Raw genomic sequence first — 72089 nt, 5'->3', positions numbered from 1 at the left:
ATCGACTCTGGAACAGTTCCAATGGATTGGATGGTAGTTAATGTAACTCCATTATTTAAAAAAAGAGGCAGAAAGAAAACAGCGAATTATATACCGGTTAGCCTGACATCAGTCGTGGGGAAAATGCTGGAGTCCATTATAAAAGATGCAATAGCAGAGTGCAATAATAACTCGTCTCCACTCCTAGTATTTCTAAATCCCACACATTCACTATAATGTGAACAATTATTTCCTGTTGTGTCTCTCTCAGATTTGTAAACTTCACTGTATTGGAGTGAGGTGACATCTACTGGCGGGAAGCAAGAACTGCAATCAAGCAGCAGAAACTCCACAGTCTGTCAGGGTTAAAGAAACATTGCAATGTGAGGATACAGCGATGTGTTTTGATTGGGTAGATGGAGACATGATTCCACTTGTGGTGGTGTCTGAAGCAAAGACCAGAAATACAAAATTGTCAGAAATAAAAGAAATGAGGAATTCATGAAAAATGTAGTAACGTAGTGAATGGTTAAAATGTGGATTGAATAGAAAGTGAGATTGGATGGACCGAAGCAGTCTGAAAGGATGGCTGAAACAAAAGGTGAGTGCCCTGAAACGTTAACTGTGTTTCTCACAGCACAGATGCTGCCAGAGCTGCTGAGCATTTCCATCACATTCTGTTTTTATTTCAGCATTTGCAGGATGTTGCTTTGATCTGAAAAAAAATGGATGATTGGCTGGGGGGTTCCAGTGAAATTCCACAGCAGCTAATAAAGCCTGACCTGTCAGTGGCTCGTTAGTGCAGGGGTATGATTCTCGCTTAGGGAGTATGGTTAATTAACATGTGAGAGATCCTGAGTTTAAATCCCAGACGAGCCCTGGTCTGCTGGCATTTTTAGATTAAGGTTATCTATTGGTTTCAGCCTTGCAGAAAGTGGAATTGACTTCCATACGGAGCTGGCTTGAGGACCAGACAACTGGATTCAAAGAGCTTGTCGACAACATTGTAATTAACTAAATGTACAGATGGCCAAGTGGGAATATAAAGTTGTTACTGCAATTGTGACCTGACTCCAAATACAACAGGACTGGGTTCTGGACTGGAATGGAATGGAATTCTTCAGTGTTTCTGTTGTTTGGCTTGCATTGACTCATCGATTTTCTTGTTTTTCACTTTGTCGATGCCTTTGAATAATTGTGGATCATTCTTCAAAGTGTCTTCTTTCACCAGGTCGTTCTGACCTCTGATGATGTTGATCGTAATCAGCTTCAATTCGCTGATAGTTTTGGAAGTGAGCAGATCTCCTTTGCTTGATTCTACAACATGGAACTCAGTCTGACATGTGGACCCATGGGAGGATTTGAATGCCACCCCTGCGTTGGAGTTGCATCCATCCAATAAGAGAGCGAGTAGAAGTGACAGTTCTGTCAGTCGAACATGAGACTTTTAATGGCAGGGTTGTGAGTTTGAGTGCCATTCTGTTTTTCCCTTTTTTAAGGCTTCTTGAGCAGAGAGTACAGGGAGTGTTTGAAATGAGCAAATCTCGCTTTGATTCAGGACTCTTACCTCTCTGCAGCATCTCGCTATGAAAGATTGAATTTGATCTCATTTCATTCTCAGCTCAGGGTCTGTGCGGCTCATTGGCACTTCTGGCTGTCTCCCGCTTCACAATCCATCAGTGCTGAGAAAGCAATGGGGAATATTACTCACATGTTGTGTTCTTTAATTTTTTGGAAAACTTGAATGTATGCATTTTCTTCCAAAATAAGGACACCGAACCATTGTTAATGTGGGGCTGAAATAGCTCAGTTGGGAGAGCGTTAGACTGAAAATCTAAAGATCCCTGGTTCAATCCCGAGTTTCAGCAATTCCGCTTCCTTATGCGTCCCTTGCCTTGGTTCTGATTTTCCGGTTGCACAATTTACTTTGCAATTATTTACCAAACACCAGTGGATTGAATTTGAGAAACAACACAGAGTCATTTACAGCATTGAAGGTGATCGTTTGGCCTATCACGTCCATGCTGGCTCTCCCCGGAGCAATCTAGTCAGTTCCACTCACCAGCTCGATCCCTTTCCTCCTGCAAGTTTCTTTCCTTCAAGTATCCATCCAATTTCCTTTTCAAATCATTGATTGTCTCTGCTTCCAGCACACTCGTGGGCCAAGTCATTACTACCCACAACATAAAAAAGTTCCACCTCATCAAGGATGGGAAATACTTATATCTTCTATATTTAGCTTATTCTCTATTTCTATGAGAATAAAATGGCAGTCAACATGAAAGGAAACCCAAAAATCTTCGAGCAGCATGTAAATGATAAGTGGGTAGTAAGAGGTTGAGTCGGGCCTATTTGGGAGAAAGAGGATAATATAAGCTTAGAGGTGCAGGGCAATGTTAATCTGCTTAATGAGTACTTTGTATCAGTGATCACTAAGGAAGTTGAATTGGACAAAATATCATTAGAAGTGAAGAGAGTAGAGGCAATGGAGAGAGGACAAATTGAGAGAGGGAGGTACTAAAAAGGCTGGCTGTGCTTCGGGTAGATAAATCACCTGATCCGGATGGCTTGCAGCCCAGGTTGCGAAAGGAAATGTGGATGCAGATAACGGAAGGGTTCAGTATAATCTTCCAATCTTCCCTGGATACCGGGGAGGTGCCAGAGGATAAACAGTGGCAAATGCGACGCCCTTATTCAAGAAAGGGTGTAAGGACAGTCTGGGTAACTACAGGCTAGTTAGATTAACAGCAGTGGTGGGTAAGGTTTTAGAAAGAATAATCAGGGTAAAAAATCAACAGTCACTTGGAGAGGTTTGAGTTAATCAAGGAGAGTGAGCATGGATTTATAAATGAAAGTTCATGCTTGACTAATCTAACTGCATTTTTTGATGAACTAACAGAGCAGGTTGATGAAGGGAATGCAGTGGATGTTGTTTATATGGATTTTAAGGAAGCGTTTGACAAGGTACCACATAAAAGGGTGGTTAACAAAATTGAGGTTCGTGGTGTTGGAGGGTCAGTGTCCAATTGGATAGAAAATTGGTTTAAGGACAGAAAACAGCGAGTCTTATGAAATGGTTCTTTGTCAGACTGGAGGATAGTCGACAGAGGTGTTCCCCAAGGGTCAGTGCTAGAATCACTGCTTTTTTTGCTCAAGATAAATGACTTTGATCTTGGAATACAGAGTAGAATCTCAAAATATCCCGATGACAACAAACTTGGAGGAGTGGCAAACAGTGAGGATGATATGAACTGCCTGCAACAGGACAATGATAGGCTAGCAGAATGGGCAGACAGGTGGCAGATGGAATTTAACAGTGATAAATGTGAGGTGATGTATTTTGGCAGAAGGAATAGGGAGAGGCAATATATACTTATTGGCACAGTTCTAAAGTGTGTGTTGGAATAGAGGGACTTGGGGTTCATGTGCATCAATCTTTGAAGGTGGCAAGACATATTGCGAGAGTGGTTCGCAAAGCATATGGGATCTTGGGCTTTATAAATAGAGGCATTGAGTACAAAAGCAGGGAAGTTATGCTGAACCATTATAAAACTCTGATTAGGCCCCAATTGGAGTGTTGCTTCCAGTTTTGCTTACCACACTTATGAAAGAATGTGAGGGTCCTTGAGAGGATGCAGAGGAAATTCACCAGAATGGATCCAGGGATGGAGGATTTTAGTTACAAGGTTAGGTTGGAAAAGCTAGGGTTGTTCTGCCTGTATCAAACGAGAGTGAGGGAAGAATTGATAGATGTGTTTTCGGCTATGACAGTTTTAAATAAGTTGGCAAGGAAACATTGTTCCCGTTAACTATTGGTACAAGGACTAGGGGACACAGATTGAAGGTTTTGGACAGGAGATACAGGGGGAATGTGCGGAAGAACTTTTTTACACAGTGATTGGTGATGATCTGTAACTCGCTGCCCACGAGGGCGGTGGAAATGGAAATAATCGAGGATTACAAAAGGAATTTGAATGGGCACTTGAAGGAAACAATTTTACAGGGCTATGGGGATCGAGCAGACAAGTAATAACTCGTCTCCACTCCGAGTATTTCTAAATCCCACACATTCAATATAATGTGAACAATTACTTCCTGTTGTGTCTCTCTCGGATTTGTAAACTTCACTGCATTGGAGTGAAGTGACATCTACTGGCAAGAAACAAGAACTGCCGTGATGAGATCAGCCATGATTGTATTGAATGGCAGAGCAGGCTCGAGGGGCTGAATTGCCGACTCCTGCTTCTGGTTCTTATGTTCATAGAATCACACAGCACAGAAGGAGGCCATTTGGCCCCATTGTGCCTCTGCTGACTCTCTAACAAAAAGATGTAATTATTCCAACCCCCTGCCTATTTCCCCATAATCCTGGAGAATTTCACTTTGAAATATTTGTCCAATTCCTTTATGAAAGTTATAATTGAATCTGTTTCCACCACCCTGTCAGACAATTCATTCCAAATCCGAATCAGTTACTGGGTAAAAAGATCTCTCCACACCTCCCCTTGACATTTTTGGCCAATTATTTTAAATCTGTGTCCTCTGGTTACTGACCCCCAGGACATTGGAAACAGTTTCTCCCTCTCTACCGTATGAAAATCCTTCATGATTCTGAACACCTCTATTAAATCTTGCCTTAACCTTCTCTACTCTGAAGAAAACAATCCCAGCTTCACCAGCCTGTCCAGAGAACTGACACCCCTCATCTCTGGGATCATTCTAGTAAATCTCCTCTGAACTGTCTCAGAAGCTTTGATGTCCTTTCTAAAGCCTGGTGCCCAGAACTGGACACATTACTCGAGCTGAGATCGAGCCAGCGATGCCCACATCCCACGAACGAATAAAAAAACGCTCCCTAACCAGTCCCCAATTCTTAAGCATTTCTAGACGCTCCCTGCCCAGTCCCCAAATCTTATTCATTTAGAAACGCTCCCTGCCCAGTCTCCAATTCTTATCGATTTACAGACGCTTCCTGACCAGTACCCTATTCTTATCGATTTACAGATGCTTCCTGACCAGTACCCAAATCTTATTCATTTAGAGACGCTCCCTGCCCAGTCCCTAATTCTTATCCATCTACAGACACTCCCTGACCAGTACCCAAATCTTATTCATTTAGAGACACTCCCTGACCAGTACCCAAATTTTATTCATTTAGAGTCGCTCCCTGCCCAGTCCCCAATTCTTATCCATTTACAGACGCTCCCTGACCAGTATCCAAATGTTATTCATTTGGAGACGCTCCCTGCCCAGTTCCCAATTCTTATCCATTTACAGACGCTCCCTGACCAGTACCCAAATTTTATTCATTTAGAGACGTTCCCTGCCCAGTCTCGAATTCTTCTCCATCTCCAGACGCTCCCTGCCCAGACCCCAATTCTTATCCATTTATAGACGCTCCCTGACCAGTACCCAAATTTTATTCATTTAGAGACGCTCCCTGCCCAGTCCCCAATTCTTATCCATTTACAGACGCTCCCTGACCAGTACCCAAATTTTATTCATTTAGAGACGCTCCCTGCCCAGTCTCCAATTCTTATCCATCTCCAGACGCTCCCTGCCCAGACCCCAATTCTTATCCATTTATGGACGCGGTTTCGGGAAGCCTCACCGGGAAAAGCTTCACCGTCGCCATCCGCAGGGATACAGATGGGATTGTTCCATGTTATTGTGGCCCGGAGGCCCTGCTCCAGCTGTGTGAGCCCGCAAAGGGCGCGGTCTTCTCGCACTTTGTGAATATCCCGCTCCAACTCCGAACCAGCAGCTCCAGCGCCTGACAGAGCTGTCTCTACTGCGCCTGCGCGCCCCGCTCCTGTAACAGATTGGGCGGATTCTAGGCCGCTGAGCATTCTGGGTACCACACCTGTCATTAATGCCATTCTTTCAGCTGATAGGTTTTATTCCGTACATTTCATGTCCTGGTATCGTCGTGAGTGTTTTCTTTTGTACCTGTCAGTGCCTGGGAGGATAGAGTCAGCTTCACTTTGTAACCATGAGTTTCTGGTGTGAGAAAGTGGTGTTTAACTCAGTATATTTCAGTTTTTGGTCTGTGACTGTGGGTATTATTCAGTACCTGTTTGTTTCTGCTATTGCTCTGTGAGTTTCACCACATATCTTTCAACAACTTGTATGTGAGCATCAGCTTTTGTCTATATCTATCAGTTTCTGAGAAGTGAGAAAGGGTTTGATTCTATCCCTATCAGTTTCTGTTACATGCATGTGTCTTTAATCTGCACCTCCTCTGAGTGTGTCTTCGTCTCTGTACTTGTAGGTGAGTATGTGTTTTGCTTTGTATCTCTCAGTCTTTGAAGTGTGAGCCTGGGTTTGTCCCTAATTTCCTTTTTACCTTGCAGTTGGGATATGAAAGAAAGATTTTTACACGTTACCTGCCAACTGCTGCTAAGTGACTGTGGGTTTCACACTGTAACTGTCAATTTCTTGTCTGGTAATGCGAAGTTTACAGTGCACCTGTCAGTTTCTAGTCTAGGACTGAGTTGGTTTTACTCTGTCCCTAGCATTCGCTGGTATGTTAGTGTGGGGTTTACATTGCACCTGTCAGTTTCTTGTATGTGAGTGTTGATTTCACTCTGAAAAGAATCATAGATCATAGAATAGTTACAGAACAAAAGGAAGCCATTCAGTTCATTGTGCTTGTGCTGCTTCTCTGCACGAGCAACTCAGCTCATGCCACAGACTCATGTATTCCATGAAAACATGCACTTTTTTTCACTTCAGATAATTATCTTTTACCATTTTGAAAGTCATGGTTGAATCAGCCTCCATCACACTCTCAAACAGTGCATATCAGATCTTAACCACTCGCTGTGCAAAATAAGTTTTTCCTCATGTTGCCTTTGGTTCCTTTGCCATTCACCTTAAATCGGTGTCCTCTGGTTACAGAGCCTTGAATAATATTCCCCATTGCTTTCTCAGCACTGATGGATTGTGAAGCAGGAGACAGCCAGAAGTCCCACTGAGCCGCACTGATCCCGAGCTGGGAATGAAATGAGATGAAGTTCAATCGTTCACAGCGAGATGCTGCAGAGAGATAAGAGTCCCGAATCAAAGTGAGACTTTCTCATAATTTTGCTGAATTTCATTTCAAACACTCCTTGTACTCTCTGCTCATGAAGCCTTAAAAAAGGGAAAAACAAAATGGCACTCCAACTCACCACCCTGAAATCAAAAGTTTAATGTTCGACTGACTGAACTGTCACTTCTACTCGGTCTCTTATTGGATGGATGCAACTGTATTCTTCAACGCAGGGGTGGCATTCAAATCCTCCCATGGGTCCACATGTCAGACTGAGTTCCATGTTGTAGACTCAAGCAAAGGAAATCTGCTCAGTTCCAAAACTATCAGTGAGTTGAAGCTCATTACGATCATCATCATCAGAGGTCAGAACTACCTGGTGAAAGAAAACACCCTGAAGAAGGATCCACAATTATTCAAAGGCATCAACAAAGTGAAAAACAAGAAAATCAATGAGGCAATGCAAGCCAAACAACAGAAATGGGAAAGGTTTCCTTTCCATACCAGAACCTTATCTGTTGTTTTTTGGAGCCAGGCTTCAGTTAAAGTTACAACTTTATATTCCTACTTGGCTCTCTGTACATTTCATTCATTCCAATTTTGTCGACAAGCTCTTTGAATCCAGCCCTCTGGTCCTCAAGCAGGCTCCATTTGGAAATCAATTCCGCCTTCTGCAAGGCTGAAACCAATCGACGACCTTAAACTACAAACACCAACAAAGAAGGGCTTGTCCAGGATTTGAACCCAGGATCTCTCACACATTAATTAATCACTTACCCTAAGCAAGAATCATACCCCGAGATCAACATGCCACTGATATCAGAACTTCCTTTTAGCTCCTGTGGAATTTCACTGGCAGCCAAAGCCAATCATCCATTTTTTTTCAGATCAAAGCAACATCCTGCAAATTCTGAAATAAAAACAGAAAGTGCTGGAAATGTTCAGAAACTCTGGCAACATCTGTGGAGAGAGAAACAGAGTTAACCTTTCAGGGCGTTTACCTTTTGTTTGAGCCATCCTTTCACACTGCTTCTGTCCACCCAATCTCACTTTCTATTCTATCTAGATTCCACCCACTCACCACCTAAATACATTTGTCATGAATTCCTCATATCTTTTAATAATGACAATTTTATATTTCTGGCCTTTGCTTTGGACTCCACCACAAGTGGTATCATGTCTCCATCAACCCAATCAAACCCATTCACTAATTCCTCACATTGCAATGTTTCTTTCACCCTGACAGACGATGGAGCATCTGCTGCTTGGTTGCAGTTCTTGCCTCCTGCCAGTAGATGTCACCTCACTCCAGTACAGTGAAGTTTACAAATCTGAGAGCCACACAAGAAGAAAAATTGTTCACATTCTAGTGAACAAGTCCCTCTATTCCTGCACACTCTTTAGAACTGTGCCATTAAGTATATATTGCCTCTCCCTATTTCTTCTGCCAAAATGCATCACCTCACACTAGTCACTATTAAATTCCATCTGCCACCTGTCTGCCCATTCTACTAGCCTATCATTCTCTTGTTGCAGGCGGTTCATTTCATCCTCACTGTTTGCCACTTCTCCAAGTTTGGTTTTATCGGCATATTTTGAGATTCTGCTCTATATTCCAAGATCCAAGTCATTTATCTGTAGCAAAAAAAAGCAGTGGTTCCAACAGTGACCCTTGGGGTCGAGCACTGTTTTCTGTACAATTGAGGTTTCCTTATTTTATATTTATTTAGAGATACAGCACTGAAACAGACCCTTCAGCCTACCGAGTCTGTGCTGACCAAAAACCACCCATTTATACTCGCCCTGCAGTAGTCCCATATTCCCTACCACCTACCTGCACTGGGAGCAATTTACAACAGCCAATTTACCTATCACCTGCAAGTCTCTGGCTGCGGGAGGAAACCAAAGCACCCAGCAAAAACCCACATGGTCACAGGGAGAACTTGCAAACTCTGCACAGGCAGTAGCCAGAATCAAACCTCGGTTTTTGGAGCTGTGAGGTTGCGGTGCTAACCACTGTGCCGCCCATGACAATGCCACTACGCCATCACCTCCCCTTATCTAAGGAAGGATAGACTTGCCACAGAGGGAATGCAATGGAGATTCACCAGACTAATCCCCTTATGATGAGAGACTGCAGAAACTGGGCCCAAATTCTCTGGAGTTTCAAAGAATGAGAGGTGATCTCATTGAAACTTCCAAAATTCTTACAGGGTGTGACAGGGTAGATATGGATAGGATGTTTCCTCTGTCTAGTGAGTCTGGAAGAAGGGGACACAGTCTCAGAATAAGGACAGGCCATTTGAGACTGAGATGAGCAGGAATTTCTTTACTCAGAGGGTGGGTAATCTGTGGAATTCTTTATCCCAGAGGGCTGTGGAGGCTCAATTACTGAACATATTCAAGACAGAAATCAATAGATTTCTAAATACTACCGGGATCAAGGGATATGGAGATAGCAGGGAGAAATGGCAAAGAGGGATATGATCAGCCACGATCTGTTTGAATTGCGGAGCAGGCTCGATGGGCTGAATGGCCTAATGCCCCTATTTCCTATGATCCTATGAATCCCAATAATGTACATCAGACGTTAGACCGAGCTATGCATTACATACCAGTTCAAAAATCCCACAGAGATTAAGACTGAAAGATACAGTATCAATTCCATTACTACAAAGTGAAGGACTTGGAGCTTGCAGACCAGCCCATGTATAAGATTGAAAGTTATGTTTTCATTCACAATCATTTTCACAGAGCTAAATATTGAATACCAATTCACAACTTGCACAGGACTACCAAATAAAACCTGCAACTGTAAAATACAGTTAATCCATATTTTAAATTAAACACAAGGCAAATAAATATTGATGCATCAAGAGAGCGGGAAACAGTGAAAGTGGAGTGGACAGGAGTCCACGCATGCTGGAGTTTGGAACAAAGTGAATAGTGACATCACAGGAAAGCTGCAAGGTGACAGGTTGTGATTAACGGCTGTTCGGGAGTAACTGTAAATAGTTAGTACACCACTGTTAGGGCGGGTGTGTAAATGGCTGGGTTATAGCATTTCAACAACAGGCAGAATAAAAAGAGTATAAATTAAGTATTAATGATAAGGGGCAAGTGAATCATTGGTGAGTTTTTTGGAGTAAGGTTTATCTTAACTAGTGAACTGTATTGATTTTTAGTGGGATTTATCAGTACTAGGAAAGTTTTATTTATAATTCTAAGGTGTTGTAGTACTGTTAAGGTTTTTTTTTAGCAGTAGCAAATGGTCAACGAATGGCAGGGGTGTTTCAACCTTGAGAGTGCACCTCCTGTGATATGTGGGAGCTCCAGGATGCTTCCACTATCTTAGAGAACATTTGTGCCAGGAAGTGCTCTCAATTGTGGCAGCTTGAGCTCTGGGTTTTGGAACTTGAGTGGCAGCTGGTGACACTGCAGTGCATTCGTGAGAAGAGAGCTACATGGATAGCACGTTTATAGATGTGGTCACCCCACAGCTTAAGAGTATGCATGGAGAGAGGGAATGGGTGATCAACAGGCAGTCAAAAAGAATCGAGTAGGTAGTGCAGGACACCCTGACTGCATGACGCTCTCCAACGGGTATTCAGTTCTGAATATGGAGGGCAGTGATGCTTCCCTGGGGAGTGCAGCCAGAGCCAAGTCCATGGCACCATGGGTGACTCAGCTGCAAATGGAGGTACAAGGAAGACTGGAAAAGCCAAAGTGATAGGTGATTCAATAGTCAAGGGAACAATCAGGCATTTCTGAAGCCGCAGACATGAATCCAGGAATGGTATGTTGCCTCCCTGGTGCCAGGATCAAGGATGTCATTGAGCAGTTACAGAGCATCCTGAAAGGGGAGGGTGAACAGCCAGCAGTTGTTGTCCACATCGGAACAAACAACATAGGTAGAAATAAGGATGTTGTCCTGCAGTCAGAATTTGGGGAGTGAGGTAAGAAATTTGCAAATGGGACATCAAAAGTAATAATCTCCGGATTACTCCCAGTGCCAAGCGCAAGTGAGTACAGGAATAGAAGAAGACAGATGAATGTGTGGCTGGAAAGATGGTGCAGGAGGAATGGCTTTAGATTCTTGGGACCGGTCAGACGAGTTGCACCTGAACAGAGCTGGGACGGAGTTCCTTGCGGGGCATTTTGCTCGAGCTGTTGGGGAGGGTTTAAATTAGTTTGGCAGGGGGATGGGGACTGGAAGGTAGAGTCAGATGGGACAAAATCAGAAATGAAAATGGAAGGCAGAGAATTAATGGATGAGTCTGGAAGACTGAGGAAACAAAGTTTAGAAAATTAAAAAAGTGTTTGGCAGTGCTCAAGTGTATCTATTTCAATGCAAGGAGTATAGCAAATAAATCAGATGAGCTGCGGACAGATAGACAGGTGGCAGTATGATATCATAGCTCTGAGAGAAACATGGCTTAAGGAGGGACAGGAATGGCAGCTCAACAGTCTTGGTTACAGGGTTTTCAGACGCGATAGGGAGGGAGATAAGAAAGGAGGGAGAGTGGCAATTTTTGTCAAAGCAACAGTATGGCAGCAATAGAAAGGGATTTTAACCACCCAAACATTAACTGAGATAGTTTTAGTGTAAAAGGAATTGAGGGAGCAGAATTCTTGTGATGCATTCAGGAGAAATATTTTAGCGAATATGTAGCAAGTCCAACAAGAGAGGACGCAGTTTTAGGAAATGAAGATGGGCAGGTGGAAGGAGTGGCAGTGGGAGAGCATTTTGGTGGTAGTGATCATAATTCAGTCAGTTTTAACATAATTATGGAAAGGACAAGGATACAACAAGAGTTAGAGTTCTCAATTGGGGCAAGGCCAACTTTACTAAGCTGAGGAGTGATTTAGCGAAAGTGGACTGGAAACAGGTACTTGAAGGTAAATCAGTGTCAGAGCAATGGGAAGAATTCAAGGCGAGATTCCAGGGGTTCAGAGTCAACATGTTCCCTCAAAGAAAAAGGGTGGGAAGGCCAAATCAAGAGAACCATGGATGTCAAGGAGCTTATGGGTATGATATGGCAGTAAAGGAAAAATTATGCCCGACACAGAGAACTCAATACTACAGAAAGCCGAGAGGTCTATAGAATGTGGAGGGGGGAAATCAACATTGAAATTAGGAAAACTAAGAGAGGCATGAAAGAATATTGGCAATCAAAATCAAGGTAAACACAAAGATGTTTTATCAATACATTAAGAGTAAAAGGATAACTAAGGAAAGAGTAGGGCACAGAAAAGACCATAAAGGTAACCTATATGTAGGGCAGAAGATGTTGGCATTGTTCTTAATAAATACTTTGCATCTGTCTGCACAAAAGAGGGGGACGATGCAGATATTGTAGATACGGAATAGGGGTGTGAAGTATTGGATATGATCAACGGAGGGAGAGAGGACATACTAATGGAATTAGCTTATTTGTAAGTTGATAAATCACTCGGGATGGATGAAATGTACCCCAGGCTGTTAAAAGAAGCAAGAGAGGAAATAGCGGAAGGTCTGACCATCGTTTTCCAGACCTCATTGGATACAGGTGTTGTGCTGGAGGATTGGAGGACTGCTAACATTGTACCTCTGTTTAAAAAGGGAGTGAGGGCTAGACCGAATAATTACAGGCCAGTCGGTCTAACCTCAATAGTGGGAAAATTATTGGAATCTATTCAGAGAGACAGGATAAAATGTCACTTAGAAAGGCACAGATTAATCAAGGATAGTCAGCATGGATTTGTTAAGGTAAGATCTTGTCTGAACAACTTGATCGAAATTTTGAAGAATTAACAAGGAAAATAGATGAGGGTAGTGCAGTTTATGATGTGGTCTACATGGATGTAAATGTAGGGGGCATGATCAAGAAGTTTGCAAATGACACAAAGATTGGCCATGTGGCAAATAGCAAGGAGGATAACTGTAGGCTGCAGGAAGATCTTGATGGTCTGGTCAGATGGGCAGAAAAATGGCAAATTGAATTCAATCCAGAGAAGTGTGAGGTGATGCATTTGGGGAGGTCAAACAAGGCAAAGGAATACACGATTAATAGGAAAATGCTGAGAGGTGTAGAGGAAGTGAGGGACCTTGGAGTAAATGTCCACAGATCCTTGAAGGTAGCAGGACAGATCGATAAAGTGGTAAAAAGGCATATGGAATCCTTTTTTTTTCGACGAGGTATAGAATATAAGAGCAGGGAGGTTGTACTGTAACTGTATAAATCATTAGTCAGGCCACAACTTGAGTACTGTGTGCAGTTCTGATCACCTCATTACAGAAAGGATGTAATTGCCCTGGAGAGGGTACAGAGGAGATTTACGAGGATGTTGCCGGGACTGGAAAAATGCAGCTATGGGGAAAGATTGGATAGGATGGAGCTGTTCTCCTTGGAACAGAGGAGGCTGAGGGGTGATCAGACTGAAATGTACAACATTTTGCGGGGCCTGTATAGAGTTGAAGTGAAGGGCCTGTTCACCTTAGCAGAGAGGTCAGTGACTAGGGGAATAGATTGAAAGTTATTGGTATAAAGATTACAGAGGAGATGAGGAAAAGTTTTTTTTCAGCCAGAGGGTGGAGGGGGTCTGGAACTCACTGCCTGATAGGGGAGTTGAGACAGAAACCCTCAACTCATTCAAAATGAGTCTGGATATACACCTCAAATGACGTAATCTGCAGGGTTATGCACCAAATGCTGAAAGGTGGGATTAGAATGGGTGGACAGTTTTCATCTGGCACAGACACAATGGGCCAATTGGCCTCTTCCTGTGCCATAAACGTACTTTGATTCTATAAATTACCCAGCTGCTGCAGTGGAATTTGAACTCATGTCTCTGGTCCATTAGTGGAGACTTTTGGATTACTCGTCCTGTAAAGTAACCACAAAATCACCATACCCCTGGATGAGAGTTTTGACAGGTTTGTAATTTTATTTTCAGATACGGCACTGAAACAGGCCCCCTTCAACCCACCGAGTCTGTGCCAACCAACAACCACCCATATACACTAATCCTACATTAATCCCATATTCCCTCCCACATCTTCACACGAGGGGCAATTTACCTAACAACCTGCAATTCTTGGGCTGTAAGAGGAAACTGGAGCACACAGCAGAAATCCACGCGGTCACAGGGAGAACTTGCAAACTCTGCAGAACTGAACCCAGGTCAGTGGAGCTTTGAATCTGCAATGCTAACCACTGCGCCACTGTGTCGCCATAATGTGGAGTTCAGTCTACACAAATGGAATTGATAATCTATTTCACTCTGATCATGTATGAGATGTTTTTGGCTGGAAAATAATGCGTATCATAGACAACTGTATTTTTTATTTCCGCAGTCTGGGTGAGTTCTGTCCAGGCATCTAATTTACATCACAGTTTACACTTCATATCAGCATTGCTCAATCTGATACTGTATGTGATTTTTGGGCTGGCAATGATTAGATCAATCTACACTAATGGAATTGATACTGTATGAGTTTTTGGAATAGTATGTAATGTTTAGGTCAATGTGCACTAATAGAATTGATACTGTATTTCAATTTGATATTGTATGAGTTTTAGAATGGTATATAATGTTTAGATCAATCTACACTAATGGAATTAATACTGTATTTCAGTTTGATATTGGATGAGGTTTTAGAATGGTATATAATGTTTAGATCAATCTACACTAATGGAATTAATACTGTATTTCAGTTTGATATTGTATGAGTTTTTAGAATGGTATATAATGATTAGATCAATCTACACTAATCGAATTGATTCTGTATCTTTCAATTTCACAGCATGGGTGAGTTCTGAACTGGTATCTAATTTGTGTCTCAGCTTACAATATCTTTCAGCACCTTTGAAACTTTCACTGCAATGAATGTTGAACTTGTATGTAACTTGTATCTCAGGGTACACTATGGGGATGTTTAAACATCCTTTATAATGAATGGGTATGAGCTTTGGGTATGATATTTAATTTAAATCTCAGGGTACATCATTAGCTTAGATTCTGCGCCATTCAATTAATACCGTGTGCCAATTCTATCTGATATTTAATTGCTCGCTGAGTCTGCATTATATTTAGATTGACACATTGTATTTCAATCTGCTAGTGGGTGTGATTTTGACCTGGGATTGATGCATCTGACTGTCAGTGGGACTGAATTGGGGCGAAATGGAAATAATTTCTTTTTCTCCTGCTTTGTTCGATTGAAAATGTGTCTCTGGAACTTGGAATCAATGTGGGCCTGACTACTTCTGCAGTCTGAGACTAGGGAACTGATGAACTGTCTATCCCTCTGTCCTCTGAGTGATAATGTACCTACTGTGTGTGAGAGGAGTTGGCTGCACTGTTCCTTGTGCCTCGAGTGCAGCAACCATCACATTCATCACGATACCTTCAAGTATTTGCCTCTATGAAGAAAAAATATATCTTATAACTCAAGAACAGGTGAGGGGCAAAATATCAAAGAGGTGAATTTAATTTCTCAATTAATAATCATTAAGAACACCCACTAATGAAAACCAGTGTCATTATCAGCCTCCACTGAAGTACTGAAGCTCCCAGCTCCTGCATCACAAGTGTTCTGGGCAGATCCATACAGACAAAACACTGCATTGGGATCATGCCAACTGCTCTATGCTCCACACATATTTCCAGCCATCCTGCTTCATATGCACACATTTTAAAAAATGAAGCCCGATATGTATATCCCTCAATTCATTTCTCCCCATACACTTGTTCATTTGTTCCACCTCCCCTTAAGTGCATCAATACTATTCACCCCAACCTCTCCCTGTGATAGCAAATTCCAGATTCTATCCATTCACTGCATAAATACATTTTTCATGACTTCCTCATTGGTTTTATGAATGTTGATTTTATATTTTTGGCTCTTATTTCAGAAACCACCACAAGTGGAAACATGTCTCTGTGTATTCTGTAAAAGCCCTTCACTATTTCCTCACTTTTTTTCATTTGTTCCTGGGACATAGGCATCGCTGGCAATGCCAGCATTTATTGCCCATTACAAATTGCCCTTGACAAAGTGGTGGTGAGCTGCCTTCTTGAGCCGCTGCAGTCCTTGAGATGCAGGAATACCAACAGTGCTGTTTGGAAGGGAGTTCCAGGATTTTTACCCAACGACAATGAAGGAATGGCGATACAGTTCCAAGTCAGGATGGTGTGTGGCTTGGAGAGGGACTTGCTGGTGGTAGTGCTCCCTTGCATCTGCTGCCCTTGTCCTTCTCGGTAGTAGAGGTTCAGAGTTTGGAAGGTACTGTTGAAAGAGCCTTAGTGTGTTGCTGTAGTGCATCATGTAGATTGTACACACTGCTGCCACTGTGCATTAGTGGTGAATGGAGTGAATGTTGAAGCTGCTGGATGGGGGCAATCAAACAGGCTACTTGAGTGTTGTTGGAGCTGCACTCATCCAGGCAAGTGGAGAGTATTCCATCAAACTCCTGACTGGTGCCTCGTCAATGGTGGAATGATGTAAAGATGTGGGGAGACAGGAGGTAAGTTGCTCACTGCAGAATTCCTAGCCTCTGACCTGCTTTTGTAGCAAATGCATTTATGTGGCTGGTCCAGTTCAGTTTATGGTCAATGGTAACTCCCCCAATGTTGATGGTGGGGGTTTCAGTGATGGCAATGCCATTGAACATCAAGGGGAAATGATTAGATTCTCTCTTGTTTGAGATGGTCATTGCCTGGCATTTATGTGACGCAAATGTTATTAACCACTTATCAGCCCAAGCCTGGATGTTGTCCAGGTCTTGCTACATCTGGACACGGGCTGCTTCAGTATCTGAGGAGTCATGAATGGTGCTGAACATTGTGCAATCATCAGTGAACATCCCCACTTTCGGCCTTGTGATCCCACTTCTGATAAGTTGTCTTTTGACTTAACTAGAGGCATTTGGGAGCGGCGATGAAGAGCAAACAGAGAGCACGAAAGAATATTGACAAGCAAAATCAAAATGGATCCAAAGATGTTTCATCAATACATTGGAGTAAGAGGCAACTGAGGAAAGAGTAGGGCCCATCAGGGTGGAAGATGTGGGTATGTTTGTTAATGAATACTTTACTGTCTTCACAAATGAGGGGGTGATGCATATATTGTAATTAAGGAGAAGGAGTGTGAAGTATTGGACATGATAAACTGAGGGAGAGAAGAAGTATAAATGGGATTAGCATCCTTGAAAGTGGATAAATCATCAGGGCCGGATGAAATGTACCCCAGGAGGTTAACAGAAGCCAGGAAGGAAATAGTGGAAGGTCTGACCATCAGTTTCCAATCCCTCACTGGATACAGGTGTGATGCCAGAAGATGGGAGGTCTCGTAACGTTGCAATAAAAGCAAAATTCTGCAGATGCTGGAAATCTGAAATAAAAGCTATTAGCGCTGGAAATACACAGCAGGTCTGGCAGCATCTGTGGAGAGAGAAGCAAAGTTAATGTTTCTATTCTGATGAAAGGTCACTGACCTGAAATGTTAACTTTGTTTCTCTCTCCACAGATGCTGCCAGACCTGCTGTGTATGTCCAGCACTTTTTGTTTTTATTGCTAACATTGCACCATTGTTGAAAAAGGAAGCGAGGGAACAATTAAAGGCCAGTCAGCCTAACCTCAATAGTGGGCGAATTATTGGAATTAATTCTGAGAGACAGGATAAACTGTCACTTAGAAAGGCACAGATTAATCAGTATCATCAGCATGGATTTGTTCAGGGAAGCTCCTGTCTGACGAACTTGATTGAATTTTTTGAAGAAGTAACAATGAGGATTGTGAGGATAGTGCAGTTGATGTGGTTGACATGGATTTTAGCAAGGCTTTTGACAAGGTCCCACATGGCAAACTGGTTAAAAAAACATAAAAGCGCATGCGATCCAGGGGAATGTAGCAAGCTGGATACAAAATTGGTTCAGTGGCAGGAAACAAGAAGGAATTGGTTACAGGTGTTTTTGCAACTGGAGGACTGTTTCCAGTGGTGTTCCACAGGGCTCAGAACTAGGTCCCCTGCTTTTTGTGGTATATATTAATGATATGGACATAAATGTAGAGGGCACAATCAAGATGTTTGCAGATGACACAGAAATTGTCCGTGTTGTTGAAAGGGAGGAGGATAGCTGTACACTACAGCAAGATATCAATAGACTGGTCAGGTGGGCAGAAAAGTGGTAAATGGAATTCAAATTGGACAAGTGTGAGGTGATGCATTTGGGAGGTCAAAAAAGGCAAAGGAATACACAATTAATGGGAGAACACTGAACGGTGCAGAGGAAGTGAGGGACGTTGGAGTGAATGTCCACAGATCCCTGAAGTAGCAGTACAGGTCAATAAGGTGGTTCAGCAGGTATATGGAATCCTTTCCTTTATTAACTGAGGTATAAAGTATAAGGGTGACCTGGTATCCATGTCAATAAGTCACTGACAGCTAACATGCAGGTGCAGCAAGCAATTAGAAAGGCTAATAGTATGTTAGCCTTTATCACAAGAGGATTTGAGTACAGGATTAGTGAATTCTTGCTTCAATTGTATAGAACCTTGGTTAGACCGTACTTGGAGTACTGTGTGCAGTTTTGGTCTCCTTACCTTAGGAAGGATATTATTGCCATGGAAGGAGTTCAACGAAGGTTCATCAGACTTGTTCCTGGGATGGTGGGACTGTTCTATGAAGAGAGATTGGGGAACTGGGACTGTATTCTCTAGAGTTTCGAAGAATGAGAGGTGATCTCATTGAAACCTACAAAATACTTAAAGGACAGTCAGGGTAGATGCAGCTGAGATGTTTCCCCTGGTTGGGGAGTCGAGAACCAGGGGACGCATTTTCAAAATAAGGGGGAAGCCACTTAGGAAAGAGATGAGGAGAAATGTTGTTCCTCAGAGGGTTGTAAATCTTTGGAATTCTGTACCCCAGAGGGCTGTGGAAGCTCAGTCATTGAGCATGTTTAAAGCAGAGATTGACAGATTTCTAAATACAAATGACATAAGGGAATATGACGAAAGTGTGGGGAAAAGGACATTGAAGTGGATGATCAGCCATGATCATATTGAATGGCGGGGCAGACTCGATGGGCTGAATGGCCGACTCCTGTTCCTATGTCCCGAACCCCACATGATCAGCGAGGCACAGCCTCAGACCGACTTGTCGGGTGGTGTAAACATATATCACTGCTTCTGATCTTCACCAGAACAGAGAGTGAGATGTAACATTGATCATCAAACAGACTGTGAGAGAATGCAACAGAATAAAACACATGGAGAGACACTGTGGAATAACAAATAGATTAGATTGGAATGTTGAATTCTGATTGGAATGGATAAAACACCAGAAACAACAGATTAAATTGGGATTCTCATCACCATATTGATCTGAGACAGAAAAGCGAAACTGATGGAAAGAAGGGAAGAAGGAAGAAAAGAAAGAATGGAACTGTTCAATTTTTTTCAGTTTTTTCACTCGCCCATCAAAGCTGGATTAAAAAAAGTTGCAAATAACAGAGAATTTCACCAAAAAGGGAGATTAAACGCTGCAGAAAGCTTGGATCGAAGGATGTCCCAACAGATCACCTGTTTGACTGTCTCCTCACTGGGGGATTTCAATCAGTCAGCAATATTATTCGCTACCTTTTTTTTGTTAATGAACCCAGAACTGTGACTTGGTGTTAATATCTGTGTTCCGACTCCTGAATAATATAATTGTGAGTTTCTCGATATTTTCTGGACACATTTCCTGCTGAAAGAACTAAGAACTCTTTTCTCATTTACACAATACTATAGACACACTCATCAAGCCTCTGAAGCTTGCATCCTTGGTGCTGCTCTCTCTTCTCCCAAACCTCATCTCATGTGACTGTTACATCATCACTCTGACAGTGGGAGGGGTTGATCCCACTGTCTTCAGCATTAACCCTTTACATCCTTATACTGCACTGTCTGTCCTAAAAAATCAGTGGAGGGAACTTGATTTATCGAAACACCAACAGCTGCCAGTTGAAAATCAACTCAACCCATCAGAGAGAGAGAGAGAGAGAGACTGTCAGAGAACTTCCTGCATCCAGTCCTGACCCTGTCACACTCAGCAGATGCCCACCCAGACCCCACTCTCATCAACACTGAACATTTTTACTGAGACACTTCAAATACTGTTTATAAAAGGCAGGAAAGGTCAAAGTTCACACAGTTGTATTGAATAGAACAAAGTTTAATATATTCTGAACTTTTCTCGGTAACCACGAGACATAGGTTTTCTTATTTGGTTACTTTGATTTTTCTTGTTCCTGACTGACAAATATTCCAAACCTCAGATAAACACAGTTGTGGGCGGCACAGTGGCGCAGTGGTTCGCACCGCAGCTTCACAGCTTCAGGGACCCGGGTTCGATTCCGGGTACTGCCTGTGTGGAGTTTGCAAGTTCTCCCTGTGTCTGCGTGGGTTTTCTCCGGGTGCTCCGGTTTCCTCCCACAAGCCAAAAGACTTGCAGGTTGGTAGGTAAATTGGCCATTATAAATTGCCACTAGTATAGGTAGGTGGTCGGGAAATATAGGGACAGGTGGGGATGTTTGGTGGGTGGGAATGTCGGATTAGTCTAAATGGGTGGTTGATGTTCGGCACAGACTCGGTGGGCCGAAGGGCCTGTTTCAGTGCTGTATCTAAAATCTAATCTCCCACTTGCGTCATGTCCCAGTCTCGGTTAAAAGCAACACATAATGACACAAACACTCTGCAACACAGAACACGGTCCTTCAGTGAGATTAATGTCAAGCTGTTTTCCAGGTTGAATGGAACGGTGAACAAATGTCTATCAAAGATGTTACCTTTGAAATATCAGGACTGAATTTCTGGACAAGGAGGAACAGCCATTCCAAACTCACATCCTTTACAAAGGTTGTTTTCTCCTGTGACTGAAATTCATCATGTAACTTGAATTATGAGTTCAAGCTCACAAGACACAGATGTGAATTTCTAAAGCATGTTGTTAATAATGACATGAGGCTCTGCTGGGAGTTGAACCCAGAATCTCCTATTTAATAGGCAGGTGTTTTAGCCAACGAAGCGACAGAACCAAATAACTAATGTTTCTCCAGTTGAAATCAGAAGAGGGCACTATATTCTCATCCCATTTCTCCACTGGTCACAACATATTTTAAACATTTCTCACTTCCTGAAACAGTCAATCATATACTCTATTTTTCTCTGTACTGAGAATGAATGTTTTGGAAAAAAATACATACATTCAATTGTTTCTGAAAGGTTACAGAACACAACATATGAGTAATATTCCCCATTGCTTTCTCAGCACTGATGGATTGTGAAGCGGGAGACAGCCAGAAGTCCCACTGAGCCACACTGACCCTGAGCTGAGAAAGAAATGTGATAAAGTTCAATCTCTCACAGCGAGATGCTGCAGAGAGAGGAGTCCCGAATCAAAGTGAGTCTTTCTCATACTGTTGTTGAATTTCATGTCACACACTCCTTGTACTCTCTGCTAATGAAGCCCCCAAAAAAGGGAAAAACAGAATGGCACTCAAACTCACAACCCTGAGATTAAAAGTCTCATGTTCGACTGACTGAACTGTCACTTCTACTCAGTCTCTTATTGGATGGATGCAACTGTATGCTCCAATGCAGGGGCAGCTTTCAAATCCTCCCATGGATCCACATGTCAGTCTGAGTTACATGTTGTAGACTTAAGCAAAGGAAATCTGCTCAGTTCCAAAACTATCCGTGAGTTGAAGCTGATTACGATCAACATCATCAGAGGTCAGAACTACCTGGTGAAAGAAAACACCCTGAAGAAGGATCCACGATTCTTCAAACGCATCAAAAAAGTGAAAAACCAATAAATCCATGAGTTAATCCAAACCAAACAACAGAAACACAGAAGAATTCCATTCCATACCAGATACTAGTCGTGTTGTTCCTGTATCCAGCTCTCAGTTACTGCTCCACCTTCATACACCCCCTTGGTGATCTGTACATTTTGTTCATTTCAATTTTGTCGACAGGCTCTTTGAATCCAGTTCTCTGGTCCTCAAACAGGCTCCGCATGAAAGTCAATTCCGCCTGCTGTCAGGCTGCAACCGATCGATGACCTTCAACTAAAAACACAAAAGAGAATGGGCTCGTCCGGGAGTTTAACCCAGGACCTCTCGCATATTAACCAATTGTCTATCCAAAGCAAGAATCATACCTCTAGACCAACAAGCCACTTACAATACATGTATGTTTAGCTTCTGTGGAAAAGCTGTTCATCCATTTTTTTTCAGATCAAAGCAACATCCTGTAAATGCTGAAATCATAACAGAAAGTGTTGGAAATGTTCAACAGCTCTGGCAGCATCTGTGGAGAGAGAAACACAGTTAACGTTTCAGGGTGTTCACCTTTTGTCTCAGCCATCCTTTCAGACTGCTTCTGTCCATCAAATCTCACTTTCTATTCTATCCACATTCTAACCATTCACTATGCAATTACATTTTTCATGAATTCCTCATTTCTTTTATGAATGCCAATTTCATATTTCCGGCCCTTGCTTCGGACACCACCACAAGTGGAATCATGTCTCCATCTACCCAATCAAACCACTTCGCTATTTCCTCACATTGCAATGTTTCTTTAACCCTGACAGGCAATGGAGTTTCTGCCGCTTGATTGCAGTTCTTGTTTCCTGCCAGTAGATGTCACCTCACTCCAATACAGTGAAGTTTACAAATCTGAGAGAGACACAACAGGAAATAATTGTTCACATGATAGTGAATGTGTGGGATTTCGAAACACGAGGAGTGGAGACGAGTTATTATTGCATTTTGTCAAAACAAACATAACTTATAATGTTGTGTTAAATCCATCACTCTGTTTTCTTGACTCTGCGAGTGACCTGGAGTCATTGAGTCACTGAGTCATTTGTGGGATAAAAGGAGGCCATTCGCCCCATCGAATCCATGGCGGCTCTCCAGGGAACGATCCAGTCAGTCCCACTCGAATGCTCGATCCCCGTAGCCCTGTAAATTTATTTCCTTCAAGGGCCCATCCAAATTCCTTTTGTAATCATCGATTGTTTCCACTTCCATCACCCTCATGGGCAGCGAGTTGCAGATCATTACCAATCACTGTGTAAAAAAGGTTCTTCCGCACATTCCCCCTGCATCTCTTGCCCAAAACATTCAATCTGTGTCCCTAGTCCTTGTACCAATAGTTCATGGGAACAATTTTTCCTTGCCAACTTATCTAAAACTGTCATAGCCTTATACACCTCTATCAATTCTCCCCTCTATCTCCTTTGATACAGGCAGAACAACCCTAACTTTTCCAGCCTAACCTTGAAACTATAATCCTCCATACCTGGAACCATTCTGGTAAATCTCTTCTGCATCCTCTCAAGGGTCCACACATTCTTTCTAAAGTTTGGTGAGCAGAACTGGACGCAACACTCCAATTGGGGCCAAACCAGAGCTTTATAATGGTTCAGCATAATTCCCCTGCTTTTGTACTCAATGCCTCTATTTATAAAGCCCAAGATCCCATCTACTTTGCTAACCACTCTCGCAATATGTCTTGCCAACTTCAAAGATTGATGGACATGCACCCAAGTCCCTCTACTCCTGCACATTCTTCACAACTGTAGCATTGAGTATATATTGTCTCTCCCTATTCCTTCTGCTAAAATACATCACCTCACATCAGTCACTATTAAATTCCAGCTGCCACCTGTCTGCCCATTCTGCTAGCCTATCACTGTCCTGTTGCAAACAATTCATATCATCCTCACTGTTTGCCACTCATCCAGGTTTGGTGTTATCGGCATATTTTGAGATTCTACTCTATATTTCAAGATCCAAGTCATTTATCTGTAGCAAAAAAAGCAGTGATTCTAGCACTTACCCCTGGGGAGCACCACTGTCGACTATCCTCCAGTCTGACAAAGAACCATTTAATATGACTCACTGTTTTCTGTCCTTAAGCCACTTTTCTATCAAATTGGACACTGATCCTCCTATTCCATGAACCTCAATTTTGTTAACCACCCTTTTATGTGGTACCTTATCAAATATTTTCATAAAATCCATATAAACAACATCCACTGCATTCCCTTCATCAACCTGCTCTGTTAGTTCATCAAAAAATGCTGTCAAGATTAGTCAAGCATGAACTCCCATTTATAAATCCCTGCTCGCTATCCTTAATTAACTCAAACCTCTCCAGTGACTGTTGATTTTTTACCCTGATTATTCTTTCTAAAACCTTACCCACCACTGCTGTTAATCTAACTGGCCTGTAGTTACCCAGACTGTCCTTACAGCCTTTCTTGAATAAGGGTGTCACATTTGCCTCTGTTCAATCCTCTGGCACCTCCCCCGTATCCAGGGAAGATTGGAAGATTATAACAAGCCCTTCTGTTATCTGCATACGCATTTCCTTTTGCAACCTGGGATGTCAGCCATCCGTACCAGGTGATTTATCTACCCTAAGCACAGCCTGCCTTTTTAGTAGCTCCCTCTCTCAATTTGTACCCGATCCATTGCCTCTACTCTCTCCGCTTCTACTGATATTTTGTCAGAATCCAATTCCTTCGTGATCACTGATACAAAGTACTCATTAAATATATTAACATTGCCCAGCACCTCTCAGCATGTACTATCCTCTTTGTCTTTAATAAGGCCCACTCCACCACTTACTACCCACTGATTACTTATATACTGCTCAAAGATCTTTGGGTTCCCTTTCATGTTGACTGCCATTCTCTTCTCATAGAAATAAACAATAAGCTAAATATAGAAGATATAAATATTTCCCATCCTTGATGAGGTGGAACTTTTTATGTTGTGGGTGGTAATGACCTGACCCACGAGTGAGGTGGAAGCAGAGACAATCAATGATTTGAAAAGGAAATTGGATGGATACTTGAAGGAAAGAAACTTGCAGGAGGAAAGGGATCGAGCTGGTGAGTGGAACTGACTCGATTGCTCCGGGGAGAGCCAGCATGGACACGATAGGCCAAATGACCACCTTTTATGCTGCAAATGACTCTGTGTTGTTTCTCAAATTCAATCCAATGGTGCTTGGTAAATAATTTCAAAGTAAATTGTGCAACTGGAAAATCAGAACAAAAGCATGGGACGCATAAAGAATTGAAATTGCCTTTAGATCTTCAATCTAACACTCCCCCAACTGAGCTATTTCAGCCCCACGTTGTTAATGTCTTTGTGTCCTTGTTTTGGAAGAAAATACATACATTCAATTTTTCCGAAAGGTTACAGAACACAACATGTGAGTAATATTCCCCAATGCTTTCTCAGTACTGATGGATTGTGAAGCGGGAGACAGCCAGAAGTCCCACCGAGCCGCACTGACCCCGAGCTGAGAAAGAAATGAGATAAAGTTCAATCTTTTGCAGTGAGATGCTGCAGAGAGAAGAGTCCTGAATCAAAGTGAGACTTTCTCATACTGTTGTTGAATTTCATTTCAAACACTCCTTGTCCTCTCTGCTAATGAAGCCTCAAAAAAGGGAAAAACAGAATGGCACTCAAACTCACAACCCTGAGATTAAAAGTCTCATATTCGACTGACTGAACTGTCACTTCTACTCACTCTCTTATTGGATGGATACAACTGTATGCTCCAATGCATGGGTGGCTTTCAAATCCTCCCTTGGATCCACATGTCAGACTGAGTTACATCTTGCAGACTCAAGCAAAGGAAATTTGCTCAGTTCCAAAACTATCAGAAGCTGATTATGATCAACATCATCAGAGGTCAGAACTTCCTGGTGAACGGAAACACCCTGAAGAAGGATCCACAATTATTCAAACGCATCAAAAAAGAGAAAAACAAGAAAATCGATGAGTTATTATTATTAGAGATACAGCACTGAAACAGGCCCTTCGGCCCACCAAGTCTGTGGCGACCAACAACCACCCATTTATACTAACCCTCCAGGAATCCCATATTCCCTACACTACGGGCAATTTACCGATCACCTGCAAGTCTTTGGAGGGGGGAGGAAACCAGAGCACCCAGCAAAAACCCACACAGACACAGGACGAACTTGCAAACTCCACACAGGCAGTACTCAGAATTGAGCCCAGGGCCCTGAAACTGTGAGTTTGTGGGTCTAACCACTGCGCCACTGTGCCACCCTAATCGAAACCGAACAACAGAAACACAGAAAAATTCCATTCCATATTAGCTACTAGTCGTGTTGTTTTTGTATCCAGCTCTCAGTTACTGCTCCACCTTCAGACACCCACTTGGTGACCTGTACATTTTGTTCATTTCAATTTTGTCGACAGGCTCTTTGAATCCAGTTCTCTGGTCCTCAAACAGGATCTGTATGAACGTCAATTTCGCTTTCTGTAAGGCTGCAACCAATTGATGACCTTCAACTAAAAACACAAATGAAGAAGGGCTAGTCTGTTAACCTCTCGCATATTAACCAATCAGACACCCAAAGTGGGAATCATACCCCTAGACCAACAAGCCACTTACAAGGTGCATTATTTTTAGTTCTATTTCGAACTGTGCTATTAAGTATATATTGTCTCTCCCAATTCCTTCTGCTATATTGCATCACCTTACACTAGTCACTATTAAATTCTATCTGCCACCTGTCTGCCCATTCTGCTAGCCTATCACTGTCCTGTTGCAGGCAGGTCATATCATCCTCACTGTTTACCACTCCTCCAGGTTTGGTGTTATAGGTATATTTTGAGATTCTACTCGATATTCCAAGATCCGAGTCATTTACATATAGCAGAAAAAGCAGTGGTTCTCACAGTGACCACTGGAGAACACCCACTGTCGACTATCCTCCAGCCTGACAAAGAACCGTTTACTACGATTCGCTATTTTCTGTCCTTAAAGCAATTTTCTATCCAATTGGACAGTGACTCTCCTATTCCATGAACCTCAATTTTGTTAACCACCCTTTTATGTGCTACCTTATCATTCATTCTGAATCCATCCATCCATCCTTTCTTAAAATCCATATCAACAACATTCGCTGCATCATCTTCCTGTTAGTTCATCAAAAAATGCAGTCAGTCAAGCATGAACTCCCATTTATAAATCCATGCTCACTCTCCTCAATTAACTCAAATCTCTCCAAGTGACTGTTGATTTTTTCCCTCATATTGTTTCTAAAACCTTACTCACCACTGCTGTTAATCACACTGGCCTGTCGTTACCCCTTACACCCTTTGTTGAAATAGGAAGTCACATTTGCCACTGTTCAGTCCTCTGGCACCTCTACAGTGCTTTTTGGGAGGGTGTTCCTGGTTTTTGACCCTGCAACAGTAAAGGAATGGCGGTATAGTGCCAAGTCAGGAGGGTGTGTGATTTGGAGGGGAACTTGAAGGTGGTGATGTTCCCATGCGTCTGCTACCTTTGTCCTTCTAGGTGGTTGAGTTTGTGGGTTGGAAGGTGCTGTTGAAGGAGGCTTGGCAAGTTGCTGCAGTACATATTGTAAATGTTACACACTGCTGCCACTCTGCACTGGTGCTAGAGGGAATGAATGTTTAAGGTGGTGGATGGGGTGCCAATCAAGTGGGCTGCTTTGACCTGATGGTGTCAATCTCTTGAGTGTTGTTGGAGCTGCACTCATCCAGGCATGAGTATTCCATCACATTCCTGACTTGTGCCTTGTAGATGGTGGGCAGGCTTTGGCGAGTCAAGAGGTGAGTTAGTCGCCGCAGAGTTCCCAGCCTCTGACCCGCTCTTGCAGTTGTAGCTGTAGCTGTAATAGTAATAGGCAACTGTCCATCTCGGACGGCGATGGGCTACGCCTGGCGTGTCGGTCACTTCTGTATTAAACATCGTTTGTTGTGGCTGCAGAGGATGACTCGTGAGTGACAATCCCTTTCGCAGCTGATACAGATGAATATCATTGGCCCGAGGTCGACTGATAATTTTTCCTTCCTCTGAGCTCTCTTTCCCCCCAACTGGTCATTTCTTTTGTACTCTGCTTTTCCCATCGTCTTCCTGAATGCCTTTCTCCAGGAATTCCAGTCAGCAGGAAGGACTTCCCATGCATTGACTACACTCCCAGTCTGCTGGAGATCTCGTTTGCAGATGTCCTTGTATCACAGACGTGGGTGACCTGTGGGTCTCGTGCTGATAGCAAGCTCACCATAGAGCATGTCTTTGGCATTGCGACCGTCATCCATTCAGCACACATGACCCAGTCAACAGAGTCACCGCTGACGCAAGAGGACAAACTTGCTGCGGATCACTGCACGCTGGTGTACTTCCGCATTCGGCACTCTGTCCTGCCAGGAGATGCCCAATATCCATCTGAGGCAGTGGAGGTGGAAGCTGTTCAGCTGCTTTTCTTGGCTTGTATAAGTTGTTGATGCTTCTCAACTATAAAGGAGGGTGCTGAGAACACAAGCCTGGTACATGTGGAACTTTGTATTTTTGGTCAGTTTGCTGTTGGTTCACATTGGTCTTCTCAACTTTGACATGACAGCTGCAGCATTGACAATCCTGGTGCTGATTTCAGTATCAAGGGACAGATTGCTGGTGATTGTTGATCCTCCAAAGTGAGGTTGTGGATGTTGATGGAAGGTGGAGTCTCTACGTCCTGGCCCAAAACTTTGATCTTCTTGATGCTGATCGTCAGTCCAAACTCCTTGCAGGCCAGGGAGAACCGATATACAAACTGCTGCAAGTGAATTTCATTATGGGATGTCAGCACAGCGTCATCAGCAAACAGCATCTCACAGACTAGGAACTGACTCATTTTAGTCTTGGCGCGCAGTCTTGCCAAGATGAACAGCTTGTCATCAGCTCTGGTATGCAGGTGGCACCCCCATCTGAGTCACTGAAAATGTACAATTGCAGCATGGAGAAGAGTATGCTAATTGTAAAGGATGTGAGCTGTGAGGAGGTTACAAGGAGGCTTCCAGGGAACTTGGATAGGATAAGTGAATGAAATGACAGATGGAACATAATATAAATAAGTGTGAAGTTATCCACTTTGGTAGAATAAACAGAAAGACAGAGTATTTCTTAAATGGTGAGAGCTGAATAAGTGTTAATGTCCAAAGGGACCTGGGTGTCCTTGTTCATGAGACACTAAAAGCTCTTGTGCAGGTGCAGCAATCAATTAGGAAGGCAAATGGTATGTTGGCCTTCACACAAAGGGTCTTGAGTACAGGAGTAAAGATGTCTTGCTGCAATTGTATAGAGCCTTGGTGAGACTGCGCTGGAGTATTGTGTACAGTTTTGGTTTCCTTATCTAAGGAAGGATATACTTGCCACAGAGGGAGTGCAACGGAGGGTCACCAGACTAATCCCTGGGATGAGGAAACTGGGCTTGTATTCCTTAAAGTTTCATTTAAAAGGCCATTTAAAACTGAGATAGGGTGGAGTTTCTTCATTCAGAGGGTGGTGAATCTTTGGAATTCTCTACCCCAGGCGTCTGTGGAAGTGCAATCATTGAGCGTGTTCAAGACAGAAATTGATAGAAACCTTGATACTCATGACATCAAGGGATATGGGGATAGCACGGTCAAGTGGTGTTGAGGTAGATGATCATCCATGATCTAATTGAATGGCAGAACAGTCTCGACGGGCTAAATGGCCTCCTCCTATGTTCCTCTGTTTCTAAGAGAGTTGTTACCAGGACACAGCCCTGCTTGACACCACTGCTGATCTTGAAAGCATCTGATGTTGCTCCATTGTAACTGACGGAACAGTGCATGTTCTCGTGGAAAGAAGAGATGATGCCCAAGAGTTCAGGAGGGCAGCCTATGTTCCATCGCAGTTTGAAGAGTCCGTCTCTGCTGACAAGATCAAAGGCCTTGGTGATGTCTATAAAGACAATGTAGAGTGGTATGTACTGTTCACAGTACTTCTCCTGTAACTGCCGAAGTGAGAAAATCATGTCGACTGTCGATCTACCAGCACTGATGGTGCACTGAGACTCAGGATAGATGTGTGATGCCAGGGTCTGCAATCTGGTCAGAGCAATGTGAGCAAAGACCTTCCCCACAATACTTAGCAAGGAGATGCCTCGGTAATTGCTGCAGTCACTGTGATCCCCTATATTTTTGTACAAGGTGACAATGTTTGCATCAGGCATGTTTAGAGGCGCAGATCTCTCCTTCCAACAGAGCCACAGAAGTTCATAGAGATGCTACAGCTGTGCCGCTTTTCCACTTTTGATGATTCCAGGTGGAAGACCATCATTTCCCAGGGCTTTATCACTGGCAAGACGGTCAATGGCGTTGTTGAGCTCTATGATAGTGGGGTCAGTGTCCAACTCCTCCATGACAGGGAAGTCTGGATTGGCGCTGAGAGCTACTTCAATGACAATGTTCTCCGTTATGTAGAGTTCAAGGTAATGCTCCACTCACCTTTCCATCTGCTTGTTAGGTTCAGTGATGATCGTCCCTGTCTTTGTCTTCAAAGGTGCTGATTTAGTTACTGCTGGGCCCGTTGCTTTCATTATTTTTTTTTATTCATTCATGTGATGTGATCATCACTGGCTAAGCCAGCATTTATTGCCCATCCCTCATTTCCCATGAGAAGGTGGTGGTGAGCTGCCTTCTTGAACCGCTGCAGTCTGTGTGAGGTAGGTACATCCACAGTGCTGTTAGGAAGAGAGTTCCAGGATTTTGACCCAGCGACAGTGAAGGAAAGGCGATATAGTTCCAAGTCACGATAGTGTGTGGCTTGGAGGGGAACTTGCAGGTGGTGATGTTCCCATGAATTTGCTGCCCTTGTCCTTCTAGTTGGCAGAGGTTGCGGGTATGGAAGGTGCTGTCTAAGGAACCTTGGTGTGTTGAATTCCTTCATATGTCCCTCTAGCATCCCCCAGATTCAGCGGTAGATTGAATACTGTTCCAGTGTTTTAACCAGTGTTGATTGGTGCAGTGCCGAGCAGTCTGCAGAGACTTGTTTCTGGTAGTTCTGAGAGCGTCTAGAGTTTGTTTACTGGGGCTGGTTTGTAGTTCATGAGGGCTCTCTTCTTAGTTACAGTAACTGACTCCATTTCAGTCCAATAAGCCTCAAACCAGTCAGCATTCCTCCCAGCTCTTTTCCCGTGCAGAGTTATAGATGGTGGCGTGCAGATGATTCCACTTTGACACCGCACTGAGGCCTTGGGTGTTTTCTGAAAGAGCCTGATCAAGGATGTTGAGGAACTCCTGGGTCCTTTCTGGATCAGTGGTTCGGCAAGTGTTGATCCGTGAAGGACCTTTCTTCTTGGATGGGTGAAGCTTCCTTAGCTGAAGCCTGACCTTGCTACGCACTAGGGAGTGGTCAGTGTCACAGTCAGCGCTGTGATAGCTGTGAGTGATGAGGACACTTCTGAGGGTTGTACGTCTGGTGATGTTAAGTTCTAGCTGGTGCCAGTGGCGTGATCTTGGATGGCTCCAGGACACCTTGTGGCACAGCTTGAACTGGAAGTAGCTGTTTGTCACACAGAGTCCATGGTGACAGCATAGATCCAGCAACCTCTGTCCATTTTTGATCATCTTGCCAATCCCCTGGTGCCCTATGCTCGTTGGCCAAGCTATCGTCAGTACCCACACTTGCGTTGAAGTCTCCTAGAAGGTACAGTCCCTCAGTGCTGAGAATTCTACTGATGGCAGCGTCAAGTGTCTCATAGAATTGATCCTTGACATCTGGGGTGGAGGTGAGTGTCGGGACATAGATGCACATGAGATTAACTGGGCCTGCGCTTGTTGACAAGTGAAGAGTATGAAGTCTCTCTGAGCCTACTGTGGGTGGTTCACTCATTGCAAGTAGCGTGTTTTTTACTGTGAAACCCACGAGTTGCCTCTTGGGCTTTCCCCTGCCAGAAGAAGGTGTAGTGTTTCTCTTTGAGGGATCCACTTTGAACGAGTCTAGTTTCTTGCAGCACAGCAATGTCCACATTGAGCCTTGTGAGTTCTTTGTCGATCACAGCTGTCTTGTGTGTGTCATCAACCTGCAGAAGGTTGTCAGTAAGGCCATGACACATGGTCCTCACATTCCAGCTTCCGATGCGAAGGACTGGTGTCTTCTTTGTTAAGTTTGTCTTGCCTGGTGCATTGATTATCGAACCGCCTGTTGAGAGATGACTCTCGAAGCTCCAAGCACCCATTGAAGCAAGTAGGTCGTGGCAGGACAGCAGTTAACTGAGTGGGTGGTAGCTATCCAATGAGACATGATGATCTCTCCCTCTGTCAGAAGTAACCCCTGGTGCTCATACTCTACACCAATTGAGTGAGAGCTTACAATCAGTAACTGTTTCTTCCCGTGTTGTGCTAATGTTTAACCACAAAGCTGGAGTGTCCTCTCCAGGGCACAGGCCTGGGCAAATAGTATGGAGACCCTAAGCATCAGGACCCCCTCTCAGCATTGCTAGCATTGTCCAAAGGAAAGGAAAAAAACAGTACTGTTTGGTATTGCTCTGCTGTAGGAGTTGCTGGAAAACTACCTGATAAGTAACAGGTAACCGCCTATGGGACTCCACTCCGGATTTAATGTCCAGGTTTACTCCCTGAGCCTTCTTCTCTCTCAAGCCATCCACAGGGAAGTGAGACTTTTTGCCCATAGATGGGGCTCTGTTTCTTGGCATCAGGATGGAACCACACGCCAGTGGGCCTGCATGACATGCACAAGGATATCACACACTGCCCCATCCCTGTGACAGCTCAGGGAGATACCCTGATGATAATACACCCCACAGGAACATCACAAACAGCCCCCTCCCTCGGACAGCTCAGGGTCAGACACTGCACATACTGCAACAACAGTGACATTCCTGGATTAGTCCCTCCATTCTGAAAAACAAGCATTCACCCTACTTTATGCTTTCTGTCCCTCAGCCAATTTTGTATCTATGCTGCCACTGCCCCCTCTAATCCCATCTGCTCGAATTTTGTTCACAAGTCTATTTTATGGTACTTTTTCAAACACAATTTTGAAGTCCAGACACACACCATCAACCCCACTACCCTGGTCAACTCTCTCTGAAACTTCATCAAAGAAATTAATTAATTAATTCAGACCCAATCTTCTGTTTACCAATCTGTACTGGCTGTCATTTATTAGGCCATGTTCTACCAATTGACAGTTATTTTTCTCCTGGATATTTGTCTCTAAAAGTTTCCCCATCACTGACATTAGACTAACTGGTCTGCAGTTCCTGGGTTTATCTCTCTTTTTAAACAGGGCTGTAAAATTAGCAATCCTTGCAGATGTATCTTTTAATTCTGGAAAGTCTATTGTGGACAATCTCTTTGGGCATGACGTTAACCAATTAAAGTAGGATACTTGATTAGTAAGTCCAGAACTTTTATTGAGAGTAAAATAGTACTTAATAATTGAAAGCAAAATTATCTTTAACAAACTTGGACAATATAACTTTACTGCTCGAGCAGGTGTGTGGACTGGTCGAGCTTGGTCTCAGAGTGTCACGGTCCTCTTTGTCCAGCCTAGATCCCTCATCAGGTGGAGAACTTGGTTGATGATCTGAGCCTTTACCCCTGAGATCTTCTCGTGTTCCTGCACACTGAAACCTTACAAAATCCCTACTTTTAACCCCTGGATGGCCATCACACCACCTTGTAAAATAATATTTGGTCCGAGCTGTTGCTAGGTACATTTAATAAGTTCTTAATGATGTCTTCCACTAACAGTCACCTGTCCTCAGAATCTCAGACATGAGTACAATGGAGTGGTTTCACACTGTCTCCCAATCTGATCTGAAACAAGTTTCCTATTCATTAAATCGAGACTCTTGAAGGTCACGATGTACCAGACCATGGGTTTTTTCAGGTGTCCTAGAAAGGTCCATTGTTTGAATAAATTTCACTGAAACTGCCCTTTCCCACACAGACACAGAAACTCACAGTAATTAGATTGAACTAACTTTAAATGAAAACCCATTCTCTCTAAAATGATTATAGATTCATTATTTATAACTCAATCAAGGTTCATTACCTTTACAATCATCTGTTTCATGATGGGTAGCTGCTCATTAATTATACAGGACAAAAACGTTCGTACTGAACACAAAATGGTTCCTTTGGTCATGTGTTAATTGTAAAATGGCTTCCTTGACCTTATTAGTTATTACAACAGATACATTATAAAAATGGTCAAGTTAAACTGAGATCGAACTACCCAAGCTTACCTGCATCCTCCAGTCCTCTGGCATCATTCCCATAGAAAGGGGGATTGAAAGATTTTGGCTCAAGTCTCCACTATTTCCACCCTTACTTCCATCAGCAACCCAGGATGCAGCCCATCCAGACCGGGTGACTTTTCTACTGTGAGCACTGCCAACCTTGTAATTATCTCCTCTTTATCTATTTTCATCCCCTCCAATTTCTCCACATCCTCCTCCTTTACTGTGTGACATTTGCACAATCTGCTTGTTTTGTGACAGATGCAATGTACTTAATTAGTGCCTCAGGCACACCCTCTGCCTCCACAGGATCTCCTAATTGACCCACCCTTTCATTGACTGTCCATATGTTGGTAAAAGACTTCAGTGTTCCCAGTTATGTGACCCACTAATCTTTTCTCACACACTCTCTTGCTGATCTCATTTCCCTTTTCAGCTGTCCTTTGTACTTTCTGTATTTTGCTTGTTTCTCCTGCAAATGAATCCTCACATGATTTCTATATTAATGGTTTTCGAACTATTTTGTTGAAGGATTGAGTTTTGTAAATTTCTCCCTAGCTCCCCTCATGGTCAGGCAGAAAGTTTAACTGTTGTGTTTTCAAACAGCAACAGCTTTATTTGAAAAGCCATGATGACAGGATTCCGGGTTTTAATCCAGTCACAAATCTGGTTCTGATGTCTTGTGGCTCCAGCTGTCACATGACCTGTCAGAGGATGACCTCATAATTGACCCAGTCATGGAGCTGTGGGTTGATGTTTAAATTGTTTCAAAATAATTTTCCAGAAGGACAATTAAAATGAATCGATATATAAAAGGTAGATTTTGTGAATTTGTGCTCCCAGTGGAAATTCCTGCAGAGTCTGCTGGTTTTCATATCCCCAATTTCATACAGGAAGCTCTGTGCTCAGAGTCTGTATTCATTACATCAACATTATACAGAATCATTTCTTGGGAGACCCCAGTGTGAATTGTAGACAGGTGGGTCAGTTTTAACTTTCAAAGTAACACAGGAGCAAAATACTGCTGATACTGGAAATCTGAAATAAAAACAGAAAATGCTGGAAATACCCAGCAGGTCTGGCAGCATCTGTGGAGAGAGAAACAGAGTTAACGTTTCAGATCTGTGATCTTTCATCAGAACTGGGCTGAAATTGTCTGAGGGACTGAGATTGTGGAATCAATTTCAGGGTCAAAAACATTGTACTTTGTAAGGATAGGAAGATGGTGATTATTAAGTACAGTGCAAGAAGATAGATGCTTTTACATTATTTGAATCAACATTGATTTAAACTTTGTGCTCACGAATTCTATCTTTTGATCAAAATGACACTGATAACAATGGAAAAAGCAACACATGCATTTCACAGGACCTTGTAAAGCCTTTTCCAGCCAATGAAGGACTTTCCAAGTGTTGTCACTGTGCAGTACAATACAATACCCTACAATAAGGATATTTCACATTCGAGTCACAAAAGTGCCAGGCAATGACCATCTCAAACAAGAGAGAACCTAACCATCTCCCCTTGACGTTCAACAGCATTACGTTTGCTGAATCTCCTACTATCAACATCCTGGGGGTTACCATTGACCAGAAAATGAACTGCAATAGCCACATAAATATCATGGCTACAAGAGCAGGTCAGAGACTAGGAATCCTGCGGCGAGTAACTCACCTCCTGACTCCCCAAAGCCCGTCCACTATCGACAAGGCACAAGTCAGGAGTGTGATGGAATACTCTCCACTTGCCTGGATAGGTGCAGCTCCAACAACACTTCAGAAGCTCAACGCCATCCAGGACAAAGCAGCCCACTTGATTGGCACCTCATTCACAATATTCACTCTCTCCATCACCGATGCACTGTGGCAGCAGTGTGCACCATCCACAAGATGCACTGCAGCAAGGCAGCAAGCCTCCTTAGACAGCACCTTCCAAACCCGTGACTTCTACTCCCTCGAAGGACAAGGGCAGCAGATGCATGAGAACACCACCACCTGCAAGTTCCCCTCGAAGCCATACAACATCCTGAATTGGAACTATATCACTGTTCCCTTACTGTTGATGGGTCAAAATCCTGGAACTCCCTTCCGAACAGCATCACATCGACTGCAGTGGTTGAAGAAGGCAGCTCACCACCACATTCTCCATGGAATTAGGGATGGGCAATAAATGCAATAAATAAAAATAAAATCAATAAAAAATGACAATAATCACCAAAAGTAGAAAGTACATATGAAAATGAAAATATAATAAAGCACAGTCAGCATGGATTTCACAAAGAAAGTCTTGATTAACCTTTTCTTTGAAGAATCAACAGCAAGAGTAATACAGCAGATGTAGAAGAGTTTAAGTTAATAAAGCCTCATCCTTTTATGTGCTGAAACCAACAAATTGTGGGTGAACAAACAAACACACTAACTGACAGAGCTGGGTGTTGTTCTTTCTAAATTACCCGAAAGCAGGGTGTTAATGAGTTAAATCTCCAGGTTTCTGCAACCAGAATAGCCATTGTCCACTATCAGTTTCACTGTTATAAATAAAGATGGAACGTTTATTGTGAATCTATAGAAACAGTCTGGTCCTGTACACTGCAGACACATCCACGTCATCACCAACCAGCTCTCCTATAATTGGTGCAGTTATTTGACTTTTTCCCATTAGCTCCATGGAATTAATTTTAAAAGATTTAAATTCTAAGAAGTTTTGTTAATATTCAGCCCTTGAGAAGAAACCATTCCCTGGCCACAGTGGAGAAAGCATTGAATATAAAACTGTAGACTACCAGGTAACACAGTGAAAGCTTATCAGCTAATCTATAATTGCTTAGTTTTCTTATTTTTGCTCTTGCTATTTGGTTTTTCATCCTTTTCAGTTCCTGACTCCGGATATTACTGTGATTAAATGTGAAAAGATGCACTGTGTCTCAGCCCCGGTATATTGGCTCTTTCTCTGTACAGTGCTGTATACACTCAGATACTGACAGTGTCTCTCCCTCCCTCAACTTTCCAGCCCTGACGGTGCAGAAAGTGCTGCTCAAAGTTACACATTCTGACTGTTTGCAGTTGATTAGTGAGAGATTATTAACGTATCCTGCTGCAGCGCTGCCTCGGTTAATAACAGCAGATCGAAGTCACATTTCAGATACAGAAACAGACGCATCAATTATTCACTCTTTCCCAGAGTGAGTGAGGCCGGGACAAGCAGCAACATTCCGGCCCCACAATTACCCAGCACCAGCAGAAAGCAGTGAATACAGATTCAATCAGTGGGTTAATGTCCATTACAGGGATGCAAGATTCCACAGCCCAGGACAAACATCCCCATACACCGAGAACAAGCTCAGGAAAACCCGGGGGAGTTAATATCCCAATCACTGAGCATTCCAGTAACATTGAATAAGTTCCTGAACTGAGTGAACCTTTCAAAGTACGGAAGTGATGACGAGGTCAAAAAGGTCTGAACAGTTGAGGTGACTGAGCGGTTTCAGCTTCTCTGTTCAGGTTGCAGCTTTCACTGGAGGCATGTGCTCAAATCCCACTTCTGACAACTTGATTTTCAGTTACTTTGCAGAGCTTCCTTGAAGGTTTGAGGTAGAGTAAATACTGAGGAACTGTTTCTAACTGCTGAACAGTCCATAACGTAAGTTACAGATTTAAGGTGACTCACAAAACCAGAAGGAACATGAGGAAAAATTCCTTTCTGCAACGTGTGGTTAGGATTTCAGTTATGTGGATAGATTGGAGAAGCTGGGGTTGTTCTCCTTAGAGAGGAGATTTGATAGAGGTGTTCACAATCATGAGGGGTCGTGACAGACCTGATAGAGAGAAACTGTTGGTAGAAGGATTGAGACTCAGGTAAAAGCTGTAGTTCAGTCGGTCACACTCAGCTCGAAATCACAAGCTTCTGGGTTCAGATTTCACAGCTGACACTCCAGTACAGCACTGAGGGTGTTGAAGGTGCTGCCTTTCAGGTGTGATGTTAAGCCAAGACCTGGTCTGCATGTTTGGGTGAATGTAAAAGATCCCATGTTGCAATTTCAAACAAGTGAAGAACAATTCTCCCTGGTGTTGTGATCAATATTTGCCCCTCAATCAGATCAGTTGGTCATTATCACATTGCTGTTTTTGGGTATTAGCTGCTGCATTTCTGACATTACAACAGTGATTACACTTCAAAAGTATGTCATTGTTTACAAAGTGCTTTGATATATCCAGTGGTCTTGAAAGGTGCTTTATAAATGCAAGTCTTTTCTTTCTTTATCACAACACATTACTGTGTAAAAAATGGTTCTTCATGTCACCTCTGGTTCTTCTGCCAATCACCTGATATCTGTGTCCTCTGCTTACTGACCCTTTTACCACTGGAAACAGTTTCGCCTTATTTAAAATGATTTTGAGCAAATGTGTCAAATCTCTTCTGACCTTTCTCTGCTGCAAGGAGAACAACCCCAGCTTCTCCAATCTCTCCACATAACTGAAATCCCTCACCCTGCTACCATTGTGGCAAATCTCGTTTTTATTCTTTCATGGGATGTCGGCATTGCTGGCAAAGCCAGCATTTATTGCCCATCCCTAATTGCCGTTGGGAAGGTGGTGGTCAGCTGCCTTTTTGAGCCATCGCAATACCTGCTGTTAGGAAGGGAGTTCCAGGATGTTGATCCAGTGACAGTGAGGGAATCATGATATAGTTCCAAGACAGGATCGTGTGTAGCTTGGAGGGGAACTTGCAGATGGTGGTGTTGCCATTCATCCAATGTCCTTCTAGGTGGTCGAGGTCGTGGTGGATGGAGTGCTGATCAAGTGAGCTGCTTTGTCCTGGATGGTGTTGAGCTTCTTTGGTGTTGTTGGAGCTGCACTCATCCAGGCAAGTGAGGAGCCTTTCATCACACTCCTGACTTGTGTCTTGGAGATGGTGGACAGGAGGTGAGTGATTCACAGTAGAATTCCCAGCCTCTGACCTGCTCTTGAAGCTATGGTATTTATACGGCTGTTCCAATTCAGTTTCTGTTCATTGGCAACCCCCAGGATGTTGATCGTGAGGGATTCAGCAATGATAATGCCATTGAATGTCAAGGGGAGACAGTTAGATTCTCTCTTGTTGGAGATGATAATTTTGGGAATTAATAGGAAGCTGCTTCATGGTTGGTGTACAAACGCCCGCCCTTGGGGTGGTGCCAACAGCTGCATCCGTCCAATAACAGACAGAGTGGAAGTACTGTATCAGGCCTTGTTAGTTCAGTTGGTAGAGAATGAGACTTTTAATCCCAGGGTCTTCGATTTGAGACCCTTGTTGTGTGGTTGTTCTTCCCTTTTTCAGACTTCGTCAGCAGAGAGTTCAAGGAGTGTGTCTGGTCCATTTCCCACACATCTGCCCTCCCCTCTTCCCATCCCTCCCAGAAACGCCACGGGTTTCCCCTTGTCCTTACTTTCCACCCCACCTGCCTCCACATCCAAAGGATTATCCTCCGCCATTTCCACCACCTCCAGCGTGATGCCACCACCAAATGCATCTTCCCCTCCCCTGTCAGCATTCCGAAAGGATCGTTCCCTCCGCAACACTCTGGTCCACTCCTCCATTAACCCCAATACCTCGTCCCCTTCCCACGGCACCTTCCCATTCAATCGCATGAAGTGTAATAGCTTCCCTTTTACCTCCTCTCCCCTCACCTTCCAAGGCCCCAAACACCCCTTTCAGGTGAAGCAGCGATTTACTTGTACTTCTTTCAATTTAGTTTACTGTATTTTCTGTTCCCAATGCGGTCTTCTCTAAATTGGGGAGACCAAACGTAGATTAGCTGACCGCTTTGTGGAACACCTCCACTCAGTCCGAAAGCATGACCCTGAGCTTCTGGTTGCTTGCCATTTCAACACTTCCCCCTGCTCTCATGTCAACATTTCTGTCTTTGGCCTGCTCCAGTGTTCCAGTGAACATCAACGCAAGCTCGAGGAACAGCACCTGATCTTTCGATTCGTCACTCTACAGCCTTGTGGACTGAACCTTGAGTTCAATAACTTCAGAACATGACTGGTGTCAGGCAAACCGCCCCACCCCACCTGCCAAGACTGAGGCACACATGATTTTTCCACATGAACATTAAAACTTAAAATTGCAAGCGCCTGTCTGGAAAGAAATTTGCATAGTAACAAACAGTATTGAAACAAAGGGACGCAGTCTTTTGCTTCCCCAATACACAGCAGAAGTGGTCAGACCAGTTTTAGTCACATGACTAGTTGACTGTTGGTTTTTTGAACTTGCCACAGATTTGAACTCAGAACACCATGTGCTCCCAGATGGGGCAGACCCTCTCCAGTCCTGCCTGCCTCCATCTCTTTCCCACAGAACTGAACCTTGTGAAAACATGTGAATCTCAAAGAGAGAAAAGTATCCAACATGTGCAAGGTTTAAGTAGAATACTGGGCCCTGCGAAATGCAAGAATTACCTACAAAAGTGCTATACCGTGAGCTCGAAGCACAGTAACAAGACATTACCTCAAACTGTTCCACTTTATCTTTTATTTTTTCTGTCCCTAGCTGCATCTGTATATCACGTGTGCATGCTAGCATGGGTGCATCGTATATCTGTAGGCATGAACCGTATTAAAGTTTAAGCAAGTTTAATAAGTTTCACTTTTCTTCTTTAAACCAAAGAAAGCCTGTTTGTGTTCATTTCTTTGCATTATAATTGGAAAGCTGTGAACAAGGATTCACAAAAGGGGGAGCACAAAACACAGTGTGTTTAAAACCATGTGCCTGTTTTTCATGCAGTCAGAGCTGCTCATTATTCTGCTATGAACACTCTCTCTGGACAAATGCTTTGTCTTTGACCACAAGCATTAACGGACTCTTTGCCTTTGTCCCAGGACAACTTTGTTATTTAATCTTTCCTGCCCTCTGCCCTATCAAACACCTTCCCCTTTGTTCTCTCCCCCAGGCCCCTCTCCTTCACTTGTTTAAAACCTAATTCTTTTCTAACCTTTGGCAGTTCTGATGAAAGGTCACAGACTTGAAACTTTAACTCTGTTTCTCTCTCCACAGATGCTGCCAGACCTGCTGAGTATTTCCAGCACCTTTGTTTTTATTTCAGATTTCCAGCATATGCAGTATTTTGCTTTTACTATATCAGAAAGTCTCTCCTTGATTCAGGACTCTTACGTCTCTCCAGCGTCTCGTTGCTAAAGATTGAACTTTATCTCATTTCATTCTCAGCTCTGGGTCAGTGTGCATCAGTGGGACTTCTGGCTGTCTCCCGCTTCACATTCCATCAGTGCTGAGAAAACAATGGGAAATATTACTCATGTTGTGTTCTGTAAATTTTGACAAACACTTGAATGTAAATATCGTCTTCCAAAGCAATGAGCGAAGGCTGGTTTTAGTGTGTGGCTGAAAGAGATCAGCTGGATTTGCATTGCACTAAAAATCACAGTTCTTGGTTCAATCCCAGGTTTTGGCACTTTCAACCTCTCCTGTGTCTTTTTCTTTGGCTCCAATTGTCAAGCTGCATGATTTACTCTGAAATTAGCACCAGAGAATCAAGGCACCAGCGAGCATGAGGAGCTGAAATTAGCACAGATCAAATCCACGTAATATTTCTGACTGAAGATGGTTGCAAATGCTTCAGTTTTGCCTTTTGCACTGACGTGCTCGGCTCCACCATCATTGAGGATGTGGGTGTTTTTGGAGCCTCCTCATCTTGTTAGTTATTAAATTATCCACCACCATTCACGACTGGATGTGGCAGGACTGTGGAGCTGTGATCTGATCCTGAGGGAGATATCCGTGCGTGGAGTGGCAGGATGTATGGAGAGTAATCCTGAAGAGGGTGTCCGAGCCTGGAGTGGAAGCTTTCTGTGGAGGTGCAGGAGTAGGCCATTCGGCCCCAGTGTTTTATAAAGGTTTAGTATAACTTATTTGCTTTTACTCTATGCCTCTATAAATAAAGCCAAGTGTCCTGTTTGCTTTTAGCAACATTTTCAAACCTTCTAAGATTGGTGCACATTGTCTCATTCTTCCTCCCAAACTTTATCACTTTACACTTCTCTGTGTAAAATTTTATCTGCCATGTGAAAGCCCATTTTGACAGTTTCTTTATCTTCTCCTGAAGTGTGTTACTGTCACTGGCAGAAGACGAAATTCCCCAGCATTCTTTGATGCAATCTCCATGGAGAGAGCAATCTTACACGCCAGCTGAAATGTAGGATTTTGCGTGTTTAGTATTTTTTCTCATCCACCAATATAAGCACAAATCTGTCTCGTAATGTACGGTCTAAGAATGTGCCAAAGTTGCAATGTAGTGATAAATTCTTCAGTTCCACAATGTACTCACCAACTATTTCACTACTTTTCTGCTTTCTGGTTCCAAATTTCTAGCTTGCCGTGATCTCTAGTGGCTTAGGGTTAAAATGTTCCTCCAACTTGGTGATGATTGTTTTGAATTCACATCTTTTGCCTTGTTGGGAGCAGGAAGATTTGTTAGCATGTCATACACTTCCAGGATAATTTCCATTCGCAAAATTACTTTCTTGCCCTCAAGAATTGCCTTTTTCTGAGTCTCGACCTCTTCACTTTCACCTTCAAGTTCCAAAATGTTATTAGCTCTGAAAAACATGTCCATTCTTTCAATATATGAACTGAATGGTTCTCGAGCCCTCTCATAAGTTCCTAGCCTTCTGATGTATCCCTTGGGTGCAGCTATATTGTCCCAAATAATCACTTTGAATCTGATGCACACTAAGACCCTGCGGTAAAGGCCTGCTCGTTTATGAAATTGAAACCCGACCCGGTCCGACCTGACCACATCCAACCTGAACCTGACTCGGGCCCGAGTCCTTTGATTTTTTTTCCCGCACCCGACCTGAACCGACCCGACTACCATAATGAAGTTAATTATATCAAACATACCTTGTCCAAATGTTGTGATATTCCATTCCGAAAGCTGGCTATTCCTGCGGAATCATGCAGAAGTTCCCTCCCTGAGCAAGGCAGCACTGTGTCCGCCTCCAGCCCAACCCGTCACGAACCCGAATGCCGGACACGGAAGAGAGACCCGACCCGAACCTGACACATGTCATCCGGTCTGGTCGGAGTCGGGTCGGGTAGCCATGCTTTACCCTAGGGCATCTCATTCAACTGAGGAGACAGTCTGTCGCACAGGCTTCACACAATCCACTTAAAATCTCCACCATCTGAGCAGGTAGGTCACCAGGAGCTAGCTGTTCTTGTTCACTGCAGTCCCTGCTGCTGTTTGCTGCCTATATTTACAGACTTTTATCTCATTCTCATCACCATTTTCTCCAATATATTCAGGGGGCATCAGCAGAGAAAATGGAGACCAAATGCGACAAGTGCAAGGAAATGTTTATTTTCAATATTACATCATAAACATAATATACAAAAACATTACATGTGTGAAACACGTCCCGATCAAGATGTGTCTGAATAAATGGATCCCCTCACAATAAACACTGTCACCTTTCAATGTTTAGCGGATGAATGTGAGGGCCAGATGTGTGTGATTCCCACAGTAATGTGTTTGTTCAAAGTTCAGGAAAAGATGGAGATATGAATAATTTACAGGGAAATCTTTGAAGCATATCTCCATGTCTCTCACTCACAAAGATCTGCAAACTTGTGGATTCAGAAAGAACCCAGAGACAGATAGTCCTGCAATAACCTGTAACTCCAGGAAAGGATGTGTTTGAGATTTTGCCCGATAGCTTAGTTGGTTAAAGCCTCTGTCTAATAAACAGCAGAACCGAACTTCAGACCCCAACAAAGCCTCACTGCAGTGAAGAAACGGAAAGTTATGATTTAAAGATTACTCTGTCAATCATTCACCACTCTGTCTTCCCCTGAACTTTGAGTTCAAATTTGTTTGTGAAGTTGAGTGACACGTTAAGACAGCACAGTCTTTGTCTTTGTGAAAGAAGTGATTTGGGAATGGCTGTTTGAAACTGTCCCTCCTTGCACAGAAATTCAGTGCAAATACTCAAATCACCCACAATTTCCACGAGAGAAATTTGTTCACAATTGCATTTGAAGTGAAACCGCCTCAACATTAATCTCACTGAAGCAGAGTGTGACCATGTTGTATGTTTCAGAGTGTTGGTGCCATTATGTGTCGCTTTTAACCGAGACTGGGACACAACGCAGGGTTGATCCAAGGTTGGAATATATTATCATTCAGGAGAAGAAAAATCAAAAGGAACCGAATAAGAAAACCCAGTCTCCAGATTTGAGAATCTGTAGATCCGCTTTGGGAAAGTGAATCAGAGCAGAATGAAGGGTGAACTGTCCAGAAGAGATGAAGACACAGCTCAGTCAACACGTTCCCCTGGTTTATGATGCTGGAACATTCCTCTCACAGAAATGATTCAACCCAATGACAAACATTCTTACAGCTGATAATTTATGCTAATGATTGAAGGACTTTCTCATGTGGTTACCTAGTGGTAAGAAGATATTAATCGTAGTTTCAATCAATCCAGCTGCGATGAACTTTGAATTTTTCTGCCTTTTATAAACATTATTTGAAGGGTCTCAGTGACAATGTTCAGTGTTGATGAGAGTGGGGTCTGGGTGAGCAACTGCTGAGCGTGACAGGGTCAGGACTGGATGCAGGAAGTTCTCTGACAGTCTCTCTCTCTCTCTCTCTCTGATGGGTTTCAGTTGGTTGACAACTGGCAGCTGTTGGTGTTTCGATAAATGAAGGAAGTTCCCTCTAACCATTTTTTTATTCACAGTGTAGTATAAGGATGTAAAGGGTTAATGCTGAAGACAGTGGGATCAACCTCTCCCACTGTCAGAGTGATGATGTAACAGTCACATGGGATGAGGTTTGGGAGAAGAGAGAGCAGCACCAAGGATGCGCGCTGAGGAGGCTTGATGAGTGTGTATATAGTATTGTGTAAATTAGAAAAGAGTTCTTAGTTCTTTCAGCAGGAAATGTGTCCAGATAATATCAAGAAACTCACAATTTTATTATTCAGGAGTCGGAACACATATATTAATTCCAAGTTACAGTTCTGGGTTCATTTAACAAAAAAAATAGAGAATAATATTACTCACTGATTCAAATCCCCCAGTGAGGAGACAGTTAAACAGTTGGGACATCCTTCGATCCAAGGTTTTGGCAGCATTTGCAACTTTTGCAACTTTTGTTTATCCAGCTTTGATGGACGAGTGAAAAAACTGAACAATTCCATTCTTCCTTCTTCCCTTCCTTCCATCAGTTTCCCTTTTCTGTCCCAGATCAATATAATGATGAGAATCCCAATTTAATCTGTTGTTTCTGCTGTTTTATCCATTCCAATCAAAATTCAACATTCCAATCAAATCTATTTGTTATTCCACAGTGTCTCTCCATGTGTTTTATTCTGTTGTATTCTCTCACAGTCTGTTTGATGATCAATGTTACATCTCACTCTCTGTTCTGGTGAAGATCAGAAGCAGTGATATCTGTTTACACCGTCTGACAAGTCGGCTGAGGCTGTGCCTCGCTGATCACGTGGAGTTGAAGCAATTCTTCCAGTCAGTTAGTTCAGTTGTCATTTCATGAGAAATTCGAAGTCGTCATGACTTCGTCAGTGACCGAATGGTTCAGGTGTCTGAGTGATGTAAATCATGCTGTGATCAAATGATTGTATGTTCCAGTCTTTCCGTGGTGGGTTTTCACACTGAGTCGAAACGTGTTGGACATGGTCTGGAAATGTTTCACACCGCTCCATTCCCAACAGGCCATGACCTGATGTGATGGAAATTTCATTTACTTACAGAAGCAACATTTCCATCATTACACAGCTGGCTGCACAGTCAGGATCTGTGTGAAGGTGACGGTTGTGCTTCTATTACTTGCCAGATGCCGTGGTGGCTGAGAGGTTAAGGCGATGGACTACTAAACCATTGTGCTGTATCCCATATGTGTGCAGCCATATTGTCCCAAATAAGCAATTTGAATCAGATGCACAGGAAGACCCTGCGGTATCTCATTCAACTGAAGAGACATTATGTGGCCCAGGCTTCACACAATCCACCTAAAATCTCAACCATCCGAGCAGGTAGGTCACCAGGAGCTAGCTGATCCTGTTCACTGCAGTCCCTGCTGCTGTTTGCTGCCTATATTTACGGACTTTTATCTCATCCTCATCACCATTTTCTCCAATATATTCAGGGGGCATCAGCAGAGAAAATATACACCAAGCGTGGCAAGTGCAAGGAATTGTTTATTTGCGTCATTATGTCATGCACAGAATATACAAATACATTACCTGTGTGAATCATTTCTTGAGCACTTTTATACCAGATGTGTCTGAATAAATGGAACCCCGTCACAATAAACACTGTCACCTTTCAATGTTTAACGGAGAGGTTTGATGGCCTGATGTGTGTGATTCCCACATTAATGTGTTTCTACAAAGTTCGGAGAAAGACGGAGATATGAATAATTTGCAGGGAAATCTTTAAGCATATCTCCATGTTTCTCACTGACAAAGTTCTGCAAACACATGGATTCAGAAAGAACCTGAGTGCAAAATCAACAAAAATAAACACAGCCAGAGAGACTTGCAATAACCTGTAGCTCAGGGAAAGTACATGATGTTATGGAAGTGATTTTGATTTTTTTTTTGTGAAATTTTTTTGAGGAATTCATCGTGAAACTTAATAAATGTCAGACCAGTTCTTTTTCAAGAGGGTACTGAAAGTATTAATTTGGCAACTATGTTTACTGGTTGTCACATGACTCAAGTTGAATGTAGAACAGAAACCCTGGTAACAGGGGGAAATGTGGACAGAGAAGTCAGTTGCGCCTCTTGATTGGACAAACCCGGCAGCAGCAGCACTCACCGAAGAGGGCAGAACAATCACAAGCTTTTATTTGTAGCAGTCATTGTGTTTTACCTTCTGGAGTGAGCAGCTGATAAAGTTAGCCTGAAGAAGTGTCAAGGAAGGAGAGAAGATCACAACCCACGTTGTTTTGCAGCAAATCTTTAAAAGACACTGAGAACTTCACTGTGTCAATTCATCTCTTCTCCTGTCTTTGAAGAAAGCCTGCTAAAATTAATTTTCAACACTGCCTCTAAAAAACTGTTCTAAAAGACCCTAGTGACCTGTCTACGCACACTCAGAAGTGAGACTGTGTGCCAGTTTTGGAACAACATATCTCATCTGCTGTTTTCTTCAGGAATGAACAAGTAATCAGCCCAAGTGTTGTTTTTGTCTTTAACAGAACTCAGAATTGTAAAAAATAATTCTTTTTTTTTCCGTTAACCGGTGTATGTATGTGTGCATGTGTGGGGCTGTGGGAAGAAAGGGGCTTTCAATGTTGGTTAAGGTAAAAAGGGAACTTTTAAAATTTCTACCTGTGTATTTATGCTTTATTTCATGACTAGTTAAAACTTGTTCTGTAATAAACTGATAATGTTGCTGTTCATTAAAGAAACATGGTCAGTGTCTTCTATTCTGGGAAGAATAGAGTAAATGATTGACTGTTTCAGGAAGTGGGAAAAGTTAAAATATATGTTGTGACCTGTGGAGAAGTGGGATGAGAATATATAGAAGGGTCTGAAGAAGGGTCATTGACCTGAAACGTTAACTCTGCTTCTCTCTGCACAGATGCTGCCAGACCTGATGAGTATTTCCAGCATTTCTTGTTTTTATTTGAGATTTCCTGCATCTGCTGTATTTTGCTTTGATTTTGTTATTATATGAGAATAAATAGTGCACTCCTCTGATTTTAGCTTTAACAGCAGCTGGCTCTGTAGCTTAGTTGGTTAAAGCACCTGTCTTGTAAACAGGAGATCCTGGGTTCAATTCCCAGTTGAGCCTTATTTCACACTTGTGATGTCGAAGTTACCTGATCAATCGCTTCTATCTGTGTCTTCTGAACTTTAAGTGAGAATTCAAATTGCATGATGAATTTTCGTCACAGCCTTGTGAAGGATGTGAGTTTGGAATGGCTGTTACTCCTTGTACAGAAATTCAGTCCTGATATTTCAAAGGCAACTGCTTTGATACAAATTTGTTCACAGTTGCATTCAACCTGGAAAACAGCTCGACATTAATGTCACTGAAGGAAAGTGTGACTGCGTTGTCTGTTTCAGAGTGTTTGTGTCGTTATGTGTTGCTTGTGACTGAGATTGGGACATGAGGCAAGTGGGAGGGTTGATCTGAGGTTTGGAATATTTGTCAGTCAGCAACAAGAAAAATCAAAGGAACCAAATAAGAAAACCTATGCCTCATGTGGTTACCGAGAAACGGTCAGAAGATATTAAACTTTGTTCTGTTCAATAAAGCTGTGTGAACTTTGACCTTTCCAGCCTTTTATATACAGTATTTGAAGTGTCTCGGTAACAATGTTCAGTGTTGATGAGAGTGGGGTCTGGGTGAGCATCTGCTGAGTGTGACAGGGTCAGGACTGGATGCAGGAAGTTCTCTGACAGTCTCTCTCTCTCTCGCTGATGGATTTGAGTTGATTTTCAACTGGCAGCTGTTAGTGTTTCGATAAATCAAGTTCCCTCCACCCATTTTTTTGGGCAGACAGTGTAGTATAAGGATGTAAAGGGTTAATGCTGAAGACATTGGGATCAATCACTCCCACTGTCAGAGTGATGATGTAACAGTCACAGGAGATGAGGTTTGGGAGGAGAGAGCAGCACCAAGGATGCTAGCTTAGGAGGCTTGATGAATGTGCATCTCGTATTGTGTAAATTAGAAAAGAGTTCTTAGTTCTTTCAGCAGGAAATGTGTCCCGAAAATATCGAGAAACTCATAATTTTATTACTCAGGAGTCGGAACACAGATATTAATTCCAAGTGACAGTTCTGGGTTCAGTTAACAAAGAAAGGTAGAGAATAATATTTTTCACTGATTGAAATCCCCCAGTGAGGAGACAGTTAAACAGGTGATCTGTTGGGGCATCCTTCGATCCAAGGTTTCGGCAGCATTTCATCTCCCTTTTTGGTGAAATTCTCTGTTATTTGCAACTTTTTTTTTTATCCAGCTTTGATGGGCAAGTGAAAAAACTGAAAAAACTGAACAGTTCCATCCTTTCTTTTCTTCCTTCTTCCCTTCTTTCCATCAGTTTCTCTTTTCTGTCCCAGATCAATAGAATGATGAGAATCCCAATTTAATCTGCTGTTTCTGGTGTTTTATCCATTCCAATCAAAGTCAATGTTCCAATCAAATCGATTTGTTATTCCACAGTGTCTCTCCATGTGTTTTATTCTGTTGTATTCTCTCACAGTCTGTTTGATGATCAATGTTACATCTCACTCTCTGTTCTGGTGAAGATCAGAAGCAGTGATATCTGTTTACACCACCTGACAAGTCGGCCTGAGGCTGTGCCTCGCCGATCATGTGGAGTTAGGAACATAGGAGCATGAGTCGGCCATTCAGCCCATCGAGCCTGTCCCACCATTCAATATGATCATGGCTGATCATCCGCTTCAATGCCCTTTTCCCCACACTTTCCTCATATTCCCTGATGTCATTTGTATTTAGAAATCTGTCAATCTCTGCTTTAAACATACTCAACGACTGAGCTTCCACAGCCCTCTGGGGTACAGAATTCCAAAGATTCACAACCCTCCGTGCAAAGAAATTTCTCCTCATCTCTGTCCTAAAGAGCTTCCCCCTTATTTTGAAATTGAGCCTCTGGTTCTCGACTCCCCATCCAGATGAAACATCTTAGCTGCATCTACCCTGACTGTCCTTTAAATATTTTGTAGGTTTCAATGAGATCACCTCTCATTCTTTGAAACTCTAGAGAATACAGCCCCAGTTTCCCAATCTCTCTGCATAGAACAGTCCCACCATCCCAGGAACAAGTCTGATGAACCTTCGTTGAACTCCCTCCATGGCAATAATATCCTTCCTAAGGTAAGGAGACCAAATCTGCACACAGTACTCCAAGTGCTGTCTAACCAAGTTTCTGTACAATTGAAGCAAGAATTCACTACTCCTGTACTCAAATCCTCTTGTGATAAAGGCTAACATACTATTAGCCTTCCTAATTGCTTGCTGCACCTGCATGTTAGCTTTCAGTGACTTATTGACATGGATACCCAGATCACCCTTATATTCTGTACCTCAGCTAATAAAGGAAAGGATTCCATATACCTGCTGAACCACCTTATTGACCTGTACTGCTACTTCAGGGATCTGTGGACATTCACTCCAACGTCTCTCACTTCCTCTGCACCGTTCAGTGTTCTCCCATTAATTGTGTATTCCTTTGCCTTTTTTGACCTCCCAAATGCATCACCTCACACTTGTCCAATTTGAATTCCATTTACCACTTCTCTGCCCACCTGACCAGTCTATTGATATCTTCCTGCAGTGTACAGCTATCCTCCTCCCGATCAACAACACGGACAATTTTTGTTTCATCTGCAAACATCTTGATTGTGCCCTCTACATTTATGTCCATATCATTAATATATGCCACAAAAAGCAGGGGACCTAGTTGTGAGCCCTGTGGAACACCACTGGAAACAGTCCTCCAGTTGCAAAAACACCTGTAACCAATTCCTTTTTGTTTCCTGCCACTGAACCAATTTTGTGTCCAGCTTGCGACACTCCCCTGGATCCCATGTGCTTTTATTTTTTTTAACCAGTTTGCCATGTGGGACCTTGTCAAAAGTCTTGCTAAAATCCATGTGGATCAGATCAACTGCACTATCCTCATCAATCCTCCTTGTTACTTCTTCAAAAACATTCAATCAAGTTCGTCAGACAGGAGCTTCCCTGAACAAATCCATGCTGACGGTACTTGATTAATCTGTGCCTTTCTAAGTGACAGTTTATCCTGTCTCTCAGAATTAATTCCAATAATTCGCCCACTATTGTGGTTAGGCTGACTGGCCTTTAATTGTTCCCTCGCTTCCTTTTTCAACAATGGTGCAATGTTAGCAATAAAAACAAAAAGTGCTGGACATACACAGCAGGTCTGGCAGCATCTGTGGAGAGAGAAACAAAGTTAACATTTCAGGTCAGTGACCTTTCATCAGAACAGAAACGTTAACTTTGCTTCTCTCTCCACAGTTGCTGCCAGACCTGCTGTGTATTTCCAATGCAACTAGTTTTTATTTCAGATTTGCAGCATCTGCAGAATTTTGCTTTTATTGCAGTGTTACGAGACCTCCAATCCTCTGACATCACACCCGTATCCAGTGAGGGATTGGAAACTGATGGTCAGACCTTCCACTATTTCCTTCCTGGCTTCTTTTAACAGCCTGTGGTACATTTCATCCGGCCCTGATGATTTATCCACTTTCAAGGATGTTAATCCCATTTATACTTCTTCTCTCCCTCAGTTTATCATGTCCAATACTTCACACTCCTTCTCCTTAATTACAATATCTGCATCACCCCCTCATTTGTGAAGACAGTAAAATATTCATTAATAAACATACCAACATCTTCCACACTGACACATAGGTTACATTTTTAGGTCTTTGATGGGCCCTACTCTTTCCTCAGTTGCCTCTGACTGCAATGTATTGATGAAACATCTTTGGATTTGTTTTGATTTTGCTTGTCAATATTCTTTCATGATCTCTGTTTGTTCTTCATCGCTACTCCCAAATACCTCTAGTCATGTCAAAACACAACTTATCAGAAGGGGAATTTGAACCCACCCCTGCAGAGAGAATTGTGATCTGAATGAACCGTCTCAGACTGCTCGACCATCCTGACTACCCCATGTGTATGTTTAATGCTGACGAAATTATCCATTCATTGTGAAAGTATTTGTGAGATTGTGGAAATGTCTGGAAGAGGAAAGACCAACGGGAAAGCTCGGTCCAAGGCCAAGTCTCGCTCCTCCCGGGCTGGAATGCAGTTCCCGGTGGGCCGTGTTCACAGGCTCCTGAGAAAGGGTAACTATGCTGAGCGTGTGGGTGCCAGAGCCCAGGTCTATCTGGCTGCTGTGCTCGAGTATCTGACCGCTGAAATGCTCGAGCTGGGCGGTAACGCGGCCCGGGACAACAAGAAGACCTGCATCATCCCCAGACACCTACAGCTGGCCGTCCTCAATGATGAGGAGCTCAACAAGCTGCAGGGGTGACCATCATTCAGGGTAGGGTGCTGCCTAATATCCAGGCCGTGTTGCTGCCCAAGAAAACCAGCGCTCCGGGCACCAAAACCAAGTCAATCTGCCAGAATTTTTTCAAATACGCAAAGGCTCTTTTCAGAGCCACCCATCTGAAAGGGCTGATTACTGTCTGAAGTCTGCTGTACCCACACCGCTGTCTATCCCTCTTCATCTGGAACAACCAATGCTATCTTCCATTCCTTTCACCATTATGTGTTTAACTAGCTTCTCCTTATAGTCAGTCCAATATCAATGTACTAATGAAATGATCTGTGTCAGTGCTGGCAATTTCCATAGAATCATAGAAAAATTAGGGCACAGAAGGAGTCCATTCAGCCCATCGCGTTTGCTCTGGCCGAAAAAACTAGCCACCCAATCTATTCCCACCTTCCAGCACCTGATCCGTAGACTTGCAGGTTACAGCACTTCAGGTGCATGTCCAGGTATTTTTAAATGAGTTGAGGGCTTCTGCCTCCACCACCATTCCTGTCAGCGAATTCCAGGCACCCACCACCCTCTGGGTAAAAACGTTTCCCCTCATGTCCCCTCTAATCCTTCTACCAATCACCTTAAATCTGTGCCCCCTGGTAACTGACCTCCCCACCACGGGAAACAGGTCCTTACTGTCCACTCTGTCTGGGCGCCTCATAATTTTGTACACCTCATTCAAGTCACCCCTCAGACTCCTCTGTTCTAAGGAAAACAACCCGAGCCGCTCCAATATTTGCTCATAGCTGCAACTTTCAAGCCCTGGCAACGTTCTTGTAAATCTCCTCTGTACTCTCTCCAGAGCAATTATGTCCTTTCTGTAATGTGATGACCAGAACTGTACGCAATACTCCAGCTGTGGCCTAACCGCCATTTTATACAGTTCTAGCACTACATCCCTGCTTTTCTATTCTATACCTTGGCCAATAAAGGAAAGCATTCTGTATGCCTTCTTCACCACTCTATCTACCTGTCCTGCCACTTTCAAGGACCTGTGGACATGCACTCCAAAGTCTCTCACTTCTTCTACCCCTCTCAATATCTTCCCATTTATTGTGTATTCCCTTGCTTTGTTTGCCCTCCCCAAATGCATTCCCTCACACTTCTCCAGATTGAATTCCATTTGCCATTTTTCCGCCCACTCAACCAATCCATTCATATCATTCTGATGTCTACAGCTATCCTCCTCACTATCAATTACACGGCCAATTTTTGTGTCATCAGCAAATTTCCCAATCATAGCTCCCACATTTAATTCCAAATCATTAATATATACCACAAACAGCAAGGGACCCAACACTGAGCCCTGTGGAATGCCACTGGAAACTGCTTTCCATTCGCAAAAACATCCGTCGATAACTATCCTTTGTTTCCTGTCACTGAGTCAATTTTGGATCCAACCTGCCACATTCCTCTGTATTCCATGGGCTTTCATTTTACTGACCAGTCTGCCATGTGGGACCTTACTAAAATCCATGTAGACCACATCCACCACACTATCCTCATCAATGTTTCTTGTTACTTCCTCAAAAAACTCAATCAAGTTTGTGAGACATGACCTTCCCTTAACAAATCCATGCTGACTATCCCTGATTAATCCGTGCCTTTCTAAGTGGCAGTTTATCCTGTCCCTCAGAATTGATTCTAATAATTTACCCACCACCGAGGCCAGACTGACCGGCCTATAATTATTTGGCCTATCCCTCACATCCTTTTTAAATAATAGTACAACGTTCGCAGACCTCCAATCCTCCGGCACCTCCCCCATATCCAGTGAGGATTTGAAGATGATCCTCAGCGCATCCACTATTTCCTCCCTGGCTTCCTGTCACAACCTCAGATGCAAATCATCCGGCCCTGGTGATTTATTCATTTTGAAGGATGTCAGACTCTCTAGTACTTCCACTCTCATTATGCTTATCGTATCTAATATTTCACACTCCTCTTCTTTGTCTGCATCATCCCTCTCCTTTGTGAAGGCAGAGACAAAAACTCATTAAGAACCCCACACACATCTTCTGCATCCACTCATACGTTCCCTTGTACATCTCTGATAGGCCGTACCCTTTCCTTAGTTATCCTCTTGCTCTTAATGTACTGATAGAACATCTTTGGGCTTTCCTTCAAGTAGTTGTATCCAGTCCACATCCACCAAGTCACCTCTCAGTTTTGTAAAATTTGCCTTCCCCCAATTTAAAACTTTTACTTCTGTTGTATCTTTGTCCTTTTACATGATTATGCCAAAACTAATTGCAGCATGGTCACTAGGGGTGGTGGTGGCGTAGTGGTCTTGTCAGTAGACTTGTCAGTGGATTAGTAACCCAGACACCTAGGGTATTGCTCAGGGGACGTGGGTTCAAATCCCACCATTGAAATTTAAATCCAAATAATAAATCTGCAATTAAAAAGCAAGTCTAATGATGGCCATGAAACCATTGTTGATGGTTGTAAAAACCCATCTGCTTTACTAATGCCCTTTCGGGAAGGAAATCTGCTGTTCTTGTCTGGCCTGCATGCGACTGCAGACCCACAGCAATGTGGTTGACTCTTACATGCCCTCTGAAATGGCCGGGCGAGCCACTCAGTTGAAACTAAACACTACGAAGTCATTAAAAAGGAATGAAAGCAGACGGACCACCCGGCGTCGACCTGGGCACCAGAAATGACAATGGCAAACCCAGCGCTGTCGACCCTGCAAAGTCCTCCTTAGTAACATCTGGTGGCTTGTGTTAAGTTGGGAGAGCAACAGCCTGACATAGTCATACTCACAGAATCATACCTTGCAGGCAATATCGCAGACACTGCCATCACCATCCCTGGGTATGTCCTGTCCCACGGGCAGGACAGACTCACCAGAGGTGTCAGTAGAAAGGGAATTGCCCTGGAAGTCCTCAACATCGACTCTGGACCCCATGAGGTCTCATGGCATCAGATCAAACAATGGACAAGGAAACCTCCTGCTGATTATCACCTACTGCCCTCCCTCAGCTGATGAGTCAGTACTCCTCCATGTGGAACAGCACTTGGAGGAAGCACTGAGGGTGGCAAGAGCACAGAATGTACTCTGGGTGGGGGACTTCAATGTCCATCACCAAGAGTGGCTCGGGAGCATCTCTACTGGCCGAATCCTAAAGGACATATCTGCTAGTGCTGCTTGATGGCAATGTTGATGACACCTTCCATCACTTTAGGCCCCATCAGTCTACTCTCAATCATCAGTAAAATGATGGAAGGTGCCATCAAGCGGCACTCACAGCAATAACCTGCCTCAGTGACACTCAGTTTGGGTTCTGCCAGGGCCACTCAGCTCCTGACCTCATGACAGCCTTGGTTCAAACATGGACAAAAGAGGTGAGGTGTGAGTGATTGCCTTTGACATCAAGGCAGTATTTGACCGAGTATGGCATCAAGGAGCCCGAGCAAAACTGAGGTCAATGGGAAAACCCTCCACTGGCTGGAGTCATACCTAGCGCAAAGGAAGATGGTTGTGGTTGTTGGAGGTCAATCATCTGAGCTCCAGGACATCACTGCAGGCGCTCCTCAGGGTAATGTCCTCAGCCCAACCATCTTCAGCTGCTTCATCAATGACCTTCCTTCAATCAGAAGGTCAGAAGTGGGGATGTTCGCTGATGATTGCACAATGTTCAGCACCATTCATGACTCCTCAGATACTGAAGCAGTCTGTGTAGAAATGCAGCAAGACATGGACAATATCCAGGATTGGGCTGATAAGCGGCAAGTAACATTCGGGCCACACAAGTGCCAGGCATTGACCATCACCAACAAGAGAGAATCGAACTAACTCCCCTTGACATTCAATGGCATTACCATTGCTGAATCACCCACTATCAACATCCTAGGGGTACCATTGACCAGAAGCTGAACTGGAGTAGCCATATAAATACCGTGGCTACAAGAGCAGGTCAGAGGCTAGGAATCCTGAGGCGAGTAACTCACCTCCTGACTCCCCAAAGCCTGTCCACCATCTACAAGGCACAAGTCAGGAGTGTGTTGGAATAGTCTCCACTTGCCTGGATAGGTGCAGCTCCAACAACACTCAAGAAGCTCAACACCATCCAGGAGAAAGCAGCCCACTTGATTGGCACCCCATCTACAAACAGTCACTCCCTCCACCACTGACGCACAGTGGCAGCAGTGTGTACCATCGACAAGATGCACTGCAGCAATGCACCAAGGCTCCTTGAACAGCACCTTCCAAACCTGTGACCTCTACCAACTAGAAGTACAAGGGCAGAAAATGCATGGGAACACCACCACCTGCAAGTTCCCCACCATGACACACACCATCCTGACTTGGAACTATATCGCTGATCCTTCACTGTCACTGGGTCAAAATCCTGGAACTCCATTCTGAATAACAGTGTGGGTGCACCTATCCCAAATGGACTGCAGCGGTTCAAGAAGGCAGCTCACCACCACCTTACCAAGGGCAATTAGGGATGGGTAATAAATGCTGACCTGGCCAGCGATGCCTAAAATCCCATGAATGAATAAAAAAAAGCTATCTCCAAAATGGTCACCCACTGCTACTTGCCCAGTATCATTACTGAAGACTGCATCTAGAATTGTGCCCCCTCTCATTGGGCTTGTGATGTGCTGGCTATTAAAGTTCTCTTGAATGCAGTTCAGGAATTCTGTGCCCTCTGTGCCCTTCACACTGTTTGTACCCCAGTTGATATTGGGATAGTTGAAATCCCCAACTATTATTTCCCTATAGTTTTGCACTCAGCAATTTGCCTACATATTTGTTCTTCTATCTCTCTCTCACTATTTGGGGGTCTACAGTACACTCCTAGTAGTGTGGCTGCCCCTTTTTTATTTCTGAGCTCCACCCATATGGCCTCATTTGATGATTCATTTAGCATATAATCCCTCCTCAAAGCTGTATGCCTTCCTTAGCTAATAATGCTACACTCCCACCTTTTTTATCCCTATGCCACATGAAAACTCTATACCCAGAGATGTTGAGCTGCCATTCTTGCCCTCTTTAAGCCAAGTTTCCCTTATTGCAATGATATTGTGTTACCATGTGTGGGCACAATGGCGCAGTGGTTAGCACCACAGCTCCAGGAACCCGGGTTCGATTCTGGGTACTGCCTGTGTGGAGTTTGCAAGTTCTCCCTGTGGGTTTTCGTCGTGTGCTCCGGTTTCCTCCCACAGCCAAAGACTTGCAGGTTGATAGGTAAATTGGCCATTGTAAATTGCACCTAGTGTAAGTAGGTGGTAGGGAATATGGGATTACTGTAGGGTTAGTATAAATGGGTGGTTGTTGGTCAGCACAGACTCAGTGGGCCAAAGGGCCTGTTTCAGTGCTGTATCTCTAAATAAAAATAAAAAGTGTGATGTTACTTTATCAGCGCAGGCTTGGAGGGCCGAATGGCCTGTTCCTGTGCTGTATTGTTCTATGTGTCTATCTGTGCCCTCATCTCATCAGCTTTATTTACTATATGAATATACATACAGGTATAAAAATTAGGAGCAGGAGTCGGCCATTCGACCCCTGGACCCTGCTTCCCCATTCAATAAGTTCACGGCTGAACTGATTACTCCACAATCCCGCCTACCCCCGATAACCTTTCACCCCTTTGCTTATCAAGAATCGATGTCCCTCTGCCTTAAAAATATTCAAAGTCTCTGCTTCCACCGCCTATTGAGGAAGAGAGTTCCAAAAACTCACCACCCTCTGAGGGAAAAAAATTCTCCTCATCTCTGTCTTAAATGGGTGACCCCTTATTTTTTAACAGTGACTCCTAATTCCAGATTCTCCCACAAGGGGAAACATCCTTTCCACATCCACCCTCTCAAGACTCCTCAGGATCTGATATGTTTCAATCAAGTTGCCTCTTTAAATAAATACATATCCTTTAACACTGCCAAATTCCTCTGCTGCACACTTTTTAAACTTTGCTTCTTCTGTCTTTCAGAGTCATTCGCTAATTTTCTGCCTCCCGTTCCCTGCCCTGAAATTGCCCTGTCTGAAACTGCCCTCAGGTTCCCATCAAGCTGCCAAATTAGTTTAAACAATCCCCAACAGCACCTGCAAGGATATTCATCCCGGTCCTGTTCAGGTGTAGACCGTTCGACTTATATAGGTCCTACCTTCCCCAGAACTGGTCCCAATGCCCCAGAAATCGGAAGCCCTCCTTCCTGCACCATCTCTCCAGCCATGCATTCATCTGGTGTATTCTCCTATTTCTATACTCACTAGCATGTGGCCTTGGGAGTAATTTGGAGATTACTACCTTTGAGGTCCTGTTTGTTAATCTCTTTCCTAACTCCCTAAACTCAGCCTGAAAGATCTCATCCCTCTTTCTTCCTATATCGTTGGTACCAATGTGGACCACGACCTCTGGCTGTGCATCCTTGCCCTCCAGAATGCTCTGTAGCCACTCAGTGATATCCATGATCCTTGCACCAAGGAGGAAACTTGGTTTGCGAGCACTGAAATACCTATCTGTTCCCCGAACTATACAATCCCCTACCAGTATTGCTCGCTTGTATTTTCTCCTCCCTCCCTGCACAGCTGAGCCACCCATGGGGTTCTGGTCATGACTCTCACTGCACTCTCCAGAGGAACCCTCTCTCCCATCAGTACTCAGAACTGAATACCAGTTAGAAAGTGGGATGCCCTCCAGGGACTCCTGCACTACCTGCCTTGACCTTCTTGTCTGTCTGGCAAACTCCCAATCCCTCTCAGCGTGTGCTCTCTTCAACTCCGAGGTGACAACCTGCTGAAAAGTCCTATCCACGTAGTTCTCTGCCTTGCGGATGCACAACACTGACTCCAGTTGCTGCTCGAGTTCTGAAACCTGGAGCTCAAGCTTCTGCAGCTGGTGACACTTCCTGCAGATGTGTTTGTCAAGGACACATGGTGCATCCATGACTTCCCACATACCACAGGAGGCACATTCCACTTGGCCGAGCTGCCCTGCCATAACTTAGCTTTGCAAACTCATTATTGCTCGTGTAATAAGTGTAATAAGTAGATTAATTTACCAGTTACTCACCAATCAACTTCTTCCCCTGTACCATGGAGGCAGAAAAAGCAGAAAAGAAAAGAGACCAAACAGCACCTCCTTCCCCTAGTCAGTGAAGTCCCTCACACATCAACTCACAGCTTTACACTCTGTCCAAACAACACTTTCTAATTAGTAATTATTATAAATTACACTAACTAAAACATTAGTAACCTGACCAATTACAAGGTAGCTATTTGAGGGTTTTTAAACAAAGAGCTTTTTCCCCCATCCTGATTTCAGGCCCCACTCTGGACACTTGCTTTTGATTCCAGGACACTGAGGACAGGGTGCTGCCGAATATCCAGTCCGTGTTGCTGCCCAAGAAAACCAGCGCTCCGGGCACCAAAACCAAGTCAATCTGCCAGGATTTTATCAAATACCGAAATGCTCTTTTCAGATCCACCCACAGTATCTGAAAGGGCTGATTACTGTCTGAAGTCTGCTGTACCCACACCTCTGTCTATCCCTCTTCATCTAGAACAACCAGCGTCATCTTCCATTCCTTTCACCATCATGTGTTTAACTCGCTTCTCCTTATAGACAGTCAGATATCAATGTAATAATGAAATGATCTGTGTCAGTGCTGGCCATTTCCCTGTCCTGATTTCAGACACCACTCTGGACACTTGTTTCCCATTCCAGGACCTACTTGTATTAATATTCAGCACCACCTGTCAGTCAGAAACTTGTCTCAATGAACTGATCCTTTCACTGAACTTCCAACTGCTGCTGTCTATTTCTCGAGGGAAAGAGCTGCTCACTGAATAAGGATGTGAGGGGAATGTATCCCGGCTGCTGGTGAGAAGGTCCCGTCTTCTCAATCAAAAGCCTTTTATTTTACTACAGTGATTCCCAGATTCCCAGCTGTTCCGTTGAGGATTTTGTTTTCACAGAAATATCTTGTTAAATACAAATCTGATTCCAACATGTCAGTAACAGGACAGAATGGGAACCTTTTAAAAGGATGAAGCAACTATTTCAGTGGCTTCTCACTGTCCCCCTGAAGCCCGTGTGAAGGGGAATTACCAATAGTCTGTAATTTATTACTTCCACACCGAGTTTGAGTTATTTTTCACGTGAAAGATTGCTGAACGGAGTGTTTTCCTGTCAGTTACGGATAAGAAGTTGACAAAAATTGGCAAAATAAAGCTGTTCATAAAATAGCACCCGAAATTTGAGTCGGTAAAAGGAAAATTGTGTTTTAAAAGCGTTTTTTTAAAGCGTGACGGGAAAATAGATTTTAATGTACTTTTCCAGTCGATCACTTCTTTTCCACAGTGAAATTGGCAGCTTTCACGAATTCAAATATTCTGCCAGGTTGACAGGTTCAGCCAATGAATTTTTGTATTTTGTGCTTCGAGGTTCTCCGATTGGATCATTCATTTTATCTAATGGCCGTGTGGCCTAATAAATAAGGCGTTTGACTTCAGTGTATTTTATGAGGTTATCGGAAGATTGTAGGTTCGAGTTCTGCCACGGTCATTTTGACCCAAAGGGGTTATGCAGGGCTTTGGGGATCGAGTCAGGGACTGAACAGATTGGAAACCCGACATGGACTTGATGGGGCGAATGGCCGCCTCATGTGGAAAGAGATGCAGTGGTTTTTGTCGAGGTTCATCCCAAGCAGCTCTGTAACACAGGAGTCTGTGCTCTCCGGGCTGTTCCCAGGGACGCACACCGAGACAAACATCAACTGCTGCTGGAGGACTATCAATTCGGTGAAAGACGCCCTTTGGTCTGCCCGAAACTTGCTGGTCTTCCAGCGCAAAGAGTTGTCCACCACCGAATGTTGCAGACTGGCACATTCCAAGGTCCAGGACTACGTGCTGAGGGACACACTAAAGCTTGGGGCAGCCGCAGCAAAGGCTCAATGGGGAAAGACCACAGTGTAAGGACCCCCACCAAGCTGAACTGAGGGGCTGGATCCATGGGAAACCCCTCGAACTGTATCGTTGATATTTTCATTTGCTGTAAATGTGAAACTGTAATTGGCATGACAATAGTGAAATGGAAGGGTTGGGAAGAAACTCATGACAGTATTGAAGGAAACTGATCCCCCTGGCAATGTTTGTATTTTTTGGTGCTGTTTGAAACTGTTTGGGAATGTAATTTTTGCAGATTTTTATTAATAAAGTATATTTTGGAAATAAAGAAAAAGTGCTGTCACTGACTTTATGAGAAGAGGGTGACCAATCAGAAGTGGGCTGGGGTTACAGCGGGTTCAAACTGCAGGAATTCCAGGTCCCTGAATGACTGAGCTGAAACTGATCAGTTTCACTGCAGGAAACACCGTCTCGGGGGAAATAACATCACAAATAATTCCATTTGACTAATAATTCAATTATAAAACAATGGGCAGATGTGAAGGTGTGATGTTACTTTTCACTGTGAGGGGAGAATCCGCCATCTGGGTAAATCAGCAACTTTATAACATCGTCTGTACGTTTGGAAAAGAAACGATGAAAACTCTCCCCATAACCCTGGTGCGGTGGAAAGGCTCAATTCAGAGATTGGAATATAACGAGAGCACAACATAAATCATTAACTGTTATTTCCGGCAGAAAACACACCCCAGCTCCCGTTCCCAGGTCACTGCTGTCCCTATGAGGCGGTGGGTGACTCTGAAAAGAGACTTTGTTTTGTGTTTGAGAGAAACGGTCGAGTTTTTCGACTGCCGAATCCACAGGGAATGCAGCCCTCCAGTTTCAGAGCGGACACCACATGGTTCCATCTTGCGCTTGACCTGCTCAGTGCAAGTGACCGCTTCACTGATGCTGCATTCTGCAGGAAAACCACAAAGATCCTCCCAGGCAGTGAAACTCATCTTCCCAGAATCTCCATACCAGATTGAAACAGAAAACATAGACAAAGTTCAAGAGAGTTATTTAGCATTAAAACCAATGAAATAAACCAATTCGAGAGAGATGTTGGTGCAGCTTTTTCAGAGAGATTGTGGGTGGCTCTTAAAAGAGCCGTTGTGTTTCGAGTGTTTTCACTACATGGTGGAGTTTTACTTGGAGTTGATGTACCTGGTCACTCAATTTGTCCCTTCTCACATTCCGAGCGCTTTGTTGGGTGGAAATGTTTCTTCAGGCAGTTTCAACAGCTTTGAGCCGACTTTGAGTCAGAAACCAGAAATGGGAGTACGGGACACAGACAAGGAATTGAGGCTGAACCTTTATAAATCTCACTGATTATAGGCCTCAGCTCGAGCATTGTGTCTAATTCCATGTTCCACACTTTAGCAGGAATGTCAAGGCCTCAGAGAGGGCACAGAGGAGATTTACTAGAATGGTATCAGAGATGCACGAATTCAGCTAATGTGGAAAGAATAGGGGTCTGGGGTGTGTGAAGCTGGGGTCCTTCTTCTTCGAGCAGAGATGTTAATGAGGTAGTTAATAGTTGTGTTCAACATTGTGAAGAGTTTTTATAAGAATAAAGAAGTTTGACTACAATTAGACAGAGCCTTGGTGAGATCACACCTGGAGCACTGTGCACAGTTTTGGTTCCCCTTACCTAACGAAGGACATACTTGCCTTAAAGGAAGTTTAACAAAGTGTCACTCGATTGCTTCCTGGGATGAGGGAATTGTCCTTTGAGAAGAGATTGAGTCGACAAGGCCGATATTCCTCGTACTCGGCCCTGTGGGACTGGGTCGGCCCGGACCAGCTGGAAGTATACGAGAGTATGCTCCTGGCCGGCAGCATGTCAGAATCCATGAGGAAAGGCATCATCACCCTCATTTACAAGCGGAAGGGGGAGAGAGCAGAAATCAGAAATTGGCGGCCCATCTCACTGCTTAATGTTGACTACAAGATTCTGTCCAAAGTCATAGCCAGTCGAGTCAAGTCTGCTCTGGAGTTGGTGATTCACCCCGATCAGACCTGTACTGTACCCGGCAGGAAGATCTCTGATAGTCTCGCACTACTCAGGGATATGATCGCCTACGTACGGGACAGAAGTGTGGACACCTGCCTCATCAGCCCGGACCAGGAGAAGGCTTTTGACAGGATATCGCACACCGACATGATGGACGTGCTTTCCAAAATGGGGTTTGGGGAGGGAATCTGCAATTGGATCCAACTGCTCTACACAAACATCAGTAGCGCAGTCTCAATCAACGGGTGGGAATCGGAAAGTTTCCCGATCAAATCTGGAGTCAGACAGGGCTGTCCTCTGTCCCCGGTCTTGTTTGTTTGCTTTATTGAACCCTTTGCTGAGTCTATTAGGAAGGATGCGAGCATAAGAGGGTTGACAATCCCAGGCAGCGGAGGCACTCAGGTGAAAACCTCCCTGTACATGGATGATGTTGCCGTCTTCTGCTCGGATCCGCTGTCCGTGCGCAGACTGATGAGCATCTGCGACCAGATCGAACTGGCCTCGGGAGCCAAAGTTAACCATGGCAAGAGCGAGGCCATGTTCTTTGGGAACTGGGCTGACCAATCCTTTGTCCCCTTCACCGTCAGGTCAGATTACCTGAAGGTGCTGGGGATATGGTTCGGAAGGGCCGGGGCGTGCACCAAAACATTGGAGGAGCGAGTAGCCAAGGTACGACAAAAGTTGGGTATGTGGGGGCAGCGATCTCTCTCCATTGTGGGTAAGAACCTGGTCATCAGGTGCGAGGCGCTCACGTTGTTGCTCTACATGGCACAGGTCTGGCCCATACGCCACTCCTGCGCTGTGGCAGTCACCCGAGCCATTTTCTGCTTCATCTGGGGATCTAAAATGGACCGGGTCTGGAGGGACACGATGTTCAAATCTCTGGACAAGGGCGGGAAAAATGTACCCAACGTGGCCCTCATCCTGATGACCACCTTTGTGTGCGGCTGCATCAAGCTGTGTGTAGATCCCCAGGACGCAAACCCCAAGTGTCACTACGTGCTCAGGTTCTATCTGTCCCTGGTGTTGTGAAGGATGGGCTTGGCCACATTGCCACGGAACGCTCCATGCAGTTGGACCGTGCCGTACCACCTATCCTTCGTGGAGCAGTTTCTGCGGGAAAACACCTTTGACCACCGGTCCATCAGGCAGTGGTCTGCACGGAATGTCCTCAAGGCCCTACGGGAAAAGGAGACGGTGGATCCTGTCGCATGGTTCGCTGAGCAGACTGTCAAAGTCATTTGGCGGAATGCCTCATCACCAGAACTTTCAAACAAGCACCAAGACGTAGCTTGGCTGGTGGTGAGAAGGGCCCTCCGCCCTCCCCATCAGATCCTGCATGCACACCCGACGTCTCGCCCACTCCGCACAGTGCCGCCGCGGTGGCTGTGTTGGGGAAGGGACGGTCGCCCACCTCCTCCTGGAATGTGTTTTCGCAAAGCAGGTGTGGAAACAGATGCAGTGGTTTTTGTCGAGGTTCATCCCAAGCAGTTCTGTAACACAGGAGTCTGTGCTCAACGGGCTGTTCCCAGGGACGCACACCGAGACAAACATCAACTGCTGCTGAAGGACTATCAATTCGGTGAAAGACGCCCTTTAGTCTGCCCGAAACTTGCTGGTCTTCCAGCGCAAAGAGTTGTCCACCACCGAATGTTGCGGACTGGCACATTCCAAGGTCCAGGACTACGTGCTGAGGGACGCACTAAAGCTTGGGGCAGCCGCAGCAAAGGCTCAATGGGCAAAGACCACAATGTAAGGTCCCCCCCACCAAGCTGAACTGAGGCGCTGGATCCATGGGAAACCCCTCGAACTGTATCGTTAATATTTTAATTTGCTGTAAATGTAAAACTGTAATTGGCATGACAATTGTGAAACGGAAGGGTTGTGAAGAAACACATGACAGTATTGAAGGAAACTGATCTCCCTTGCAATGTTTGTATTTTTTGGTGCTGTTTGGAAACTGTTTGCAATGTAATTTTTACAGATTTTTATGAATAAAGTATATTTTGGAAATAAAAGAAAAATGTTCCTCAGAATTTCGAAGAGTGAGAGGTAATCTTACTGGCACCTAAAAATCTTAAGGGATTTAACAGGGTAAATGCTGGGAGGATGTTTCCTCTGGCTGGGGAATCTTGAACTAGGGATCACAGTCTCAGTATAAATGGCTCAATCATTCAGGACTGAGAAGAGGAGAATTTTTTTACACTCAAAGCATTGTGAATCTTTGGAATTCTCTACGCACGGTGGTTAGCACCGCGGCCTCACAGCTCCAGTGACCTCGGTTCCGTTCAGGGTATTGCCTGTGCAGAGTTTGCAAGTTCTCTCTGTGACCGCGTGGGTTTCGGCCGGGTGCTCCAGTTTCCTCCCACAGCCAAAGACTTGCAGGTTGATAGGTAAATTGGCCATTGTAAATTGCCCCCAGTGTAGATAGGTGGAAGGAGAATGGTGGGAATGTGGTAGGGAATATGGGATGAATGTAGTATTAGTATAAATGGGTGATTGTCGGTCGGCACAGACTCGGTGGGCTGAAGGGCCTGTTTCAGTGCTGTATCTCTCTATGACTCTAGAGCTGTGGATGCTCAATCATTGGGTATATCCAAGAGAGAGATTGATAGGTTTTTGGATACTAAGGGAATCAAGGGATCTGTGCTAGTGTGGTAAGATGGAGTTGATGTAGGAGATCAGCTGTGATCTTATTGAATGGCAGAGCTATTTCGATGGGCCGAATGGCTTACTCCTATTTTTTATGTAAAGTTCCATTCCTCTCAGGGAATATTTTATTTTCAAAAAGAGAAATACTGCACACTGGAAATCTGAATAATAACAGAAGATTCTGGAAACACTCAGCAGTTCCAGTAGTATATGTGGAGAGAGGAAGGTCGGAGCAATCTTTCAGGTCTATAGAAGGGTCACAGAACTGGACCATTAACCCGAGCTTCTCTTCTCCACAGTTGTTTCTGGACTGGCTGAGTGTTTTCAGTATTTTAGGCTTTTTCTTTCTGTATTTCATCCTTTTCCCATTTGACTATTTGCTGTGAAACTTTCAGCGTTGTGCTCAATTCTTTGTGTCGTTGTGTTTTCTTTATTTGAAGCAATGTAAATAGTATCCTGAAATGAATTTGCCAAATGGTTGGGCAAATTGTTACAACCAGTTTTTGATCAAGTTCTCCACATACACAGTGAAGGATTCCTTCACATTTGTGAAGACCATACAGGACTTGCATATCGATAGCAAAGCCGTGTCCATGTGTTCATTTGACATTGCTAGCCGATTCACCAATGTACCACTTAAGGAAGCCATAGATATTTGCACTGCAGTGCTATATCATGGCAATCTCGACCCGTCACCATTGTGTGAATCCGTATTCATTGCACTTATGAACTCGGCAACTTGCACAGTTGAGTTCAGTTTGATTGACACCATGTATCGCTGGTGTTGCCATGGGATCCCCTCGAGGCCCAGCTCTCACAAACATCTTTGTTGCATTCCATGACAAACCTGTTTTTAAGGGAATGACACCTAACCTCCGACCTCTTGCATATTTCCAATATGGAGATGATACGTCTGCTATATTTGAACCCACAGCTGCATGAAATAATTTCCTTGCACGTCTTCATGGGCTCCATCCTGCACTCAAATTCACCTTTGGAATGGAGCAGTCAAATGAGTTCCCTTTCCTTGATGTACTACTTGAGAAATCTGCTAAGGGGTTTTCTACCACGGTCTATCGCAAACCTACCTTCCCAGGTCAATGCACGCGTTGAGATTCTTACAGTTCCATGAGCTATAAGATTGGCCTTTTCGGCAACCAATCACTGACCGACATTGGCTCCTGGTCCAGCAACAACTCAACCTCAAAATCCTCAGACCTGCTGAGTGCAAGACGAAAACAACTGGCTACCAAAGTTTGGACAACATGTCACTATTTTCACGAAATGATTACTTTTATTTTCAATATAAAAATATAAAGCAATATGAGTGTAACATTTACAGACAAATTCTATTACTTCACATTGCCTGATTCTTTCACACTGACAGACTATGTGAACTACTGTCCCGATTTTGCAGTTCTCACTTCCAGTTAGCAAATGTCAGCAATCTGTGATACAGTGCAGTTTACAGACCAGACCATCAATCACAACATGCAATAATTGTTCAGCTGATGTTGGACTGGTGGGATTTAGAAATACTAGGAATTGAGATGAGCTGTTATTGTATTTAATTATTTGTTTCATGGGATGTGGACGTCGCCAGCCAGGCCAGCATTTATAGTCCATCCCTAATTGCCCATGAGAAGGTGGTGGTGAGCTTCCTTCTTGAACCACTGCAGTCCATGTGGGGTAGGTACACCCACAGTGCTATTAGGAAGGGAGTTCCAGGATTTTAACCCAGCGACAGTGAAGGAATGGCGATATCGTTCCAAGTCAGGATGATGTGTAGCTTGGAGGAGAACTTTCAGGTGGTGGTGTTCCCATGCATCTGCTGTCCTTCTCCTTCTAGGCAGTATAGGATGTAGGTTTGGAAGGTGCTGCCTGAGTAGTCTTGGTGCATTGTTGCAGTGCATCTTGTAGATGGTACACACTGCTGCCACTGTTCGTCAGTGGTGAAGGGAGTGAATGTTGTGGACGTGGTGCCAATCAAGCGTGTTGCTTTGATTTGGATGGTCTCGAGCTTCTTGAATGTTGTTGGAGCTGCACCCATCCAGGCAAGTGGATAGTATTCCATCACACTCCAGACTTGTGCCTTGTAAATGGTGGACAGGCTTGGGGAGTCAGGAGGTGAGTTACTCACCGCATGCTTCCTATCCTCTGACCAGCTCATGTCGTCACACTATTTATAAGGCTACTCCAGTTCAGTTTCTGGTCAATGGGAACCCCCAGGAAGTTGATAGTGGGGGATTCAGCGATCGTAATGCCGTTGAATGTCAATGGGAGATCGTTAGATTCTCTCTTGTTCGAGATGGTCATTGCCTGGCACTCGTGTGGCGCGAATGTTACTTGCCACTTATCAGCCCAAGCCTGGATATTGTCCAGGTCTTGCTGCATTTCTACATGGACCTCTTCAGTATCTGAGGAGTCGCGAATGGTGCTAAATTTTGCAATCATCAGTGAACATCCCCACTTCTGACCTTATGATTGAAGGAAGGTCACTGATGAAGTAGTGAAGAAGGTTGGGCCGAGGATACTACCCTGAAGAACTCCAGCAGTAATGTCCTGGAGCTGAGATGATTGACCTCCAACAATCACAACCATTTTCCTTTGTGCTAGGTACGATTCCAACCAGTGGAGAGTTTTCCTCTTGATTCCCATTGACTCCAGTTTTGCTCTGGCTCCTTGATGCCATACTCAGTCAAATGCTACCTTGATGTCAAGGGCAGACACTCTCACCGCACCTCTTGAGTTCAGCTCTTTTGTCCTTGTTTGAACCAAGGCTGTAATGACGTCAGGAGCTGAATGGCCCTGGCGGAACCCAACTGAGCGTCACTGAACAGGTTATTGCAAAGCAAGTGCCCCGTCGATGACATCTTCCATCACTATACTGATGATTGAGAGTAGACTGATGAGGCAGTAATTGGCTGGGTTGGATTTGTCCTGCTATTTGTGTACAGGACATACCTGGGCAATTTTCCACATTGCCGGGTAGATGCCAGTATTGTAGCTGTACTGGAACAGCTTGGCTAGGGGCGCGGCAAGTTCTGGAGCACAGGTCTTCAGTACTATTGCCGGAATATTGTCAGGGCCTGTAGCCTTTGCTGTATCCAGTGCCTTCAGTCGTTTCTTGATATCACGTTGAGTGAATCGAATTGGCTGAAGACTGGCATCTGTGATGCTGGGGACTTCAGAAGGAGGCCGAGATGGATCATCAACCCAGCACTTCTGGCTGCAGATTGTTTCAAATTCTTCATCCTTATCTTTTGCACTGATGTGCTGGGCTCCCCCATCATTGAGGTTGGGGATATTTGTGGAGCCACCTCCTCCTGTTGGTTGTTTAATTGTACACCACCATTCATCATTGGATGTGGCAGGGTGTAGATCTGATCCGTTGGTTGTGGGATCACTTAGCCCTGTCTATTACATGCTGCTTCTGCTGTTTGGCATGAAAGTAGTCCTGGGCTGTAGCTTCATCAGGCTGACGCCTCATTTCAAGGTATGCCTGGTGCTGCTCCTGGCACGCCCTCCTGCACTCTTCATTGAATTAGGGTTGATCCCCCAGCTTGTTGGTAATGTTAGAGTGGGGGAATATGCCGGGCCATGAGGTTATAGAATGTGGTTGACTGCAATTCTGCTGCTGCTAATGGTCCACAGCACCTCATGGATGCCCAGTTATACATTGCTAGATCTGTTCAAAATCTATCCCATTTAGCACAGTGGTAGTGGCACACAACACGATAGAGGGTATCCTCAATGTGAAGACAGGACTTCATCTCCACAAGGACTGTGCAGTGGTCACTCCTACCAATACTGTCATGGACAGATGCATCTGCGGCAGGCAGATTGGTGAGGATGAGGTCAAGTATGTTTTTCCCTCTTGTTAGTTCCCTCACCACCTACTGCAGACCCAATCGAGCAGCTATCTCCGTTAGGACTCGGCCAGCATGGTCAGTAGTGGTGCTACCGAGCCACCCATGGTGATAGACATTGAAATCCCCCAGCCAGACTACATTCTGTGCCCTTGCCACCCTCAGTGCTCCCTCCAAGTGGTGTTCATCAGTCTCTCGCTGTCTCTTGCTGGTTTGCTCAGTACCTTTCTCTGTCTGTTCATTTCTGAGTCCTGATAATCTCTTCCTGGTTTTCTGTGTGTCTTTCTCTGCCTGCCTCATTGTCGGTGCTGTTACTCAGTGTCCTTGTGTCATTGTGCAGTGAGGGTGAGTCCGTCAGTACGTGTGTTGCTGAGTCCAGGATTCTTGAGCATTCAGACGACAATCCTATTTTTATAAAAAACATTGGGGAAATGAACATATTTCACTAACGGGCAGCTAAAATTTAAACAAACAGTTAGCAGAGTGGCGCAGCGGAAGCATGCTGGGCCCATAACCCAGAGGTCGATGGATCGAAACCATTCTCTGCTATTTATGTTCGGTAATAATACAAACAGTTCACTTTCAAAACATCAAGTGTTTCCCTATAATTACAAGATGCGCTCGATTGCTATCAGCTGGTTTGCTCAGTACCTTTCTCTGTCTGTTCCTTTCTGAGTCCTGATAATCTCTTCCTGGTTTTGTGTGTGTCTTTCTCTGCCTGCCCCATTGTTGGTGCTGTTACTCCGTGTCCTTGTGTTATTGCGCAGTGAGGGTGAGTCCGTCAGCGCGTGTGTTGCAGAGTCCGGTATTCTTGAGAAATCCGACTGCAATCCTATTTTTATAAAAACATTGGGGAAATAACACAAACAGTTCACTTTCAAAACATCAAGTATTTACCCATAATAACAAGATGCTTCCAAAGGCACTCTATTGCAATCAGCTTCTTCTTTCCAGTGAACACATCAATCAGTAACAAATCACTTTTGCTCACACGAACACAAGCTGCAAACACGGACCAGCCGAGTCTCTCCCACTTTGTCAACCCCTTCCTGCAGAGCCTCCTCTCCACCACCAGATGGTGATGTTGGCCACAATAAAACCAGGACAAATAGTCACAGTGAGGAGACGGTCAGTAACAGAAAATAAAACAATAACAGGGGAAACCTTTACACAACAACAGGGTACATCTTTACACAACAGAAAACATATTTACACACCACGAAATACCTTTAGACAACAGGGAGAATACAATCATACAAATGCCTTGTTTCTCCATCTCAGTCTCGTTGTCTCTCTGTCCCTCACTTTTGCTTCCTCACAGTCTATAGGTTTTCTGTGTGTTTTTCTCTCTGTCCCGTTGTCGATGGTGTTACTCAGCGTCCTTGTAACATTGTGTAGCCAGGCTGAGCCTCCCAACACCTGTGTTGCTGTAATAAAAACAGAAAATGCTGGAAATGCTCAGTAGGTCTGGCAGCATCTGTGCAGAGAGAAACAGTGAACAGTTCATGTCTGTTTCGTTAGCTCACATTAACTTTGTTCTCTCTCCACAGATGCTGCCAGACCTGCTGACTATTTCAAGCATTTTCTGTTTATGTTTCAGATTTCCAGCATCTGCAGTATTTTGCTTTTGTATGTGTGTTGCTATGTCTGGGACTGTTTGAGTGCAATGCTTTTGCTTTATAAACAGCGTTGAAACAAACATTTATCTCGCTAACACACAGCACTAATACACAGCTGGATATAAACAGCAGCCTGCAGCAGAGGGCGCAGTGGAAGTTTATTAACACAAATAATTCACCAACACTATATTTACTGCTATCCCCAATCACACCACGCTTCATCTTAACACATATTACTCTTTATTTACATCAACTTCTTCCTTCCAGTAAACACTTCAATTTGGAACACAGCTTCCAAATCACCTTTATTCACAAACCCGAACACACACCAGCCCAGACTTTCCCCTTTCTGTCAACCCATTCCTGCATCACTGCCTCTCCACCAACAGTTGTTGTTAGAATCATACAATCATAGAATGGCTACAGCACAGTAGGAGGCCATTCAGCCTGTCGAACCCGTGCTGGCTCTCTGTTAGAGCAACTCACCTCATTTCACTCCCCAGTCAGTTCAATTTTGGAGGTGGGAAAACTTCTCGAACTAATAATTTGGGACAAAATTAATAGTCCCATGGACAAATGTGGGTTAATTCAAGAAAGCCAGCATGGATTTCTTAAGGGAAAATCATGTTTAACTGTCCTGCGGGAATTTTTTGATGAGGTAACAGAGAGGGTTGATGAGGGCAATGCTGTTGATGTGGTGTACATGGACTTTCAAAAGGTCTGACAGAATCTGAAAGGTCACTGACCTGAAACGTTAACTTTGCTTCTCTCTGTACAGATGTTGCCTGACCTGCTGAGTATTTCCAGCATTTCTTGTTTTCATTATGGCA

General features: G+C 43.8%; 2 non-coding genes across 2 annotated transcripts; both read left to right on the top strand.

Moving 5' to 3' along the window:
* The first annotated feature begins 1774 nt into the window (after positions 1–1774).
* Positions 1775–1847, top strand: trnaf-gaa (transfer RNA phenylalanine (anticodon GAA)). The gene has a single exon. It is a non-coding gene; the product is annotated as a tRNA-Phe (tRNA).
* A 46024-nt stretch (positions 1848–47871) lies between these two features.
* Positions 47872–47945, top strand: trnat-ugu (transfer RNA threonine (anticodon UGU)). Its single transcript has one exon. It is a non-coding gene; the product is annotated as a tRNA-Thr (tRNA).
* Positions 47946–72089: the final 24144 nt, after the last annotated feature.

The sequence above is a fragment of the Heterodontus francisci genome, unplaced genomic scaffold (assembly GCF_036365525.1).
Source record: "Heterodontus francisci isolate sHetFra1 unplaced genomic scaffold, sHetFra1.hap1 HAP1_SCAFFOLD_761, whole genome shotgun sequence".
Taxonomy (NCBI): domain Eukaryota; kingdom Metazoa; phylum Chordata; class Chondrichthyes; order Heterodontiformes; family Heterodontidae; genus Heterodontus; species Heterodontus francisci.
The sequence above is the reverse complement of the archived record's forward strand: the minus strand, read 5'-3'. Positions and strand labels throughout refer to the sequence as shown.